Below are 72,089 nucleotides of genomic sequence, written 5' to 3' on the forward strand. Positions count from 1 at the left end.
GCTTCACTTACACTTTAAATCTGTGTTCTCTCAGCCCTGTTTCTTTCACAAGCCTAACACCATCACCTTATCTACTCTGTCCAAACTGCTCATGATCTGGCAAATCTCAATTAGATCTCTTCTTTTTTTCTCTCTCTCTTGCGCTCTCTCTCGCTCTCTCTCTCTCGCTCTCTCTCTCGCGCCACTTCTTTAATCTAGCTGTTGTGATTGTAACAAGGTCAGCCAGGTGGACGTCATAAATATGCTTGCGGCTGTTAATCTGGTCCAATCAGGAAGCCCTGATCTACAGATAAAAGCAGGAGTGTCGAGGAGCTGGATTAGTATCAAGGATTTTCCATGCATAAATAAAGAATGACTTGGTGACTAGATAACAGTATCAGAGGAGTTATTTGATTGATGACTAGAGAAAAGCACATTCCTGAAGAAATTTGCTCACAATAGTTGTCTTTGAGTTGGGGTAACCATCTGTGGCATCATGCTGTTATTTGAGAAGCTTACCTTGTTCGATGCTGCTGATGAAGGCTGAGTTCAGTATATGGAAAGAATGTGTAATTTTTTTCCAGGCAAATGACATTGGGCAGAAGAAGGCAATGATTTCTGAAGAAGGGTCCAGACCTGAATCGTAAGCTTTCCTGCTCCTCTGATGCTGCTTGGCCTAATGTGTTCATCCAGCTCTACACCTTGTTATCTCAGATTCTCCAGCATTGGCAGTCCCCACTATCTCTCAGTCAAAATAGATATCTGATTAAATTGCCACCCGGTTCTATTAGAGGTTGATACTGGTGCAGCCATTTCAGTGATCACAGAACCAAGCTTTAACAAAATTCACTCCAGACTCCAATCCTTAAGTTTCTGTAAGATTTCATCTAGACTGAGAATCTCTGCTGGGGAGCCTTACAGATTAACAGCAGGATTAGTGAATTATTGCAGGAAAATTCAGACATAATCTGGTCTCCATCCTGGCACCTTTGCATCTTAAAGTGTCAGCCTTAAAAATGGTCGTGTGGCCAAGCCATAGCTTTCAGGTAAGTGAAGAAACAGTTAGAACACTCTGATCCCAAGCAAGATCTGGTATTCACATATAACACCTCCCCAAATGGCATCGGGGTCGTATTGGCTCATAGTTGGCCTAATGGAGAGGAATGCTCCATAGCATACGCATCCAGGACTTTTGTCTAATGTACAGCTAAAAAATACCCAGATAGAGAAGGAAGCAGTCACATTTGGAGTCTGGAAGATCCACCAATAACTTTATGAACATAAATTTGTAATAATAATGGGCCACAAATCCTTGCTAGTTCTCCTTGAAGAGGACAGGAATTCTGCCCATAGCTTCAAGCCAAATTCAGCAGTGGGTTCTAATATTAAGTACATATAATTACAAGTTGGAACATTTGTCTGGGTTGGAGGGAGGTGGTGCAAGTAACAAATGCAGAGGCATTGAGCTGCCTCCAACTAGCAAATACACCACTGGTGGTACTGCCACTGGAAGAATCCATAATGATTTTAAATTTTCTGGATGCACATCCGGTCACAATTGACAATATCAAAGTGTGGATGCACAAAAATCTGGTCCTGGCAAAACTGAAACAGTTAATGGTGATGGGAGAAACTGGAGGATCATCACAAACAGCATTGAAACCTTTCTGGACCCAGAAAGACCAGATCACAGTGGAGGATGGCATATGATTATGACAAGCAAGAGTGATTGCCATGAGTAAAGTTCACTGCCAAATACTGGCTGAACTCCATGAAGATATTGGTGAGAAGGTATGTCTGGTGGCCAGGATTGGATGCAGACATAGCTGCATTGGTGGGCCAGTGTCCCGAGTGCCAGAAAGAACAAAAATTGCCACCAGGATCTCCCTCACATTCATGGGAATGGCTGGGTAAATGCTGGATCTGGTTACACTTCGACTATGCAGGTCTCCTCATAGGCTTAATGTTCTTAGCTATTGTGGATGCCCATGTAAAGCAGCTGGACATGCATACAGTTCACTCATCAAACGTGAGGACAATGACAGAAAAACTGCATGCATCCTTTTGCAATACACAGACTCCCAGAAGTGTTGGTCACAGATTTTGGGCCAGTATTTACCAGCAGGGAATTTGAGTAGTTCTTAACAGTTTCATACCATCCATCATCAATGTTGTAGCAGAAAAAGTAATCCAAATTTTGAATGCAGGCGTAAAGAAACAGCCACAGCTTCACCAGATACCAAACTGTCCCAGTTCCTATTTGATTAAATGACCACCCCTCTTGCAACTACAGGGATAACTCCAGCAGAGTTGCTAATGGGGAGAAGTCTCTGCACCAGGTTCAATTTTTCTTTACTCAGAGAGTGGGAAGGGCGTGGAATGCCCTGCCTGCCAATGTAATTAACTCAGCCACATTAGGGGCATTTAAACAGTCCTTGTATAAGCATACAGATAATGATGGGATAGTGTAGGGGAAGGGGCTTAGATTAGTTCACAGGTCAGCGCAACATCGAGGGCCAAAGGGCCTGTTCTGCGCTGTATTGTTCTATGTTCTATGATCTTCTTGGACCTTGAGGGAAGGGTGAAATGGCATCAGGAACGTCAATGCCATACACAAGACTCCACTAAGCAAGGGGAAGTTTACTTCAAGGGGCAAAGTTTTGTATAGAAACCTTGGGAATGTCCCTGCATTGGTAAGAGACATAGTTGATGTGAGGTCATCCCATGATGTCTAGAGTTTGGGAAAGCGCAGAAGTCCTGAGCAAGACCATGGACCATTTGAAAGCTGAAAACTTGCAAAGGATGTGGGAGAAAAATGTGCCTGGCTGCTCAATAGCCTTTCCAATTGTTTCAGAACCCTGGGCTCTCCCTCTCCATTAAGCTTTGAAGATACCTCGGAGTCCAAGATGGACGTAGCCTGAATGCCTTTGCTGCCTGAAGAAAAGAATGAATTTCTTCGAGATGCTCAAACGCAAGAGGTGAGCTACTGTGCATTACACACAATCCATATCAGAGGTCGAGTTGAAGGAACCTGACCCAGTGTTAAAACACCCCAAGAGGGACAAAAAAGACAGGTTTATGTCCTCGGAATCAGAGCAGAGAAGAATGAAGTGATTGTAACAAGGTCAGCCAGGTTGACATCAGAGAATATGATTTCCCTGATTATGGCTATTAATCTGGTCCAATCAGGGAGATCTGGCTGACATATATAACAGGAGTTCAGACATCCTGTTCAGTCTGAGAACCGGCTCTAAGGGAGCTGAATCAGTGTCAAGGACTCTGTATGCGTGAATAAAGATGATTTGTTGAAGCAATACTGCCCTCTGTGAAGTTCTTTGACAATCCACATAGTGAAAGGCTCTCACACATGGAATCATTCTAGTAAATTATATGTTTCCTACAATGTGGTAAACACACTGTACCTAATACTTTAGCTGATGTGTGATAAGCGTCTTGCACAATTTCAACATCACCTCCTTATATTTTATATTTTCTATCCCCATCAATAAAGCTGTACACTGTATGTCTCGTTACTGTACTTTTCATCTGTCCTGTCACCTGCAATGATCTTTGCACAAAAACATCCAAGTCCCTCTGCTCCAGTACTCCCTATTTTGTACTGTCTTTTAATGTTGTTCCAACCAAAGTGCATTACATCACCCTCCTCTGCAGTTTACCTCATCTGCCACCTATCAGCCCACTCCACCAACTTGTCAATGTCCTTTTGGAGTTCTACATGATCCTCCTCACAATTCCATTGGGCTGCAGGATTCCCAAGCGGAATATGAGTTGCTGTTCCTGCAACCTTCAGGTGGCATCATTGCGGCACTGCAGGAGGCCCATGATGGACATGTCATCTAAAGAATGGGAGGGGGAGTTGAAATGGTTTGCAACTGAGAGGTGCAGTTGTTTATTGCGACCCGAGCGGAGGTGTTCTGCAAAGCGGTCTCCAAGCCTCCGCTTGGTTTCCCCAATGTAGAGGAAGCCACAACAGGTACAATGGATACAGTATACCACATTGGCAGATGTGCAGGTGAACCTCTGCTTAATGTGGAAAGTCATCTTGGGGCCTGGGATAGGGGTGATGGAGGAGGTGTGGGGGCAAGTGTAGCACTTCCTGTGGTTGCAGGGGAAGGTGCCAGGTGTGGTTGGGGTTGGAGGGCAGTGTGAGTGGACAAGGGAGTCGCGGAGAGAGTGGTCTCTCCGGAAGGCAGACAAGGGTGGGGATGGAAAAATGGCTTGGGTGGTGGGGTCGGATTGTAGATGGCGGAAGTGACGGAGGATGATATGTTGTATCCGGAGGTTGGTGGGGTGGTATGTGAGAACGAGGGGTATCCTCTGGGAGCGATTATGGCGGGGGCGGGGTGTGAGGGATGTGTCGCGGGAAATGCGGGAGACGCGGTCAAGGGCATTCTCGACCACTGCGGGGGGAAAGTTGCAGTCCTGGAAGAACGTGGACATCTGGGATGTGCGGGAGTGGAATGCCTCATCGTGGGAGCAGATGTGGCGGAGGCGGAGGTATTAGGAATAGGGGATGGAATTTTTGCAGTAGGTTGGGTGGGAGGAGGTGTATTCTAGGTAGTTGTGGGAGTCAGTGGGCTTGAAATGGACATCAGTTTCTAGCTGGTTACCTGAGATGGAGACTGAGAGGTCCAGGAAGGTGTGGGATGTGTTGGAGATGGCCCAGGCGAACTTGAGGTTGGGGTGGAAAGTGTTGGTAAAGTGGATGGACTGTTCGAGCTTCTCTGGGGAGCAAGAGGCGGCGCCGATACAGTCATCAATGTAACGGAGGAAGAGATGGGGTTTGGGGCCTGTGTAGGTGTGGAAGAGGGACTGTTCCACGTAACCTACAAAGAGGCAGGCATAGCTTGGGCTCATGTGGGTACCCATAGCCACCCCCTTTGTCTGTAGGAAGTGGGAGGAATCGAAAGAGAAGTTGTTGAGGGTGAGGACGAATTCGGCAAGGTGGATGAGGGTGTCGGTGGAGGGGGATTGGTCGGGCCTGCTGGACAGGAAGAAGCGGAGGGCCTTGAGGCCATCTGCATGAGGAATACAGGTGCATAGGGACTGGATGTCCATGGTGAAAATGAGGGTTGGGGGCCGGGGAATTGGAAGTCCTGGAGGAGGTGGAGGGCGTGGGTGGTGTCATGGACATAGGTGGGGAGTTCCTGGACCAAACGGGAGAAAATGGAGTCCAGATAGGTGAAGATGAGTTCGGTGGGACAGGAACAGGCTGAGACAATGGGTCGACCAGGGAAGGCAGGTTTGTGGATTTTGGGAAGGAGATAGAAATGGGCCGTGCGGGGTTGGGGAACAATGAGGTTGGAGGCTGTGGGTGGGAGGTCCCCTGAGGTGATGAGGCCATGGGTGGTGTTGGAGATGATGATTTGGTGCTCAGGGGTGGGGTCATGATCAAGGGGACGGTTGGAGGAGGTGTTGGAGAGTTGGCGTTTGGTCTTGGCGATGTAGAGGTCAGTGCACCATACTACCACTGCGCCGCCCTTGTCTGCAGGTTTGCTGGTGAGGTTGGGGTTGGAGCGGAGGGCTGCCCGCGAGTTTTGAGAAGATTTGTCGCTCAGGTTGAGGTTCTGGATGTGAGTTTGCTCGCTGAGCTGGAAGGTTAGTTTTCAGACGTTTCGTCACCATTCTAGGTAACATCATCAGTGAGCCTCCGATGAAACGCTGGTGTTATGTCCCGATTTCTATTTATCTGTTTAGGTTTCCTTGGGTTGGTGATGTCGTTTCCTGCATTGGTGATGTCATTTCCTGTTCTTTTTCTCAGGGGGTGGTAGATTGGCTCCAAATCAATGTGTTTGTTGATGGAGTTCCGGTTGGAATGCCATGCTTCTAGGAATTCTCGTGCATGTCTCCGTTTGGCTTGTCCTAGGATGGATGTGTTGTCCCAATCAAAGTGATGTCCTTCCTCATCTGTGTGTAAGGATACAAGTGATAGTGGGTCATGTCTTTTTGTGGCTAGTTGATGTTCATGTATCCTGGTGGCTAGCTTTCTGCCACTTTATCCAATGTAGTGTTTGTCACAGTTCTTGCAAGGTATTTTGTAGATGACATTTGTTTTGTTTGTTGTCTGTATAGGGTCTTTTAAGTTCATTAGCTGCTGTTTTAGTGTGTTGGTGGGTTTGTGGGCTACCCTGATGCCAAGGGGTCCGAGTAGTCTGGCAGTCATTTTGGAAATGTCTTTGATGTAGGGGAGAGTGGTTATGGTTTCTGAGCCCGTTTTGTCTGTTTGTTTGGGTTTATTGCTGAGAAATCGGCAGACTCTGTTCATAGGGTACCCATTCTTTTTGAATACGCTGTATAGGTGATTTTCCTCTGCTCTGCGTAGTTCCTCTGTGCTGCAGTGTGTGGTGGCTCATTGGAATAATGTTCTAATGCAGCTTCGTTTGTGGGTGTTGGGATGGTTGCTCCTGTAGTTCAGTATTTGGTCCGTATGTGTTGTTTTCCTGTAGACGCTGGTTTGAAGTTCCCCATTGGCTGTTCGCTCTACTGTGACATCTAGGAATGGCAGCCTATTGTTTTCCTCCTCTTTTGTGAATGTTATGCCAGTAAAGGGTATTATTGATGGTCTTGAAGGTTTCCTCTAATTTGTTTTGTTTAGTGATGACAAAGGTGTCATCCACATAGCGGACCCAAAGTTTGGGCTGGATGGTTGGCAGAGCTGTATGTTCGAGTCTCTGCATTACTGCCTCTGCTAAGAACCCTGATATCGGGGATCCCATGGGCGTTCTGTTGGTTTGTCTGTGGGTTTTGTTATTGAAAGTGAAGTGCGTGGTGAGGCATAGGTCCACTAGCTTGATGATGTTGTCCTTGCTGATGAGGTTGGTGGTGTCTGGTGTATGAGTTTTTGGTTCTTCTAATAGTGTAGTCAGTGTTTCTTTGGCCAGGTTGGTGTTGATGGATGTTACGTCAAAGGAGACCATTATTTCATCCTCTTCTATCTTGGTGTCTTTGATGGTGTTCAGGAATTCTTGGGTGGAGCGAATAGAGTGGTGGGAGTCTTCTACTAGGTGTTTTAGTCTTTGGTGTAGTTCTTTGGAGGGCTGCCCATTCTGCAGGGGAGAGGTTGAGTGGGTGAGAGAGGTGGAGAGGTTGAGGTGGTTGATGTCTCAACGGCAGTTGGAGATGAAGAGGTCAAGGGAGGGTAGGAGGACTGGGGGTGGTGTCATGATGAGGTTACCCTCATTAACTCTTTCTGCCACTTCTTAAAAAAAATTCCAGAAAGTTAAGCTCAATTTTCCTCTTAGAAATCTATGCTGACTCTTCCCTGACTGTGTTGCCGAATTTCAAAATGAACACCATCTACAAGTTCACTGATGAAAACATCGTAGTGGAACGGATATTTAACAATGACCAGGCAAAATACAGAAGGGAGATAGAGGGCTTGGTGACATAGTGCAATGAAAACAATCTGTCTTTCAATGTTGGCAAAACTAAACAACTGATCATTGACAACAGAAAGGAGGAGAACACACCCCTTTCCACATCAATGGAACTGAGGTTGAGAGAGTGAAGAGCATCAAGTTCCTTGGAGTGATGATAACTGATGACCTGTCCTGAACTTCCCTCGGAAATGAGACAGTCAAGAAGGCACAACAACACCTGTTCTTCCTCAGGCAGCTCAGGAAATTTGGCATTCATAAGGTTTCATAAGCACGGATGAAACATGGGTAATTGGAATTGAGGTGGGGAGTGGTGGTGAAGGTGGGCACCTTAAACAGAACCTTGGCAGTAAGCAGCCTTCAAGTGCCTCCAATTTGTATCTGGTGGTGGTGTGTTCAACCTTATCATGCACCTGCCCTCCTGGAATGAAAGTATGCCACCAGGGCACTATCCCTCATGGGTGATGAAGTACAGAGCTGGGACATTTCCCACCATATCATTTGGGGCAGCACAGTGGCTCAGTGGTTAGCACTGCAGCGTCACGCACCAGGGACCCTGGTTCAATCCCAGCCTCGGGTAACTGTCTGTGCGGAGTTTGCACATTCTCCCCGTGTCTGCGTGGGTTTCCTCCAGGTGCTCCAGTTTCCTCCCACAGTCCAAAGATGAGCCGATTAGGTAGATTGGCCATGTTAAATTGTCCGTAGTGTTCAGGGGTCTGTGGATTGTAGGGGAATGGGTCTAAGTGGAATGCTTGAAGGGGCAGTGTGGACTTGTTGGGCTAAAGGGCCCGTTTCCACACTGTAAGGAATCTAATTTAATCTAATAAGCCACCCCCACAAAACAAAAATTCAACTCAGTATCTCTCTCCAAGATACTGCTTGACAGTTGAGAATTCCAAGTATATTCTGTGCTTTTGTTTTAGTAAACTACCAATGGTACTTCAATACATGTCTCGATTGGTGTTTATTTAAGGTGCTGAGAGAAAAAAAAGCTCTCCTATCCTCTGCTTTCGCCTTTACCAGGGCTTGTGCATCACAGTCATTAAAATCTTTCTTTCCTGTTCCAATTGGTTATATTTGATTATGACATCAGGACACATTGCTCCCCTGCCCACTGCACATATCTGGAATTGGCAGAATCTGTCGGTACTGGCTGGACGATCATAAAGCTGGTGATAGTAATGCATTAGAATGTGTTCTCAAGGGATTCATCAAGGATACCTCAAGAAATATGGTAAGGTTGCAAAACCTGTCTTGGTTATTTTGTTCATACCGAGGAGCCACAACAGAATACAATAGATTTGATAACCTAAGGAAATTGAGAAGCTTAAACAATGATGTACTGGGCAAGTCACGATTATCAAAATATTTTAAAAATGCCTTTTTAATTGTGGGAAATTAGTGAACAGAAGGAGTCTATGTGGCCCATCATGCATGTTCTAATTCGTCAACTGGAGATTTTCTCAAATCCATTTCCTAAATTATCTTCCCAATGTTCTTTTAAAATCTTCCCCTTCAAATGTCTCTTCAATTCCCTTTCAGATGATCTTACAATCTCTCCTTTAATAATCCTTTAATGGTAAATTATTTCAAGCTCTAAGCCCTCAATGTGAAAACCTCATCTTTTTCATTTATCCCTGTGGTCAAATTCCTCAGTCTTACATCGGTATTTTATCTTTTCATGGGTGAATATATTTATGTTCAGAATCATTGTACAAATGTCGCCTTTATTAGCCTTGGATGCACATTTGATAGATGTGTGAATGCATCAATCATAAAACTTTTCAAAATTAATGTTACAGTTGCTGTATGAATGTTTTCCTGATTGAAACGATTGACAGTGGCTAGAAAGGTGAACTCTGTCATAGGGAGTAAAATAGAAATCTCAAAAATGGAAGAAGAAACTACGTACATTAGAGGAAAATGCTAACATCAGAATTCGGTTAACAAAAGGATGAAAACGTATGCATCCAAAGTTATTAAAGCTTAAAATTATTCAAATCCTTTGAGCACCCTCAATAATAGAAATTTTATGACATTATATTACTGAAAAATATATACTTTATGACACCAATAAACATCATTAAGAGAAATCTGAAATGTTTCCTTGCCCTTTATCTCAACCAGTTTGATGCCTTCATATTTTATATCAATTTAGAAGCAGGGGGACAATGAAAATACAGCGATGGGCTGGTCAATTAACCCATGATTGCCAGCCCTAGATTAGAAATATAATTCAATAGGAAACAAACTGTAATCAGCTGTCCTTCATTGTGCAGACCTTTGAGCACAGGAGTTGGGATATTACGTTAAGTTTGTACAGGATGTTGGTGAGGTTGCTTCTGGAGTTTTGTGTCCTGTTCTGATCGACCTGTTAGTGGAAGGCTATTATTAAGCTGGGAGATGGTTCAGAAGAAATTTAGCAGGATATTGCTGGGAGTGGAGAGTTTGAGTTATGGGGAAAGTCTGGATAGGCTAGGACTTTTTCACTTAAGCATAAGAGGTTGAGGGGTGACTTTATAGAGATTGAAAAAATCATGAGGTGTATAAATAAAGTGAATATTTGGTGTCTTTTCCCTGTGATGGGGGATTTCAAGACTAGGGGACATAATTTCAAGGTGAGAACAGAAAGATTTTAAAAAGACATGAGATGCAATTTTTTTTTACACAGAGAGTGGTTCGTGTGTGGAAAGAACCTTCAGAGGAAGTGATGGATGCAGGTACAGTGACAACATTTAAAAGACACAAATAAATAAACAATTGAGAAATGATGAAGGGTCTTGGCCCGAAATGTCAGCTTTTGTGCTCCTGAGATGCTGCTTGGCCTGCTGTGTTCATCCAGCTCCACACTTTGTTATCTAACAATTGAGAAATGTTGGGAAGGATAAGGCCCAAGCACAGGCAGGTTGGATGAGTTTATTTTGAGATTATGGTCAACGTGGTATGGTTGGACTGAAGGCTCTGATTTTGTGCTATATAGCTATATGATTTCGGTCTGCACAGCTCTCCAATGAGCATTATGGCTTACTGTCAATAGTCTGCATTTCCCCATACTGTTTAGTTAATTTTTGAATGAAAGTTGTTATTGAAGCTGCTTTCAATTCCTTAGGCAGCATTCCAAATCAGAGCTTGCTGAAACACTAGCTTTTCTGCACATTGCCTCAGGTCCTTTCACAAATCATTTTAAATCACTTTCAATCCCATGAATTAGCAGCTGAAGAAGGCCATTCAGCCCTCAAACTGGCTCTTTTATTCAATAAATTAATGGCTGATCAGTTGGTGTTCTATTTGTTCCATATCCACTGATTTCCTTGCCTAACAAGAATCTATTTACCTCTGCCACAAAAAATATTCATTGAACCTGTCAGCATCATCTTCTGAGAGAGCTTGATAGCCACACAATCCTTTAAAAGAAAATATTTCCTTCTTCATTTACCCTGAAGAGGGTTAACTGGGCCTTTAGCCATTGGGAACAATTCTCTTTACTGTATCCTTTCCTCATCTGGTATTCCTTTATAAAGTCTTCTCCTCACCTTCTCATATTTAAGGAGGAAATCTCTAGTTTCGCTGACTTCTCCTGATTACAGAAGAGCCACATCCGTGCAACTTTCCAATTTATCTCTTCTGCACTCTCTTTTGAGCATTGCCAACACTTTTAACATGTGATTCCCAGAGTTATTTATTCCACCTTAGGCCTAAGCAGCATTTTAACAAAACTATTTTGCTTCTGCACTCTATGCATTTATTAATGAAACCCAGAAGGCCACATTTTTGGCACAGCTACCTCACAGCACCAGGGACCTTGATTCAATTCCAGCCTTAAGTGACCATTTGTGTGGAATCTGCATGTTCTTCATGTGTCTGTGTTGGTTTGCCCTTGGTGCTCCAGTTTCCTCCCACAGACCAAAGATTTGCAGCTTAGGTGATTTGACCATGCTAAATTACCCCGCAATGTTCAGAGATGTGCAAGATGGGTAGATTAACTGCGGTAAATGTTGTGGGGAGGAGGTGGGTCTGGTTGGGATGTTCTTTGGGAGATCAGTGCAGACTTGATGGGGCAAATAGCCTTTCTGCACTGTAGAGATTCTACAATTTTATGATTTTTAAAACAGCTTTATAAACCTGCCCAAAATCACCCAATAATCCCGGATCCTCAAACCACTCAATGTGACTTGGAGATGATTAATAAACAAATCCTTTCATCTAATAATTTCTGCGATACTTCAGTAGCAAATATCAGTAATAGTTCTTTATACCTCACTCCCTTCGAACCCCACTTTCAGCCTGAGTTCCAAAGTAGATACAAACCAGACTCTAAATGTTAAATCTGTTAATCTTTCTACAAATGGAGCTGGACCTGTTGAGTTTCTCCAGAGCTTTCTGTTTTTATTTGCTTTTCTGGTTTCATTGCAACCTGCTTGATTAGCACTGCACCCACAAACATCCGACCTCTTCGTCAAAACAATGATTTGTCATGCCATTGTTTGTGGCATCTTCCTGCCTACAAATTGACAGCTGAGTTTCTTATTTTATTGAGCATGATTACCTTTTTAAAGCACTTAATAGGCTGCAAAAGGCTTTTATTTAGAGGTTGTGAAAGAGGCTGTATAGATGCATGTGTTTCCATGATTGTTGATAATGTCAGCCTTAAATATCTGATTAATTTATGAATGAGATAAAGTAATTTGATGCATCTGAGAAAATGATCTTAACAGGTTTCCAGGGCATGTTATTCAGATGAAGTGAGGCAGAGCAAACTCATGGAGAGCAATCAGCTTGTGAATGAGGGAGAAAAGCCAGGCAGGAATTGAATTCTGTTCCAGATTAAACAGTTCCAATCAAACATTACAGCATCCTGCTCTCAGCCAGGCTTCAACCCACATGGAGCTCTGACTGCATTACAGATTAATGTCGCAAAAAGCTGATTGCTTCCTAATCCAAGCAAGTATTATAGCCCATAAAACATAATTTAATCATACTTTAATCTACCACTGCTTTTATTCTCTCCATGGCCTTGCAGTATTATTAATTCACATTGGATCACAATCTCATTAATGCTTTTAATATGAATATGAAAGATGGTTCAGAATGCGTTACTGGAATAGAATTGATGGGGTTTATATGAGATGGGAGGATTAAACAGCCATCAGAATGATGTTCAATCAGGACAGTGGAAAGATAATGGGTGTGTGATTCCACAGTTTCATTTCATTGAATAGAAATCATAGAATTCCTACAGTATGGAAACAGGCCTTTTGGCCCAACAAGTCCACATTGACCCTCAGAATATCCCACCCAGACCCATCCCCCTATAACCTACCCAATCTACACATCCCCAAACACTATGGCAGATTTAGCATGACCAATCCACCTAGCCTGCATTTCTTTGAACTGTGGGAGGAAACTGGAGCACCCAGAGGAAAACCACGCAGACATGGGGAGAATGTGCAAACTCCACACAGACAGTTGGAATTGAACCAGGGTCCCTGGTGATGTGAGGTGGCAGTGCTAACCACTGAGCCACCATGCCACCCCAATCATTTGGCATATCGTTATTTTAAAAACAAAGTTTATGTATAGTCCAACTAAACTGATAATCTAAAATTCAAATAGTAATATTTTAAAAGAAAAGGACTTTGTTTTTATTCTTTCACGGGATATGGGCATCATTGGCTGGGTCAAAATTTATAGCTCATTTCTCACTGCCCTGGATAAATTAGTCATGAATTGCCATTTGGAATTGCTGCAGTCTGTTTTGTGCAGGTGAACTGATAGAGCATTTAGACAGGGAGCTGCAGGATTTTGACTCGAAGAACAGCATCATAATTCCCAGTCAGGGTGGTAAGTAGCTTAGAGGGGAACTTGTAGTTAATGGTTCTTCCAGGTATCTGCTGCTCTTCTCCTTCTTAATGGAAGTAGTTGTGAGCTTGGAGGTGGTCTCTGAGGAGCCTTGGAGAATTTGTGTCGTGCAACCTGCCGGTGGTACGTGCTGCTGCTACTAAGCATTGGTGATGAAGAGGTCGGATGTTTGTGGGTGCAGTGCTATTCAAGCAGGTTGCTTTTTCTTGGATCGTGTCAATCTCTGTGAGTGTTGTTGAAATCGCATTCATTCGGGTAAGTCAGGAGTATTCCATCACACTCCTAACTTAAATAGTTATATGGCCTTTCACGACCATAGGATATCCCAAACATTTTGCAGACATTGAGATAATCTCAAGTATACTCATGTTTTAAAGTAGGAAACACAGCAGCTAAATGGGCACAGCAGGATTCCATAAACATTTATGTTGTAAGAACTAGATAATCTTTTTGACATTGGTCGAAGAATAAATATGTCTGCAACAGTAGAGTGAACACTCTTTGTCCACACAATTCTGGGATTAGGATTATAATAAAGCCCAATGATCTAATTGGAATTCATACTTCAAATTGAAACTGTTTTGGTGTGGGGCGCGGGCTAGCTCATTTGCTGACACTAACGGGATCATTTGGGAATCTGCTGAAAGACAGCACATTGGACAGATTCAATGGCATTAAATAGGTATTAAAACTTCCCACTGCAAATCACTGACCAACTAGAGGTAGGATGGGCTTTAGGTCAGGGTTGAGCTAAGTAACTGACAAACTAAGATTCTTAATTCCAGACTTTTATTTGGATTCAAATTTTACCATCTACCATGAGGCGATTTGAACCCAGGTCCCAAAAACATTATCTGGGATCTATGGATTAACAGTCAAGTGACAATATCAGTAGTCCATCACCTCCCCTATCTGAAAGAATAATTCACCAAGTGCCACTTTACTTTTCCCTATAACCTGTACATTATTCCTTGACAGATGATAATCCAATAACCTTTTGAAAGCCCCAATTAGCTGAATGGAATTGAAAAACATATCCACCGTGATCATATAGTTGACCAGACTCAATGGGCCGAATGATCTAGTTCTGCTCCAATGGTCGTAACCTTACTGGCATCACACTATCGTCTGATGCATTTTAAACTCTAACCAATTGCTGTATGCAAACATTTTTCCACCGTTGCCATTGCTTTTTGCCAATGACCTTAAGTCTGTGTTGTTGCAGCTATGATGAGCTGATTGGCTTTTATCTGTGCCATAGCTTTAGTATGGTTTTATGTGCCTTCTTGATGTCAAGTCTCCCACGAAGAGATGGTCTTTCCTTCTCCAGAGCTCTCAAGATTTTGAATATTGTCTTTAATTGGATGCAGGGAACGGGATTTTTAGGAAATGAAAATATTTTGGAAGTGTGACTCTGTGAATGATTAAAGTAAAATCTTGCACAGATTGATGGAAAGAGTAGAAGAAGTAATTGGTAACTTCTAACATGATGCCAGCAGGCCTCCTTTCTTATGCTGCTTATCTCTGATTTTGCAGCTGGCATCTAACTAAGATTACAGTAATGTCAACCCAACCCTCTCATAAATCATAAAAGAATCTCTTAAAATTAAGAGATAATGGGGACTGCAGATGCTGGAGATTCCAAGATAATAAAATGTGAGGCTGGATGAACACAGCAGGCCAAGCAGCATCTCAGGAGCACAAAAGCGGATGTTTCGGGCCTAGACCCTTCATCAGAGCCCAAGATTATAAAATGTGAGGCTGGATGAACACAGCAGGCCAAGCAGCATCTCAGGAGATAATAAAATGTGAGGCTGGATGAACACAGCAGGCCAAGCAGCATCTCAGGAGTAATAAAATGTGAGGCTGGATGAACACAGCAGGCCAAGCAGCATCTCAGGAGAATAAAATGTGAGGCTGGATGAAGGGTCTAGGCCCGAAACGTCAGCTTTTGTGCTCCTGAGATGCTGCTTGGCCTGCTGTGTTCATCCAGCCTCACATTTTATTATCTTAAAATTAAGAGATTTGGTTTAAAGTTGTGACTTCTTTTGAACATTCATTGGCAGCTGGCTTATAAGCTCATGAGTGATTATTTAATTTAATTGGTTTAATTCAGACTAAATGGTTTATTTAATTACCAACAACTCAGAGTTACAAACGTACATATGAATACATGATTTAGGAGCAGGAATCTGCTCTGCCAATTGATAAGACTGTGTACTTTCCTATCTGCACACCCCCTCCCCACCAATGCCGCCAACATCCTTCAACTCCCTTGTCAATCAAAAACCTATCCAATTCAGCCTTAAACTAACTAATGCAGTTTAAGATAATTTGCTCAAATATATGCTTAAAAAGGCCCTGTTTTTTTGGTATGGTCATGGTTCCACCTGCTACACAGAGATCCACTGCTGCATTTGCTTCTCAATGAACCTGCAGCAAAAAGCACCAAATGTAGAAGTCAGATCTCAAAGTTGTTACCTGCTAGGAAGGAAGACAAGAGGGGCAATCAGCATATTAGCCAATCAATCATAAATCAACCAATAACTGTACGAATGGTCAGTATATCTCTTATGTTTAAGAATTTGGCTAAAATAGTCATGTTAAATTTGTTTATGAACACTGTCATGGTTATCGATGTCCTAACATGTGTGCACATGTTCCTGGATGTCAGCAAGTTCATCCTTAGACATATATTTAATTTGACCTGAGTGTTTATTATAAATGAATTTCTCTGTCATATTGTCAGTTATAAATTTTGTGAAGCTTTGTTGGTTCTCAATATTTATGTACCTTTTAAGTTGGCGTTTGAACTGATGTGTGATTCTGTGCCTTATTTTTGAATGTATATGCATTTGTCTGTTTGTCAATTCCAATTGTTACCCTTCCCACAAGCTATGTGACAATAGCACTTTGAGCTTCCCATATCCAATGAGTTCTGGCAGCTGAGGAAGTATCTGTGACAGAATGCTGGTCCAGGTCCAAGTCCGATCAAGGAGTCCTAATGTTGACATAAGATTACTGAAGACTGATCCTGAGACATGGAAGTGTGCAAATGGGAGGCATTGGGGATCAGACCCAACTCATGCCTGGAACCAGGCAGCTTCAGGCTTAACAACGCAAGATGCTTTGCAAATGCCACTTCCCTAGTCAATTCCCAGCAGCTAGATATATGCACAGAAGGTCAGATACAATCTGTAAATAATTGCTCTCAAGAATCCTAAAATTACAGAGCCCGAGTGTGAGTGATGCTCAGTTTTGGTTTGAAATTGCATCTCTTGTCGTTAAAATGGTCAGAGGTAGCATAATAAGATAGAGTTAGCACTGAAGCCATGACCTTCTTAGCATTACAAAGTTGTGTCAAGTACTCATCAACTGGAAAGCAGGAAGCTAGAATTTGTTTGTAAAAGTAGTGGCAAAAAGAGTACATAATCCCTTTACGAGGTGAGCTTTTTTTGTGCTTAGAGATTTTTAACATGTATGTCTGTGAGTAGCAGCCACAGGTTGCCAGTACAGTACCTGAAAGTGAAGCATTAATATTGAAAGGCCAAACAACATTGTTTTTACCAAGACAACAAGTCTTTTCAAATTTAGCCAATTTAAACCAAGCCCTTAGATACTAAAATCATATCGATTTTAGATATGATGGTGTTGACAATATCGAACTAACATTATGTAAGAAATATTGTTATGCCATCATGCGTATAAAAAAGGAAGCAGTTTAACAGAGACCCCAGAGCTAACCGCCATCTGCCCAGGTTAAGAACCCACAGCACTCGAGAGAGAGAGAGAAATTGGCTCTCACAGTCATCTATGTATTAGAAAAAGCGCGATTTATTCCTATAAAAGTAGCACAACACTTCTATCTAAAAGTTGTCACAGAAGCAATTACAGAGAAACACATCCCTAACAGCAGAATCAGCAGAAGAAAGGCATTTATGGAGTAACAGAGAAGGCAGAGCATTCCAGAAGACAGTCTATGTGAACTTGGAGAGATTAAAATTTAATTTATTATTGTCTTATTAATTGAGTTTATGTAAGTGGGACTTGTGTTTATTTGAATAGCATTCCAGTAGAGTTTAGGCCAGTTAGGGAATAATTAGTAGTCTAGGGGGGTATTGTTTGACTTCTTCGTAATTCTGTTAATTTGTTCATTGTTATGGTTAAATAGGAAACTGTTCTTTCTTGTTCTTTATAAAGTGGATCAGGGATTTTCTTTCTTTTAACTACTCTTTTAGCAGATTATGATGGGAAAGGCCTGCTTCTCTGGGTATTTTGAGGGTAATTATTAGAAGGGAAACTCCACTCCTTCATAACAGATTGGAGCTTGAGTTTTAGTTTAATTATCACAGCAGTTTGACATATGTCCCCTCCATAATGTTATTCTAGATGTTATTCTGTCCCAACTCATCAAGACATCAGAGAATCTTGATGCTTGGCTCACTATGCCTGAGCTGTGGCAGTGGGTTTCAAAAAGCCAGACATGAGCATTGCTTACTTGCAATTGTGTTCAGACCAGGTTTCCCAGAAGTATGCTACAATTAATATTCATAAGGGTTTGTGCCAATATACAAGACAGCTATTTGAGGTATCATCAGCCTGTTCAGTTTTCAGTAAATGATAGAGAACATTTGCAAGGTATTCCTCGGGTTGCCATTTACCTAGATGATGACCAAGTAACAGGGGAAACTAATAAGGAGCATATAGAGAACTTGATTATCATCCTAAGATGTTTTCTCAAGGCGTGCGTACACCTAAGAAGGGAAAGATGTGTTTTAAGCCCCCTAAGTGACCTATTAGGGTTGCAGAGTTGACAAGACCAGATTATACCATTTAAAAGATAAAACGAGAGTGTCAAAGGTGTCCAGGCTCCCACATCTAACAAGGAGCTTACATCATTTCATGGTCTGGTAATTCATTGCCGAAAGTTCATATATAGTGTGGCATCCAACCTGGCAACTTTGCACCAACCGCTTAAAAATGGTCAGCGTTGAAAATAATCTCATAGACATGCTTTAGCTTTCAAAGAAGGAAAGACACAGCTATCAACTCTGAGATGTTGGCACACTATGATCCCAAGAAAGATCTGATATTGACATGAGATCCTCTCTGGATGGCACTGGGACGGTACTAGCTCATAAGTGGGCCAATGGAAAGGAACCGCTATTAGCTTATGCATTCTAGGGCTTGGACAAATGCAGAGCGTCAATAAGACGAGAAAGAAAAAGAACGATTTGCTGTCATATTTGGAGTCAGGAAGTTCCTCCAATAACTTAGTGAATGAAAATTTATGATAATGATGGACTACAAACCCCAACTTGGTCTGATTAAAAAGGACAAGGCAGCGCTGCCCATTGCTTCGAGCCATATTTGGCAGTGGGCTCTAATATTAAGTGTTTGTAATCGTAAGTAAGAACACCATCTGGGAAGTCAACTAGTGAATGTAGATGCATTAAGACACCTCCTATTAGCATATACACTATCGGTGGTACCCCCAATGGAACAGTCTGTAACAATATTAAATTTTCTGAACAATCTCCCAGTAATAGTTAACAATATCAGACTTTGGATAGAGAAAGATCCATCCTTTCCAAACTGTACTTGCTGCTATTAATGGGGGAAACCAAAGGACCATCACTACTCAAATTAAAACCCTTTGGACCTGGAGACACCAGCTCATGGTAGAGAATGACATACTGTAAAGGGAAGTGAGAGTGACTGCCCTGAGCAAAAGTCATCTTCAGATGGTCACTGAACTTCACCAGGGCCATCCAAAATGAAGATGGCCAGAAGTTATGTCAGGTGGCCAAGCTTGCATGTAGACTTAGCCATATGTGCCAACAAAGACAAAAATTACTGTCAGTAACTCCCACATCGATGGAAAAGGCCAGGTAAATGTAAGATTCAGTTGCAAGTCAACTATACAGGCTCTTTCATGGGTTCAATGTCCTTAGTCTTTGTAGATGCCCACTCAATGTGGATGGACATGCATACAGTCTATTCGTGAAACCTTGGGACAATAGAAAAACTGTGCACAGAATTCTGGAATTGTTGGTCACAGGTAACAGTCATCATTTATCATCAGGGTAGTTGGTTATTTCTTAAAGTTCAAAGGGATCTGACATATAAGGACACCCCCATACTATCCATCATCCAATGACCTGGTAGAAAAAGTGGTCCAGGGTCTAGGCCCAAAACCTCAGCTTTCCTGCTCCTCTGGTACTGCTTGGCTTGCTGTGTTCATCCAGCTCTTGTTATTCCAAACTTTGAAGGTTGTATTGAAAAATCAGCCTACAACCTTTGTGAGGGGTAGGTCATGCCTTTCAAACCTTATCGAGTTTTTTGAGGATGTGACTAGAAAGGTTGATGAGGGTCGAGCTGTGGATGTGGTGTATATGGACTTCAGTAAGGCATTTGATAAGGTTCCTCATGGAAGGCTCATTCAGAAGGTCAGGAGGAATGGGATACAGGGGAACTTAGCTGCTTGGATACAGAATTGGCTGGCCAACAGAAGACAGCGAGTGGTAGTCGAAGGAAAATATTCTGCCTGGAAGTCAGTGGTGAGTGGGGTTCCACAGGGCTCTGTCCTTGGGCCTCTACTGTTTGTAATTTTTATTAATGACTTGGACGAGGGGATTGAAGGATGGGTCAGCAAGTTTGCAGACGACACAAAGGTCGGAGGTGTCGTTGACAGTGTAGAGGGCTGTTGTAGGCTGCAGCGGGACATTGACAGGATGCAGAGATGGGCTGAGAGGTGGCAGATGGAGTTCAACCTGGATAAATGCGAGATGATGCATTTTGGAAGGTCGAATTTGAAAGCTGAGTACAGGATTAAGGATAGGATTCTTGGCAGCGTGGAGGAACAGAGGGATCTTGGTGTGCAGATACATAGATCCCTTAAAATGGCCACCCAAGTGGACAGGGTTGTTAAGAAAGCATATGGTGTTTTGGCTTTCATTAACAGGGGGATTGAGTTTAAGAGTCGTGAGATCTTGTTGCAGCTCTATAAAACTTTGGTTAGACCGCACTTGGAATACTGCGTCCAGTTCTGGGCGCCCTATTATAGGAAAGATGTGGATGCTTTGGAGAGGGTTCAGAGGAGGTTTACCAGGATGCTGCCTGGACTGGAGGGCTTATCTTATGAAGAGAGGTTGACTGAGCTCGGTCTCTTTTCATTGGAGAAAAGGAGGAGGAGACGGGACCTAATTGAGGTATACAAGATAATGAGAGGCATAGATAGAGTCGATAGCCAGAGACTATTTCCCAGGGCAGAAATGGCTAGCACGAGGGGTCATAGTTTTAAGCTGGTTGGTGGAAAGTATAGAGGGGATGTCAGAGGCAGGTTCTTTACGCAGAGAGTTGTGAGAGCATGGAATGCGTTGCCAGCAGCAGTTGTGGAAGCAAGGTCATTGGGGTCATTTAAGAGACTGCTGGGCATGCATATGGTCACAGAAATTTGAGGGTGCATACATGAGGATCAATGGTCGGCACAACATTGTGGGCTGAAGGGCCTGTTCTGTGCTGTACTGTTCTATGTTCTATGTTCTATGTTCTAACCTCACAAGCTGTCATGGTCCTTGTTTGATTATAGGACCACACACATGCAAATACAGAGTTGCTAATGGGTCGAAGACACTGTACCCAGTTAAGTCTGATCCTCTGGGACCCGTTCAGGAGAGTGGAACTGAGGAACTTCAATGCTGATCCCAAGGCTCAGCCAAGCAAGAGAGACCAGTTTGATACAGGGGTTGGTTTTTGCCATAAGAATCACAGAAATGAACTAACATGGGACAGAGACATGGCTAACGTGAGATCAGGACCAGAGATGTGTAAATTTTCAGTAGGTACGAAAGTCCTGGCCAAGAACGTGGACTGTATGAAAGGTGCAAATTTGCCAGAATGCGGGAGCAAATTCTGCCCCTTGGGACCTTCAGAAATGCTGCCGGAACCCAAGGATTTACCCTCTGTGTCAAACATTGTCAAGATTTGAATCAGAGATGGGCATGACAGAATTAGCTGCCTTAATACCTTTACCTCCAGAAGAAGAGAGTGAAAGTCTATTCCTGGTATGAGGCGACCTCCCATACGTTACCTGCAGCCACATCAGACACTGAGTCAGAGGAACCTGACATGGTGTTAAAATACCCCGGGATGCTCTCAAAGAGAAGGATTGGCCTATGTTTGCCAACTCAGAGTGGGAGTGATATCGTAATTGTAATGAGGTCAGCCAGTTAGACATTATGGTATATGAGTGCCCCAATTGGGACTTTTAATCTGGTCCAATCAGGAAGCCCTGGCTGATGTGAAAAGGTTGAATGTCAAGGACACTGACCCTCTGGTGCCCAACTCTTTATGAGACGGTACTATAGTCAAGGATAGTCATGTGCAAATAAAGGGTGATGATGACAGAGTACAGGCCTCTGTAGAGCTATTTCACATAAGATATCGGAGTAGGCCATTCAGCCCATTAAGTCTGCTCTACTATTCAGCGAGTTCATTGTTGACCTGATAATTATCAACTCTGTTTGCCTGTTTTTTTCCCATGACTCTTGATTCCCTTATTGATGAAAAATCTATTTTATTCTTGAATATACTATAGAATACTATATTCTTTGTTTCACCCTGCAGGTGGGTTTGTCTTCAAGCAATGGAAGGAGAAATTTTTCTTTTTATCGATGAAGGGATCATTGGCCATCTGTCGTGACCCAGATGCACTGCCTGAGGCTGAAATCTCACTCCACAGTAGTTGTAAAGCCATTGTGAAGGGCAGCCAGATCAGTGACCTTCCTCGGCTTCCTCTAGGAGCACAGACAGACTGCTGCTTGGCTCTGATACTTACGGAAGGCAAGCTTCTTCTGTTACTGGCAGCCAACACTGAGGATTGCAGGTAGCCACTTTAAGATCCGTTCAATCAAATTAATTCAAATCAAATTATTTTAAACCAGGTTAAAGGGGGGTCAGCCCCTTAAAGGAGCACAGTCACAGAAATTAAACTTACAAACTTAAAATAATAAAATTATATTGAAAGGCTAGTTTTGGAAATTAATAACACATTGCAGCCACGGTGGTGCCCAACTGCTGGAAAAAGCTTCAAGCTTGACAATGGATACTGCATGCTCCCTATCTAAGGGCACCCAGGCATTTACGTAAGCACAAAGGAGAGGCAGGCAGTTGGACCTAATGGCCACTTCAGACCACTTGTTGTGGTGGATGGGATTATGGCCACTTTGGCTAAAAGCAGGAGCAGACTTGTGAGGAGCTCCTCTGATCTGCCCCACCCTACCCACCATCCCACACCCTGTACTGGATGACCAATCCTGGGGCCAAAGTGGAGAAAAATTTGAAGAGTAGCCCCTTCAAAGAGTGAAAGAGGGTTTGAAAATGACCGTAATCAATGTACATGTGGAACACGGACTCCTGAAAATACTAGCTCAGAGTATCTCAGGCTGTGGGTGTCTGTACTTACATTGCCTCTGAGGTTGCTTGTTCCTTATCTCTATGCAAGCATCTTCAACACTTGATATACTCTTCTTTATGCCTGTACATAATAGGTTATTCAATACAGTGTGGTACTTAAAAGGTCTCTCTTTAGATGTTTACTCTAGACTTGTGACATCACTCTTTTTGATGTCCGTGTTCTTGTGATCAGTTACGTCATCATAATTTACATGAATCTCCTTAAATCACAACGTTGCTTTCCCAACCAACACCTTCAAAAATGATCACAGGACTGGAACTTCTCGTCATGGCCTTCCGGCTCAGAGAAGAGAGAACTATCCAGTGAAATAAGCGTGATACAAATTTGATCTATTTACATCAGTTTAATCAGGAGATTATTACCTTGAATTTTGCAAGGTCTTGCCGTGGGAATATTAGCTGCAGTGTTTGCAACTCTACAACAGTCGCTCTCGTTCTAAAGTGTGGAGGTGCTGGTATTGGGCAGGGGTGGACAAGGTCAGAAGTCACATGACACCAAGTTATAATTCAACACGTTTATCTGAAATCATGAGCTTTCGGAGCGCTGCTCCTTTATCAGATGAGGTGACTTCACCTGGTGAAGAAGAAGCGCTCTGAAAGCTTGTGATTTCAAATAATCCTGTTGGACTATAATATGGTGTCATGTGACTTCTGACCTTATAATTCTAAAGTAATTCTTTGCTTGTAAAGGTCTCTGATGTTACAGAAGGATGTATCTGATTAGAAGTTCTATCTATCTTCATGAAGCTCATCAGAAGCTAGACTAGGCTAGATAGCAACATAAATTGAATCAGTTGCAGCAAATTGTCAGATTCAATCATGTTCTAATCAATACACTGTGCCAAGGACCTAGGTCCCATATGTCCCAATAATTACCCCCCTGCAGGAATCCAGTGGGTCCAGTGAAATTTGGGTATCAGTTGTACCACAGTTAATGGACAATTAACAAAAAGAAACTTTCAGCCTATTGAATAAAGCATTAGTCACCAGGTTGGTGCGGCAACAAATAACAAATTACCTGACTGCTGAGTTCCCCAGTCTGGAAGAACGTTGAAGAATTCTGATATCCAAAAGCGTGGCTGGCTGTGAGGTTGCTATGTTCAAGATCATCATTTTAGTGATTAATTCTATTGGATGTCAGTCTCTTTTCAAATCCCCACCACACCTTCTTTGCTCATCTTCCCAGGAAATCAAAGAACTGGGAGAATCTGCTTGGCAGTGATTTCTGCTGATTAATATTTGATCCTCAACATGACAGGCATTGGCTGACCTCAGACAGGCATTTCACAAAGGTGAGGTTGCGGAAATTATCAAAATGTGCAAATAGACCATAAAACAAAGTTGGTGGAAAAATCCAGCAGGTCGGGCAGCCTGTGGGGCTTTTCCAGCAACTTTGTTTTTGTTCCTGATTTACAGCATCCACAGTTCTTTTGATTTTTAACCACTTAATAAATATCAATCCCGACTTGGAAATAAGGGGAAGTGGCTGAGCATTACAGTTTGCCAACTGATCTTAACTCTTGTAGCAACTGGATGGCACATTGTATGCCCCGATATTTCAGGACTGATGTGTGAAGACAGATTGCTTTGGCTTGGATTATATTATGTCCTTCAATTTCTCTTCAGTGTAGATGGTCTTCATCACGTCATTTATCTCTTCCAAGCATTTCCGCAATGTCTCATCTTCAATCTCCTGTTACCAATAAATGGTATGTGCAATTTTCTGCAGATACGGTCGTCATTTATTTCTCCAAGAGTCATCCTGGATGGTCCTTTCTGAACTCCTTCTCATGTATCAATACACACTCCAGAACTGGTTTTACCAGTAACTTGCCCTTTCCCACCCAACACACTGTCTAACTTTCCTCATAAATAAGCTGCCATGACCTTTCCTGAGCTTGTACTGGAGCACCTCTGTAAATTAGAGTGCCCAATGCATTTTCACAAAAAATTTAATCTTCACGTAATCTTCAAATTCACAAGTCCAATACACACTAGGATTCTGTTGTGCTTAAGCATTAAATAATAACATTTCCATATGTTCTCTTGATGCAGCCACTGGTTGAAGGTGCTAAGGAAGATGAAAGAGGTAAGACTTGTCATTCATCTATTGAATGTTCTCACATCCATAATTCAAGGTAGAAATTAATTTACATTTGTAGGAGGTTGCCTCTCTAAGGTAATTGGGATTTTGTACAGGACATATATTCGTTGAGTACTTTTAAATTAGAGTTAACATTTCAGGTCCAGTGACCCTTCCTCAGAACCCAGTCACCATACCCAAAACATTAACTCTTTTATCCTTCACAGATGCTGTCAGACCTGCTGAGCTTTTCCAACAGCTTTATTTTTGTTCCTGATTTACAGCATCCGCAGTTCTTTCATTTTTTAAAGTCAGAGTTAGACAAAGGTTTACCAGGATGCTGCCTGGATTAGTGGGCATGAGTTATAAGGAAAGGCTAGAAAAACTCACGTTGTTTTCTCTTAAGCAGCAGAGGCTTAATGGTAGTCTGCAAAATTATGAGAATTTTTTCGAGAGTTGAAATGCCCAATATTTGGGAGAATGCATTTAATGGGCCGGGTTCAAAGGAGATGTGAGGGACAAGGTTTTTTTACACAGAGAGTGGTTGGCATCTGGAATGCAATGCCAGTGATAGTGGTGGAGGCGGATACGATGAGGCATTTAAGAGACTTTTAGACATGTACATGAATATGCAAGGAATGGAGGGGTATAGACCAAGGGCAGACAGAAGGGATTAGTTTCATTTGGTGTTGTCTTTGGCACAACATCGTGGTCCGAAGGGCCCACTCCTGTGCTGTACAGTTCCATGTGCTATGAATGGATAAACTGCACAATGACAGGAAGAAACAGAGACTGCAGATCGAAGAGCAAATCAGCAGATAAGACGAGAGGTTACAAAAATAATAAAGGGACAGAACCTAAGGCACAGATGAACTGTTAGCACAAATTGAGTTAAGTAAGTATGAGCTTGTGGCCATAAATGGGACATGGCTGCAGGATGCCCTAGATTGAGACTTAAATATTGAAGGCTGTGATAAAGTCAGACAGGAAGCTAGGAAAAATGCAGGAAGGTCTCGTCAATTATAGATTATATGAGCACAAGAGAGAAGGTAATCTAAATTCAGGGAAGCAGAAGGTAGGCAAGCCAGGGTGCAGCCGGTAAGTGAATACATTGGGGCATTGCCTAAACCCGAAACACTATGTGTAGTGTCTTCCATCCGTCTTTCTCCTCTAACCAAAAAATAAATAGTGTGGAGGGTCAGTAAGGTAAGCTTTCTTTTTCCTTATACTTTTGGCAATCTAGAGTTGAGGGGATGGAAGCTAGGGCAGTTGCTTGCTCCTCTTGTAGGGTGTGGGAGGTAAGGGTTACGACTAGTGTCCCTTCTGACTTCACCTGCGATAAGTGCACCCAACTCCAGCTCCTCACAGACCGCGTTAGGGAACAGGAGCTGGAGCTGGATGAACTCCGGATCGTTCAAGACGCTGAGGGAGTGAGAGATAGGAATTATTGGGAGGTTGTCACACCCAAGTTACAGGATAAAGGTAGCTGGGTGACCGTCAGGAGAGGGAAAGGGAATAAACAGGCAGTGCAGGGATCCCCTGTGGCCGTTCTCCTCATTAATAAGTATACCGCTTTTGATACTGTGGGAGGGACAACCTACCAGGGGAAAGCCATAGTGGCCAGGTCTCTAGCACTGAGCCTGGCTCTGTGGCTGAGAAGGGAAGGCTGGAAAATAGGAAGCAATAGTGATAGGCGATTCAATGGTTACGGGAACAGGCAGGAGATTCTATGGTACTAAGCAAGACTCCTGGATGGTACTTTGCTTCCTAAGTGTCAGGTCAGGGATGTCCCAGATCAAGTCTACAGGTTTCTTAAGCGGGAGGGTGAGCAGCCAGAAATCGTGGTAAACATCGGTACCAATGACATAGCTAGGAAATGGGAGGAGGACCTGAAAAGTGAATACAGGCAGTTAGGTTGAAAGCTAAAAGCCAGGGCAAGCAGAATTTTAATTTCAGGATTAGTTTGGGATAGCTGTTGTATAGTACCCAAGAATGTTTAGGTTAGCTGGGTTAGACATGGGAAATGCAAGGGTAGGGAATGGGTCTGGGTGGGCTGCTCTTCGGAGGGGTGGTGTGGACTTGATGGGCTGAATGGCCTGTTTCCACACTGTAGGGGTTCTATGATTTAATGATACAGGTGCCACGGGCTAGTGAGGCCAGGAATAGAGACCAAGAGAGGCTGAACATGTGGCCACAGAGTTGGTGTAGGAGGGAGGGCTTCAGATATGTGGATCATTGGGACACCTTCTGGGGATGGTGGGACAAGCACAAGAAGGATGGGTTGCACCTGAACTAGAGGGGCACCAATATCCTGGGCGGGAGGTTTGCCAGAGCTCTTTGGGACGGTTTAAACTAGTTTGACAGAGGAATGGGAACCAAAGAGGATGGGGTAGCTGGTGTATAGGCATGCAGCATGCAGAGTCTGTGAGAAAGGATAGCCAGTTGATTGGGAAAAGTTGCAGTCAGTATGACAGGCTGAAGTGTATCTATTTTAACACAAGGAGTGTCAAGAATAAGGGTGATGAACTTAGAGCATACTTGGAGCTACGATGTTGTGGCCATTATGGAGACTTGGATATCACAATGGCAGGAATGGATGTTCCAGGGTTTAGATATTTGAAAAAAAAAATAGAGATGGTGATAAATGAGGTGGGGAAGTCGCATTGCGAGTCAGGGATGGTATCACAGCTGCAGAAAGGGAGGTCATTGAGGAGGGTTTGTCTAGTGAGTCAGTACGGGTGGAAATCAGAAACAGAAATGGAGCAATCACTTTATTGGGAGTTTTCTATAGATCCCCCCCCAATAGCAACAGAGACATGAGGAACAGATTGGGAGGTAAATTTTGGAAAGGTGCAGAAATAATAGGGTTGTTGTCATGGGTGACTTCAACTTCCCTAATATAGGCTGGAACCTCCTAAGTGCAAATAGTTTGGATGGATCAGATTTTGAATGTGTATCCAGAAAGGATTTCTGACTCAATATGTAGATAGGCCAACCAGAGGGCAGGACATATTTCATGCTTAGCAATGAACCAGGCCAGGTGTCAGATATCTTGGTGGGTGAGCATTTTGGTGATAGTGATCACAACTCCCTGACCTTGATTCTCGTCATGGAGAGGGTTGGGAACAGATGGTATGTGAAAGTATTTAATTGGGAGGAGGGGAAATTACAATGCTATTAAGCGTGGAGTCTGAGCAGATGTGCATGGAGTCTGAGCAGATAGGGGAAGCCCTAAATGAGTTTTTTGCTTCGGTTTTCACTAAGGAAAGGGACCTTGTTGTGAATGAGAACTTTGAGGAGCAGGAAAACAGGTTTGAACAGATCGAGATTGAGGAAGTTGATGTGCTGGAAATTTTGGCAAAGGTTAAGATTGATAAGTCTACAGGGCCAGACCAGTTTTATCCTAGGTTGCTCCAGGAAGCGAGGAAGGAGGTTGCTAAGCCACTGGCGAAGATCTTTGCTTCCTCACTCTCCACGGGAGTCGTACCGGAAGATTGGAGGGAGGCAAATGTTGTTCCTCTTTTCAAGAAAGGGAATAGGGAAATCTACAGACCAGTCAGTCTTACGTCTGTGGTCGGCAAGGTTTTGGAAAGAATTCTGAAGGATAGGATTTATGACTATTTGTAAAAACATAGCGTGATAAAAGGGAGTCAGCATGGCTTTGTGAGGAGCAAGTCATGCCTTACAAATCTTACTGAGTTCTTTGAGGAAGTCACGAGACAGGTTGACGAGGGTCAAGTAGTGGATGTGGTGTACACGGACTTCAGCAAGGCATTTGGTAAGGCTCCCCATGGCAGGCTCGTTCATAAAGTCAGGAGGTATGGGATACAGGGTGATTTGGCTGTCTGGATTCAGAATTGGTTGGCTGACAGGAGGCAGAGAGTTGTTGTAGATGGTAAGTATTCTGCCTGGAGGTCGGTGCTGAGTGGTGTCCCAAAGGGCTCTGTTCTTGGGCCTCTGCTCTTTGTAATTTTTATAAATGACTTAGATGAGGAGGTTGACGGGTGAGTTAGTATGTTTGCTGATGATACAAAGGTTGGAGGTGCCGTTGATAGTATCGAGGGCTGTTGCAGGCTTCAGTGAGACATTGACACAATGCAGAGCTGGGCTGAGAAATGGCAGATGGAGTTCAACCTGGATAAATGCGAAGTGATGCATTTTTGAAGGTCGAACTTAAATGCTGAATATAGGATTAAAGGCAGGATTCTCGGTAGTGTGGAGGAACAGCGGGATCTTGGTGTTCAAGTGCATAGCTCCCTCAAAGTTGCCACCCAAGTGGATAAGGTTGTTAAGAAGGCATATAGTGTTTTGGCTTTCATTAACAGCGGGATCGAGTTTAAGAGCTGCAAGGTTATGCTGCAGCTCTACAAAGCCCTGGTGAGACCACACTTGGAATATTGTGTCCAGTTCTGGTCGTCCTGTTATAGGGAAGATGTGGAGGCTTTGGAGAAGGTGCAAAGGAGGTTTACCAGGATGCTGCCTGGACTGGAGGGCTTGTCTTACGAGGAGAGGTTGACTGAGCTTGGACTTTTCTCTCTGGAGAGAAGGAGGAAGAGAGGTGACCTGATCGAGGTGTATAAGGTAATGAGAGGCATGGATAGAGTCAATAGCCAGAGTCTTTTCCCCAGGGCAGGATTGACTGCCAAGAGGAGTCATAGTTTTAAGGTGTTAGGAGGAAGGTATAGAGGAGACTTCAGAGGGAGGTTCTTCACCCATAGAGTTGTGAGCGCATGGAATACTTTTCCAGTGGAATTCGTGGAAGCAGAGTCATTCGTGACATGTTAGCGACTGCTGGACATGCACATGGACAGCAGTGAATTGAGGGGAATGTAGGTTAGGTTATTTTATTTTGGATTAGGATTATTCCACGGCACAACATCATGGGCCGAAGGGCCTGTACTGTGCTGTACTTTTCTATGTTCTATGTTCTAAGCAAGAACTGTGGAGTAGAAATTGGGATCAGATGTTCTCAGGAAAATGCGCAACAGAAATGTGGAGCGTTCCCCTCCCTCTACCGTATCCCAAAACCAGCTAGCTTGTCCCCGCCTCCCTAACCTGTCCTTCCTCCCACCTCAAGCCCCACCCCCATCTCCTACCTGCTAGCCTCATCCTGCCCTCTTGACCTGTCCATTCTCCCTGGACTGATCTAGCCCCTCCCTAATTCCCCACCTACACCCACCTTTACTGGCTCCAACCCCACCTCTTTGACCTGTCTGTCTCCTCTCCACCTATCTTCTCATTAATCCATCTTCTATCTGCCTGCCCCCCTCTCTCTCTCTTTATTTCAGAACTCCCTTCCCCTCCCTCATTTCTGAAGAAGGGTCTAGGCCTGAAACGTCAGCCTCTGATGCTGCTTGTCCTGCTGTGTTCGTGCAGCTCTACACCCTGTTATCTCAGATTCTCCAGCATCTGCAGTTTCTAGTATTACAGAAATGTGGAGGTTGCTTCGGGAGCACTTGTTACGAGTACTAGATAGAATTGTTCCGTGAGGTAAGGAAAGGATGGTAAGGTGAAAGAACCTTGGATGATAAGACATATGGAATATCTAGTCAAGAAGAAGAAGGAAGCTTACTTAAGGGTGAGGAAGCAAAGATCGGACTAGACTCTAGGGGGCTACAAGACAGGCAGGAACAAACTGAAGAATGGACTTAGGAGAGCTAGAAGGGGGCATAAAAAAGCCTTGGCAAGTAGGACTAAGGAAAACTCCAAGGCATTCTATACTGACATGAAGAACAAGAGGATGGCCAGAGTGAGGGCGGAGCCAATCGGGGCGAGTGGAGGAAACTCTTGCATGGAGTTGGAGGAGGTAGGGACAGTCCTTATTGAATACTTTGCTTCAGTATTCACCAGTGAGAAGCACCTTGTACTTTATGAGGACAGCGTGAAACAGGCAGATATGCTCAAACAGGATGATGTTAGGATGGAGAATGTGCTAGAAATTTTGAAAAACATGAGCATATTAAGTCCCCTGAGCCGTACAGGATATACCCAAGGTTACAACAGGAAGCGAGGGAAGAGATTGCTGCCCCTTTGGTGATAATCTTTGCATCCTCACTGTCCACTGTAGTAGTACCAGACGGTGGCAAATGTCATTGTTCAAAATTGGCAAAAGGGAATAGGGATAATCCTGGGAATTACAAACCAATCAGTATTACTTCTGTGGTGGGCAAATTATTGGAGAGGATTCTGAGAGATAGTATTTATGATTATTTGGAAAAGCACAGTCTGATCAGAAATAGTCAGCACGGCTTTGTCAGGGGCAGTTCATGCCTCACAAACCCTACTGAATTCTTTGAGAATGTGACAAAGCACATCGATTAAGGCAGAGCTGCGGATGTGGTGTATCTACATTTTAACAAGGCATTTGATAAGGTTCCCCATGGTAGGCTCATTCAGAAAGTAAGGAGACATGGGATTCAGGGAAATCTGGCTGTCTGGATACAGAATTGGCTGTCCAATAGAAGACAGAGGGTGGTAGTAGATGGAAAGTATTTAGCCTTGACCTCAGTGACCAGGGTGTTCTGCGGGATCTGTTCTGGGACCTCTGCTCTTTGTGATCTTTATAAGTGACTTGGATGAGGAAATGGAAGGGTGGGTTAGTAAGTTTGTCGATATCACAAAGGTGAGTGGAGTTGTGGATTGTGTGGAGGGCTGTTGTAGGCTGCAATGGGACATTGAGAGGATATGGAACTGGGCAAAGAAGTGGCAGATGGAACTCAACCCAGAAAAGTATGAAGTGATTCATTTTGGAAGGTCAAATTTGAATGCAGAATACAGGGTTAATGGCAGGATTCTGGGTGTTGTGGAGGGAACAGAGGAATCTTGGGATCCACATCCATAGATCCCTCAAAGTTGCTACCTAAGTTGATAGGGTTGGAAAGAAAGCATATGTTGTGTTGGCTTTCATTGGCAGGGGAATTGCGTTTAAGAGCCACGAGGTTAAGCTGCAACTCTATAAAGCTCTGGTAAGACCACACTTGGAATATTGTGTTCAGTTCTGGTTGCCTCATTATAGGAAGGATGTGGAAACTTTAGAGAGGGTGCAGAGGGGATTACCAGGATGCTGCCTAGACTAGAGGGCAGGTCTAATGAGGAAAGGCTGAAGGAACTAGGGCTTTTTTCATTGGAGTGAACAAGGATGAAATGTGACTTGATAGAGGTGTACAAGATGATGACAGGCATAGATAGATACCCAGATACTTTTTCCCTGGGGGAAATGACTATTATGAAGGGACATAATTTTTAGGTGATTGAAGGAAGGTTTGGGGAGATGTCAGATGTAGGTTCTTTACACAGAGAGTGGTGGGTGTTTGGAATGCGCTGCTGGCAGTGGTAGTGTAATCAGGTACATCAGGGACACTTAAGCAACTCATGGATGGGCACATGGATGATAGTAAAATGTAGGGTATGCAAGGTAAATTTGATCTTAGGGTAGGATAATAGATTGGCACAACATTGTGTGTGCTGTATTGTTCTATGTTCTAGAAGCAGTTCATGTCGAGATGAGAACGATAAAGCCAAGAGATCACTTGTAGGAGTTGTGTACTGGTCCTCTAAATGAAACTGTGTGGTAGGACAGGGTATCAAGGAAATAATAATGGAGCTTTTCAAAAGTGTGCAACATTTATCATGGGGTGATAAAATGTGAGGCTGGATGAACACAGCAGGCCAAGCAGCATCTCAGGAGCACAAAAGCTGACGTTTCGGGCCGAGACCCTTCATCAGAGAGGGGGATGGGGTGAGGGTTCTGGAATAAATAGGGAGAGAGGGGGAGGCGGACCGAAGATGGGGAGAAAAGAAGATAGGTAGAGAGGAGAGTATAGGTGGGGAGGTAGGGAGGGGATAGGTCAGTCCAGGAAAGACGGACAGGTCAAGGAGGTGGATAGGGTTAGTAGGTAGATGGGGGTGCGGCTTGGGGTGGGAGGAAGGGATGGGTGAGAGGAAGAACAGGTTAGGGAGGCAGAGACAGGTTGGGCTGGTTCTGGGATGCAGTGGGTGGAGCGGAAGAGCTGGGCTGGTTGTGTGATTCAGTGGGGGGAGGGGACGAACTGGGCTGGTTTCGGGATGCGGTGGGGGAAGGGGAGATTTTGAAACTGGTGAAGTCCACATTGATACCATTAGGCTGCAGGGTTCCCAGGCGGAATATGAGTTGCTGTTCCTGCAACCTTCGGGTGGCATCATTGTGGCACTGCAGGAGGCCCATGATGGACATGTCATCTAAAGAATGGGAGGGGGAGTGGAAATGGTTTGCGACTGGGAGGTGCAGTTGTTTGTTGCGAACTGAGCGGAGGTGTTCTGCAAAGCGGTCCCCAAGCCTCCGCTTGGTTTCCCCAATGTAGAGGAAGCCGCACCGGGTACAGTGGATGCAGTATACCACATTGGCAGATGTGCAGGTGAACCTCTGCTTAATGTGGAATGTTATCTTGGGGCCTGGGATAGGGGTGAGGGAGGAGGTGTGGGGGCAAGTGTAGCATTTTCTGCGGTTGCAGGGGAAGGTGCCGGGTGTGGTGGGGTTGGAGGGCAGTGTGGAGCGAACAAGGGAGTCACTGAGAGTGTGGTCTCTCCGGAAAGCAGACAGGGGTGGGTATGGAAAAATGTCTTGGGTGGTGGGGTCGGATTGTAGATTGTAGATTCTCCCGCATTTCCCGCAACACATCCCTCACACCCCGCCCCCGCCACAACCGCCCCAAGAGGATCCCCCTCGTTCTCACACACCACCCCACCAACCTCTGGATACAATGCATCATCCTCCGACACTTCCGCCATCTACAGTCCGACCCCACCACCCAAGACATTTTTCCATCCCCACCCCTGTCTGCTTTCCGGAGAGACCACTCTCTCCATGACTCCCTTGTTCGCTCCACACTGCCCTCCAACCCCACCACACCCGGCACCTTCCCCTGCAACCGCAGGAAATGCTACACTTACCCACACACCTCCTCCCTCACCCCTATCCCAGGCCCCAAGATGACATTCCACATTAAGCAGAGGTTCACCTGCACATCTGCCAATGTGGTATACTGCATCCACTGTACCCGGTGCGGCTTCCTCTACATTGGGGAAACCAAACGGAGGCTTGGGGACCGCTTTGCAGAACACCTCCGCTCAGTTCGCAACAAACAACTGCACCTCCCAGTTGCAAACCATTTCCACTCCCCCTCCCATTCTTTAGATGACATGTCCATCATGGGCCTCCTGCAGTGCCACAATGATGCCACCCGAAGGTTGCAGGAACAGCAACTCATATTCCGCCTGGGAACCCTGCAGCCTAATGGTATCAATGTGGACTTCACCAGTTTCAAAATCTCCCCTTCCCCCACTGCATCCCTAAACCAGCCCAGTTCATCCCCTCCCCCCACTGCACCACACAACCAGCCCAGCTCTTCCCCTCCACCCACTGCATCCCAGAACCAGTCCAACCTGTCTCTGCCTCCCTAACCTGTTCTTCCTCTCACCCACCCCTTCCTCCCACCCCAAGCCGCACCCCCATCTACCTACTAACCTCATCCCACCTCCTTGACCTGTCCGTCTTCCCTGGACTGACCTATCCCCTCCCTACCTCCCCACCTATACTCTCCTCTCCACCTATCTTCTTTTCTCCCCATCTTCGGTCCGCCTCCCCCTCTCTCTCTATTTATTCCAGAACCCTCACCCCATCCCCCTCTCTGATGAAGGGTCTCGGCCCAAAACGTCAGCTTTTGTGCTCCTGAGATGCTGCTTGGCCTGCTGTGTTCATCCAGTCTCACGTTTTATTGTCTTGGATTCTCCAGCATCTGCAGTTCCCATTATCTCTGATACTATTTATCATGGGATGTTTTATCTACATATAGACTGGAAAATCAGATAGAGAAAAAGTAATCTAGATGAAAAATTCACTGAATGTTTTGGAACAATGTCTTAGACCGAGATGTTATGGCACCAACCAAACAGCAGGCTACACAAGACCTGGTTTTGGCCAAAAAGAAATTATCCCTGGATAGCAGCAACCATATTATATTTTAATTTACATACAGTTTCAGGGAGACAACCATGGGTCCAAGACAGCTATTACAAATTTAGACAAGAGCAACTATGAGGCGATGAAAGTAAAACTCGTGAAAGTGAACTGGCAATTTAGTTTTAGAGATAGGTCAACAGAAACGCAATGGCAAACGTTTAAGGGGATATTCCAGAAAGTGCGGAATAGAAAACATTCAAACAAATAAGGAAAATTCTAAAAGACTGACTGCCAGCCATGGTTAACTAAAAGAGGCAAAGATAATATTAAACTCAAAGAAGACATTTAAATATACAGAGATAGGTTGCAGCTAAGAAGATGCGGACAGAATATTAAAACAATGCAAAGTATTACTCAAAGATTAGTAAGGTGGGAAAAATTAGAATATGAGAGAGTGTTAGCCAAAAATATCAAAACAAATAGGAAAGGTTTCTTCAGATGTTTAAAAAAAAGTTAACAAAGTAAGATTTGGTGCTTTCTAAAATTAGTAATGGAGAATAAAGAGATGTCAAACAAATTGAACAGTTTGCACAATCTTCTCTGGGGAGGATACAAGTAGCATTCCAAAGATATCAATGCATCAGGAACGAAAGGGAAAAAGGAGTTCAAGGAAGTCAAATATCTCAACTCATCCTGTCTTTTTCAAATATCAAAGCAAGCCGCATACATTATACAATGCAGTTCAAATTATCACTCCTCATTCTTTTGTAAAAATGATTTAATACCGCCATCCTTGTTAATTTTCATATGCCTCGTGTTTTCCTTTAAGCTGCCTGCTCATGACCTCCTGTAAACTGTTACTTTTCTCCACATTGTACGCTGCACTTTAAAATTTTATATCATCCACAAACTTTGAAATGATGTTTGGTGGATTACCAAGTCTGGGACATTATGATATATCTAAAAGAGAAATATCTCTCTCCAATCTGAGAAACAACTGTTCACCATTCTTTCACTGTTTTCAATTGCTTGGGCAATTTTGTATTCATATTGTTGTTGCTGCTGTTAGTAATTTTAATTCAATGGACTTTAATTTTATTCATGCATTATGATATGGTACTTTAACAAATTTTGGTCCATTTACCGAACTTCAGAAATGTCACCCTCATCAAATCTCTCCTTCACTTCAACAAAGACCTCCTTCAAATTGCTCATTTATTTATTCGCCCATACTTTTTCATGCATCAATCAATTTTGTGCTGGATTTTTGTTTTCAAAAGTTTCCTATCTTTGACTTAAGCTGACTCACCTGTAGGTATAGGCCTACTCCTCTTCCCATTTTTAATACTATTTATAATCCTTTAGTCAATTAACGCCACCCTATACCCAAGGAGGACTGGAAGACTGGTCCGAGCCTCTACAATTCCCACTCTATTTCCTTCAGTAACCTTACTAACCATCTCAAACAAGTTACTATTCTAGATTGTCAACCTCTCCAGCACATCCTCTTCATCTATTTTGATCTCTTCACTATGCCTTTCCTTGCTTTATTTACCAGTGTTATTTCTCTGACATATTTAAACTGAACATTGATTTATTTTGCCTCTCTTTTCATTCAAAGTCCTTTTCCCCCAACTTGTCCTTGTGCAGGATCCACATTGGTAAAGAGCACAGCACATCTGACCGAGAAAAACAGCATGTTGCAGTGGAGATGGCATGTCATTGCCGTGAAGGTAGAAACTTTGCTGCTTCTTCCTTTTGCTCCTGACCGTGAAAGTTCTTTCAATAGAATGCCCTCTCCTTTGCTGTCTTGACCTAGATGATTATTCTTATGTGTAAGTTCAAACAAAAGGATAGCACCAAAGCATTTGACCATCAGCCAAGATTCAACTGAATCATAGAAACAGACAACACAGGAAAAAGGCCCCTCCATGTATCAAACATGTGTCTGTCATAAACAGCCAGCTAATTATTCTAATCCTATTTCCCAACACTTGGCCCATTGCCATGTATGTCTTAGAATTGCAAGTGTTATGGACCAAGCCAAATCCCTCCAAAATATTTTAAGAAGGTAGCCTAGACCCTAACTCTTTCTCATTTTAAAGGCAGATGTGAAGTGGGTCTTCCAGGTGTGATGCAACTCATCAAACCACTCAGCTTTAAGCAAAACAAAATTTGTTTAATCACTACAGTTGAAATATGAACAAAAGAGATCAGAATTTAGAGTAACTTGAATAGTGGAAAACCTAACCGACCCAATACAGCAACTTAACTTTAACTGTTTCAACACAGTACCATCCCATGAGCACACCCCTTGGCAAAAAGGTAAATTCAAACACAGATTCTTATAGGTAGTAGGGAACAATATCCAGAGAAATTTCAGATAATGTCACAGGAATCCTTTACTGAAGCTTGCAACCCCCCTCCCGGGTATTCAAAACATCTTGTGACTGCTACAGCTGAAAAAAAAAGTATAAACCTGAACTAGGAAAACTGGCCACTCCCCTTTCACTGTTAAACTGTTACTCCCTAGACTCTGTGGCACCGTTACAACCTCTCTTCAAAAAAAACCAAGGACAAAATAACCTTTCTAAAGTGACAGCATTGTCACACACACATACATTTAATTACAAGTTAAACCAATTATGAGCGTTTCAACTTCCACGATACTTAGATCTAGTGAGGTCCACACTCCCATCTCTTTCTAATTTTGTTTTCCTGATTCCCTCTAACTTCCTCTCCTTACTTGAATTTCTGTGCCACCCACACATTCATCCCTTCAACAAAAGAAGTTCCTTCCTCGTTTGTGCTCCTCAGAATTTTATTCATCTCAATCATGACCTCCCTCAGTTTCCTCTGCTCCAAGGAAAACAACCCCAATCTATCCAATCTCTCTTCTTAACTGAAACTCTCCAGTCTAGGAAACATCCTACTAAATCTCCTCTGCTCTTTCTTCGGTGCCGTGACATCTCTCCCATAAAGTGAATTCCAGAACTGCACACAGTACTCAAGCTGTGGCCTAAACAATACTTATACAGTTCTAGCATAACTTCCCTGCTATTAAATGCTATTCCTCAGATAATAGCAGTAAGTATACTACATGCCTTCTTAACCACCTTATCCACCTGTCCTGATACTTTGAGGGACTGCAGTACACACACCAATGTCCCTGTGATCTTTGGAGCTTCCTGGGGTCCTACTGCTCATCATGTATTCCCTTGTTTTGTTTGACCTACCCAAGTGCATCACCTCATATTTATCCTGATTAAATTCTATAATTCCAAAATAGTTAGCCTGGTTACTTCTGAGTTGTGGGGTCAGTCACATTAATTAAAGTATCCCAATGATCAATTACTCCCTAATGAGTAATTAACTCCATAGGTTACTTTGTTTAAAAGAATAAAATTCATTGCAAGTTTTTTTGCCGAAAGAATTCCTTACAGCAAACCTAGCTGATTGCTGTGTGTACAGTTCACATAACTGCAGCAGACTGACAGACAGAATTGTATGATTACATTGACAGAGCACATGGAGTCCTTAAAAGTGAGCTCTCATAAAGGCAAGGTGCACACACAACAGGTTCAAGTCCTTTTCTAGCATATAGCCATTGCAGTGCAGAACTGAGGGAATGCCACCAAATCAGGACTACATCCTTCAGCTTTGACATTAACCAATGTTGTACAAAAACTTTCATGGTTTACTTTAGTGAAGAACAGGGAGTTGTCCCTCATGTCCTGAACAATATTTCTACTTAGACAAGATCAATAAACAGATAATTCAGTTTCTATCAGCCTTCTCTATGTGGGATTTTGTTGTGCATAAATTGGCTGCCAGGTTTCCTTACGTTTAATTTATCTATTAACTGATATTGTTTTCTTGGTTTTCCCATGGTGAAAAATGCAATATTTCTGGGTGGAGATTTGAAGTTTTGACACCCAAGTATCTCAGTGTTTCCTCCAACTCTGTCTGGTTTCCAACAGGCCCCTGGGTAGAACCCTTGTTTCTGAATTGGAAAATTGGCTTATCAAATCAAAGCAAAGATTTAACAGTAAAGTCTCGCTGAAACCTCATGTTGTAGCGAGGGCGCATGATGAAGCTAAAGGCCATGTTTGCCTTAATATAAAAACAGAAAGTGCTTTAAAATGTCAGTAAAACTTTTCAGCATCTGCAGAAAGGCAAAACAAAAGACGAAGTCTGATATGGCTGTCCTTTATATCTTCTTAGGTAGATGTAAAAGATCCCACTGTGCTATTCAGGAAGATATGGACAGTTGGGGTCCTAACAAATTTTCACGTCCTAATCAACATGAAATTAATTTGTTATTTGTGGAATCTTGTTGTGTGCAAATTGGTTTCCATTTTCCCACCACAACAATTACTGTAAAGTGATCTACCTACACAATCCAAATGCAAGTCTTTCTTTCCTGAGGCACAAAGGCTTTTATATTGTCCTGAACATGCCACCTGTTGTCAAATCAATTTACCTTGATATTCAGGACAACCTGCTAAAGAGTCTGATATCTTTTTGTGAGATTGTTGCATTTTACTCCACAGCTAAACTAAACAGAAGTAAAGGAAGGCAACCAAGAGGGTGCCTGCGACATGGTTCCCAGTCCAGCAAGGTTGTCCGAGCTGCCTGCTTGTTAGTGGGTGGAGCAGCCACAGGCCCCAACCTTGGTTACATGATGACCTCTTCCTCTGCGCCAGCCTCTGAAAGTGTTCCCTTGGATTTCAAAGAACTTGGTATTCATTCATCTGACTGCTGCCAGGATACTGACTGTTCGGCCTATAGCTCTTTTGAATGCGAAACTATGGATCAGGACTTTGACACCTTTGATTTTGGTGGGTTTGCTTTCTAGATGGTTAAGACCTATTTCAACCCTATTCAATGCTGTGTTCTCTTCCCTGAGTTCCATCCAGGAAAGGTATTAGATATCTAGGACTGCAGCAGGCTAATTTTGGCAACCCTTGAAGATTGCCCAAAACCTCCAGGCATTAATATAAATCTGCAGCAACCCTGGGAGGTAGTCAAAGGAGTAAATATCAACAAAATAGTTTTCATTTTTTTCCCTTCAATGTTTTTGTTAATTGGTTTAGGAATACTGGAGATTGGGAGAATAAGGATTGTTTGACTGGGTCATGTGGCCAAGGCTACAGAAATACACTCCAATGAAGTTGGCAACCCTCTTGTGATATTATCTGTTATTCCATTCTGTTAGTCATTATACCCACACAGCTTTTGGACAAAATCATACAAATGAAGCGAGCAATGGACTGTAGCATAAGACAGAGAAGCGAATTGAAAGTTTCCTCAGCAACACCCCAAACATAATATGGAAAGCCAACACAGAAGCCATTGCTGTTTCTCACTTCATCATGTGCACGAAATAATTGATGCACTAACCTACAGAACAACAGTTGCTGTATTTCACACTAACCCTTCTATAACCACATTTAGGGAATTCTGAGGGATGATAGCTGCCAAACTGCTATGTAAATGCAAGTATGTATTTTGGAACTGCAAAATTAGGGATAGCATTTTGAAATTGAATAAAATGTTGTTCCCCTTATATACCAACAAGAATACATATGTGACACTTCTTTAATTTGGCGAACTTTCCCAAGCTGCTTTGCATGAGTGTAATCAGACCATTTGAACAGCAGACCAAAGAAGATTATAGAGTAGACGAAGAAACATTTGATTTAGGTGTTAAGTGAAATAGCTCCACAGGTATCCTGTCACCCATTCACCCTTTATTTATGCATGCAAAGTATGGCCAGCACCATGGTTCAGTGGTTCGCACTGCTAACTCACAATGCCAGGGATCAAGGTTTGATTCCAGCCTCCTTTGATGGGCCAAATGGCTTGTCCCCCACACTGTAGGGATTCAATGATTCTACTTGATACTGGTCTGGCTTCATCAGAGCCAGATTTCACTGAGCAGAACATCTGACACTCCTGTTTATATCTGTCAGCCAGAGCTCCCTGACTGGACTAGGTTAATAGCCCCAGTCAAGGAACTCATTTTCAATGAAGTCCCCCTGGCTGACCTCATTGTAATCACTACAGTAGCTTTTAAGCATCATCTTAAAGGAAAAGAGAGGTAGAGAGGCAAAGAGATTTGGTACAGGAAACTCAGTGCTTAAGACGTAGCCATGGAAAAGGCCTAGCCTTCAATACTGATCTTAAGGAATTGGGAAATGATGGACAATGCTGTGGGCCAGCATGCACAAACCTGTTGATGTAAATTCATTTATGTTAGTGGCACTCAGATTTAGACCTCATTACGACTTTAGTCTACGCATGTATTGACAGGATGCAGAGATGGGCCGAGAGGTGGCAGATGGAGTTCAACCTGGATAAATGCGAGGTGATGCATTTTGGAAGGTCAAATTTGAAAGCTGAGTACAGGATTAAGGATAGGATTCTTGGCAGTGTGGAGGAACAGAGGGATCTTGGTGTGCAGATACATAGATCCCTTAAAATGGCCACCCAAGTGGACAGGGTTGTTAAGAAAGCATATGGTGTTTTGGCTTTCATTAACAGGGGGATTGAGTTTAAGAGTCGTGAGATCTTGTTGCAGCTCTATAAAACTTTGGTTAGACCGCACTTGGAATACTGCGTCCAGTTCTGGGCGCCCTATTATAGGAAAGATGTGGATGCTTTGGAGAGGGTTCAGAGGAGGTTGACCAGGATGCTGCCTGGACTGGAGGGCTTATCTTATGAAGAGAGGTTGACTGAGCTCGGTCTCTTTTCATTGGAGAAAAGGAGGAGGAGACGGGACCTAATTGAGGTATACAAGATAATGAGAGGCATAGATAGAGTTGATAGCCAGAGACTATTTCCCAGGGCAGAAATGGCTAGCACGAGGGGTCATAGTTTTAAACTGGTTGGTGGAAAGTATCGAGGGGATGTCAGAGGCAGGTTCTTTACGCAGAGAGTTGTGAGAGCATGGAATGCGTTGCCAGCAGCAGTTGTGGAAGCAATGTCATTGGGGTCATTTAAGAGACTGCTGGACATGTATATGGTCACAGAAATTTGAGGGTGCATACATGAGGATCAATGGTCAGCACAACATTGTGGGCTGAAGGGCCTGTTCTGTGCTGTACTGTTCTATGTTCTATGTTCTATGTACTGAATCCTAGATGTGTGGAGAAAGAGCAGGCCAAGCAGCGTCTCAGGAGTACAAAAGCTGACGTTTCAGGCCTCGACACTTCATCAGAGAGGGGGATGGGGTGAGGGTTCTGGAATAGAGAGAGATGGGGAGGCAGACCGAAGATGGAGAGAAAAGAAGATAGGTGGAGAGGAGAGTATAGGTGGGGAGGTAGGGAGGGGATAGGTCAGTCCAGGGAAGACTGACAGGTCAAGGAGGTGGGATGAGGTTAGTAGGTAGGAGATGGAGGTGCGGCTTGGGGTGGGAGGAAGGGATGGGTGAGAACAGGTTAGGGAGGCAGAGACAGGCTGGGCTCGTTTTGGGATGCAATGGGGGGAGGGGAAGAGCTGGGCTGGTTGTGTGGTGCAGTGAAGGGAGGGGATGAACTGGGCTGGTTTTGGGATGCGGTGGGGGCAGGGGAGATTTTGAAGCTGGTGAAGTCCACATTGATGCCATTGGGCTGCAGGGTTCCCAAGCGGAATATGAGTTGCTGTTCCTGCAACCTTCGGGTGGCATCATTGTGGCACTGCAGGAGGCCCATGATGGACATGTCATCTAAAGAATGGGAGGGGGAGTTGAAATGGTTCACGACTGGGAGGCGCAGTTGTTTACTGCGAACCGAGCGGAGGTGTTCTGCAAAGCGGTCCCCAAGTCTCCGCTTGGTTTCCCCAATATAGAGGAAGCCACACCGGGTACAATGGATACAGTATACCACATTGGCAGATGTGCAGGTGAACCTCTGCTTGATATGGAAAGTCATCTTGGGGCCTGGGATAGGGGTGAGGGAGGAGGTGTGGGGGCAAGTGTAGCACTTCCTGCGGTTGCAGGGGAAGGTGCCAGGTGTGGTGGGGTTGGAGGGCAGTATGGAGTGAACATGGGAGTCATGGAGAGAGTGGTCTCTCTGGAAAGCAGACAAGGGTGGGGATGGAAAAATGCCTTGGGTGGTGGGGTCGGATTGTAGATGGCGGAAGTGTCGGAGGATGATACGTTGTAGGATAGGATGAAGGATAGGATTCTTGGCAGCGTGGAGGAACAGAGGGATCTTGGTGTGCAGATACATAGATCCCTTAAAATGGCCACCCAAGTGGACAGGGTTGTTAAGAAAGCATATGGTGTTTTGGCTTTCATTAACAGGGGGATTGAGTTTAAGAGTCGTGAGATCTTGTTGCAGCTCTATAAAACTTTGGTTAGACCGCACTTGGAATACTGCGTCCAGTTCTGGGCGCCCTATTATAGGAAAGATGTGGATGCTTTGGAGAGGGTTCAGAGGAGGTTTACCAGGATGCTGCCTGGACTGGAGGGCTTATCTTATGAAGAGAGGTTGACTGAGCTCGGTCTCTTTTCATTGGAGAAAAGGAGGAGGAGACGGGACCTAATTGAGGTATACAAGATAATGAGAGGCATAGATAGAGTTGATAGCCAGAGACTATTTCCCAGGGCAGAAATGGCTAGCACGAGGGGTCATAGTTTTAAGCTGGTTGGTGGAAAGTATAGAGGGGATGTCAGAGGCAGGTTCTTTACGCAGAGAGTTGTGAGAGCATGGAATGCGTTGCCAGCAGCAGTTGTGGAAGCAAGGTCATTGGGGTCATTTAAGAGACTGCTGGACATGTATATGGTCACAGAAATTTGAGGGTGCATACATGAGGATCAATGGTCGGCACAACATTGTGGGCTGAAGGGCCTGTTCTGTGCTGTACTGTTCTATGTTCTATGTATCCGGAGGTTGGTGGGGTGGTATGTGAGAACGAGAGGGATCCTCTGGGGCAGTTGTGGCGGGGGCAGGGTGTGAGGGATGTGTTGCGGGAAATGCGGGAGACGCGGTCAAGGGCGTTCTCGACCACTGCGGAGGGAAAGGTGCGGTCCGGGAAGAACGTGGACATCTGGGATGTGCGGGAGTGGAATGCCTCATTGTGGGAGCAGATGCGGCGGAGGCGGAGGAATTGGGAATAGGGGATGGAATTTTTGCAGTAGGGTGGATGGGAGGAGGTGTATTCTAGGTAGTTGTGGGAGTCAGTGGCTTGAAATGGACATCAGTTTCTAGCTGGTTACCTGAGATGGAGACTGAGAGGTCCTGGAAGGTGTGGGATGTGTTGGAGATGGCCCAGGTGAACTTGAGGTTGGGGTGGAAAGTGTTGGTAAAGTGGATGAACTGTTCGAGCTCCTCTGGGGAGCAAGAGGCGGCACCGATACAGTCAATGTAACAGAGGAAGAGGTGGGGTTTGGGGCCTGTGTAGTTGCGGAAGAGGGACTGTTCCACGTAACCTACAAAGAGGCAGGCATCGCTTTGGCCCATGCGGGGCACCCATGGCCACCCCCTTAGTCTGTAGGAAGTGGGAGGAATCGAAAGAGAAGTTGTTGAGGGTGAGGACGAATTCGACTAGGTGAATGAGGGTGTCGGTGGAGGGGGATTGGTTGGGCCTTCGGGACAGGAAGAAGCAGAGGGCCTTGAGGCCATCTGCATGACGAATACAGGTGTATAGGGACTGGATGTCCATGGTGAAAATGAGGTGTTGGAGCCGGGGAATAGGAAGTCCTGGAGGAGGTGGAGGGCGTGGGTGGTGTCATGGATGTAGGTGGGGAGTTGCTGGACCAAAGAGGAGAAAATGGAGTCCAGGTAGGTGAAGATGAGTTCGGTGGGACAGGAACAGGCTGAGACAATGGGTCGACCAGGGGAGGCAGGTTTGTGGATTTTGGGAAGGAGATAGAAATGGACCATGCGGGGTTGGGGAACAATGAGGTTGGAGGCTGTGGGTGGGAGGTCCCTTAAGGTGATGAGGCCATGGGTGGTGTTGGAGATGATGGTTTGGTGCTAAGGGTGGTGGTGGGGTGGTGTGTGAGAACGAGGGGGATCCTCTTTGGGCGGTAACTGCCCTTGAAAGTAACTGCTCTTGAAACTATGTTAGCTTTTGACCAAGTGAGCAAGCATCAAGGAGCCTAAACTGTTGAGAATCATAAAGTGAAAGGGTATGGTTGTTGGAGTTCAATCATTTGAGTATTAGGATATCACTGCAAGAGTTCATTAGGACATGTTCTGATCTATAATGTTTAGCTGCTTCCTCAATAAAACTTCCCTCCATTAAAAGTGGGGACATTAACATGGTTGCACAATGTTTAATATCACTCACAGCTCCTTGATAGTGTAGGGATTTATGTTTACATACAGTAGGACAATTCTCCAGCTTGATTTAATAAATCTTGATTAACATTTGTGCTACACATGACACCTTGAACAAGTATGAATCTAGAAATTTCCCTTTGACCATCAATAGCATTATCTTCATTGAATTCCTCTACTATCAACATCCCCTAGTTACCATTAACCAGTAACTGAACTAGACTTATAAATAACGTGGCTACAATTGCAGGTCAGAGGATGGGAATGCTACAGTGCGTAACTTTTAAAAAGTTGATTCATGAGATGTGGGCATCATTGGCTGGGCCGTAATTTATTGCCCATCTGAGTTGTCCTTAACAAGCAGCATTCTTGAGCTGCCCTATTCTATTTGGTGTAGGTAGATTCAATATGCTGTTCGGGATGGAGTTCCAGGATATTAACTCAGCAATACTGAAGAAACGTTGATGTATATCCAAGTCAGGATGGTGAATAGCTTGTAGGCTTGCAGGTGGTCATTCACGTATATCTGTCGACCTTAACAACTACGTGGAAGTGGTCATGAAATTTAGAATGTGCTGACTAAGAAGCCTTGATGAATTTCTGCAACGTATCTTGTAGATGTTACAGAGTGATGCCACTAAGTACTGGTGGTGAAGGGAGTGTATATTTGTGGAGCTGATACCAATCAAATGAGCTGCCTTGTCCCAGCTGGTGACAAGCTTCTTTGTATTATTGGAACTACACTCTTCCAGCCACATGGGTGTAGTCACTCACTCTCCAGACTTGTAACTTGAAAGTGTAGACAGGCTTTGCTGAGTCAGGAGGTAGGTTGTTTGCTGCAGGATTCTTAGCTGCTGACATGCTCTTCCACCATATTATTTCTGCGGCTAATTCAGTTCAGTTTCTAGTCAATGATAGCTCCCAAGATCTTTGGTAGTGGGGAATTCAGTAAATGATAATTCCATTGAATGTCAAGGGTGATGATTAGATTGTCATTGTTTGGCACTTTCCTGGTGCAATTGCCACTTGCCACTTGTAGCCCCAGCTAGAAGCTGTACAGGTTCTACTGTATATGGATGCAGACTGCTTTGGTATCTGAGGAGTCAGTAATGTGTTGAACATTGCAAAATCATCAATGAACATCTCCACTTCTGATTTTCTAAGAAACAAAAATCTATCAACCTGACACAAACCAGTTTTGTGATATCCTGCCTGGATGAGTGCAATTCCAGCAAACTCAAGGAACTCGACACCATGCATAACAAAGCAGCCTTCTTGAAGGGCATCTTCTCCACCAATTTAAACATTCACTCTCTCCACCACTGTTGGAGAATGGCAGAAATGTGTATTGTCTCTAAGCTTCATTGTGGCAATTCACTAAGGCTTCTTCAACAGCACCATTCATACCTTCAAACTCCACCATCTAGAATGCCAACAGCAACACATACATGGCACATCGTTAGCTGCAAGTTCCCTTCCAAGCCACACAATCATGATTAGGAGCTAAAAAGACTGAAAATTCTTCCCATTAACATTATGAGGAACTCACCAGATGGAGTGGTGTGACTCAAGTGGTTCATCAGCATCTCCTCAAGGGCAATTAAGGATGGGTAATCCATTTGCAAGTTCCCTTCCAAACCACTTATGATCCTGACCCGGAAATATACTGCCAATCCGTCAATGTTGTTGAGTCAAAATCCTGGAACTCCCCTCCTTAACAGCCTTGTAGGTCCATTGAAAGTGCATGGACTGAAGTGGTTCAAGAAAGCAGATCACTACCATCTTCTCAAGAGCAACTAAGGATGTGTAATAAATGCTAACCCAGCCAGCAAAGCCCACATCACATGAGTGAATCAAGCATAAAGTAAATAAGCAAACGAATACTGGACTTGTCAGTAATACATCACAAGTTTGAATTTTTTGGAAAAAGAGTTGTTAATTGGCTATTTATATAATTCTGACCTACATTGCTTGGTTATATTTTTCATGTGAAAATAGCAACATTGAATGAGTCAAATGTGCCACTAAAGTTACCCAGCTGGGTCAGCCAACGTTCAAAAGAATGTATCCTTGTTTGTATATAAATCATGAACATTTTCGTTGTTTCTAAAATTCTCTTTCTGTGTCTATTAAAATTGCTCCTTGCAAATTGTGGTGAATAGATTACACTGTTGTGTTAGTTTTTGTTTCCTTTGTGGGAATAGCTTAAGTTCAGATATGTTCTTTATGAGAGTGAACAGTGAACTCAGAATTAACTCAGACCTACCTGTACAATGCTTATATCACCCAGATAGAGCCACTGAGTCTTGACAGAGGCATCCAGGAAATACTTAAATAGATTCACTCACTCATCAATCACCAAAACCGCCACACCGCACCCCCACCCCCGCAACTCCCAGTACCCCATTCATAACCCCATCTCCAACGCAAACCTCACAATTCAATGTCTTTCTAATTCAGCTGTAGCTGAGGATATTATATGGTTCCACTCAAGCATTGGATCAGACACCAAGGCACAGATACTCATTCCTTGAGTAGGTGGCAGGAGTTGCCAAATCCTCCTTAGGAGAAACCTATGCCGAAGATGGGAGCTTAGTTTGGTTGAGGGGCGACTGGGTGGTGTCTGATAGTGGGAGGAGGTCAAGGGATGTCTGTGAATGAAAATTGATGGTGGCCTCAGAGACTGTCAAGTGTTGAGGTGAGACATTTAAACACCTACCACGGTCCCTTACCCCCTTTAACCTCCCACACATTCTCTAAGCTCTATTCAAGTCAATTCTTGACAACACATGCCTTTATCCAAGCCCAATGATCCCACACTCCCATTGACTACTAATGAGTCTCTTACAGCACGAGTGATAATTCAATGCCAACTTGTGATAAATCCTGCTGATCCATCTATCAAACGTTTCCCTTACATCCTCTCTGCCAACTCACCCAGCATGCTCGAAAGGTACATGTCAGGATTTATTATGCTATAAAAGTACTCCTCTTCATGAAAGCCCATTTGAAAATTTTTATTCTCATTTTGGACTGAACTATTTATTGAAAAAAAAGACTTGCACTCATAACCCCACGACTAAGACAATTAATCTTCAATAAACTCTTTGCACTGTCAATCAAACTGAGAGCTTGGATCCTATTTCTGAAATAATTATTGGCTGTGGATGGCAGCTCAGTATTAGTAATGACATAATGGTAGCCTTTAGGATAATGCCAACATACAACTACTATAATTGGACAACCATTTATTTTTTCCCTATCACTAATGCACAGCAGCAAACATCAGCCTGAAACTCTACGGAACTGGAGCATTAGTCACTCCAAGATTAAAGGCAGAAGACTCTGGATGGCGGAAATCTGAAACAAGCACAGAGAATGCTTGAGAAACTCAGCAGGTCTGGCAACATCTGTGGGGAGAGAAACAGAATTAACATTTTGAGTCTGGTGTGACTCATTTGCAGAACTTTATTCCATTGGCTAAAAAACTATTCAGGCACCATTGCAAGCATGTAATTTAGAGGAATGAACACTGGATATTTACCTAATGTTCCAGATCTGTAGGAAAATTATTGTAGAGCTTCAAACCTGATCTTTAATCAGACAGGCAGCAGAGCTTAATTCGTGGAATTCCAACTGTAGACTTTCTCTGACCATGTGACAATGATTACTTGTCTTCCAGACACAATCCATAGAATCCCTACAGTGTGGAAATAAGCCATTCAGCCCAACAATCCCACACCAACCCTGCAAAGAACATCCCACACAGAGCCATTCCCCTACCCTTTCCCTGTAACCCTGAATTTCCCATGGCTAACGCACCCAAACTACACATCCCTGACCGCTACGGCCAATTTAAAATGGCAAATCCACCTAGCCTGCACATCTTTGGACAGTGGGAGGAAACTGGAGCACCCAATGGAAACACACAAAGACGTGGGGACAACGTGCACACTCCACACGGACAGTCGCCCAAGGCTGGAATCAAACCGAGATCCCCGGCCCTGTGATGCAGCTGTGTTAACCACCGTGCCACTAACTACTGAGCCACTCTCCGCATCATCCTTCCTAGTCAGGAGTTTCGCACATGTGGTCCACCTAGGTTTCCTGCAGCTGTTCACTCATTCCACAACCACTTTCTAACCAAAGCCAGTCGCAGTTGCAGCAAAAACAGAAGTTGCTAGAAAAGCACAAGCACGTCTGGTAGCATCTATGAAGAAAAAAAATCAGAGTTAACGTTTCGGGTCTGGTGACCCTTCTCAGAACTCTCAGTAGCTTTGACCTGCTCTACTCGTGCATTTTGAGTGCGAGCAGCAGCGGAGGCAAGACGGACCCGGAAGACTGCAGCTAAGGTAAAGCAGTTTATTTTTAAAATTACTTACCGGTAGCGGGCAGCGGTGTTTTTTTTCCTCTTTCAGAGAAGGAGCGGGAGCACCAGAGGAAGTGACGAGGACCAGAGGGGCAGCCGGGAAGGAAAGCAGTGAGTATAAATACTCACCCTTCGACGCCAACGGCCATTTTGAGTGCGAGCAGCAGCGGAGGTAAGACAGACTCGGAAGACTGCAGCTAAGGTAAAGCAGTTTATTTTTAAAATTACTTACCGATAGCGGGCAGCGGTGTTTTTTTTCCTCTTTCAGAGAAGGAGCGGGAGCACCAGAGGAAGTGACGAGGACCAGAGGGGCAGCCGGGAAGGAAAGCAGTGACCATATATATCAGCAAGGAGCTGGAGCTGGATGAACTACGGATCATTCGGGAGGCAGAGGTGGTAATTGAGAGGAGTTATCGGGAGTTGGTCACTCCTAAGGCTCAGGACGAGGATAGATTGGTTACAGTTAGGGGGAGGAAAGGGAACAGACAGACAGTGCAGAGATCCCCTGTGGGCATTCCCCTCAGCAATAAGTATACCGTTTTGGATACTGCTGGGGGGGGGGGTGTGACCTACCAGAGGAAAGCCATAGTAGTCAGTTCTCTGGCACTGAGCCTGACACTGTGGCAAAGAAGGGAAGGGGGCAGAATAGAAAAGTTCTCGTGATAGGGGACTCGATAGTTAGGGGAATCGACAGGAGATTTTGTGGTCAGGATCGGGATTCCCGGAAGGTATGTTGCCTCCCTGGTGCCAGGGTCTGGGACGTCTCCGATCGGGTGTATAAAGTTCTAAAAGGGGAGGGCGAACAGCCAGAAATCGTGTTACATATTGGCACAAATGATATAGCCAGAAATAGGTTTGAGGATATAAAAAGTGATTTCAGGGAGTTAGGATGGAAGCTGCAGAGCAGGACGAACAGAGTAGCGTTCTCTGGTTTACTACCGGTGCCACGAGATAGCGAGGTGAGGAACAGGGAGCGGGCGCAGCTGAACACGTGGCTACGCAGCTGATGTAGGAGGGAGGGCTTCAGATATGTTGATAATTGGGATGCCTTCTGGGGAAGGTGGGACCTGTACAAGAAGGACGGGTTGCATCTGAACTGGAAGGGGACCAATGTCCTGGGTGGAAGGTTTGCTCGAGTAGTTCGAGAGGGTTTAAACTAGTATGGCAGGGGGGTGGGAACCTGAGCTGTATACCAGAGGTGAGCGTTGATGCAGGTGAGGCAGTAGCAAGAGGTAGACCAGCTAGTGGGAAGGATTTTCCTGGGAAGGAACCAAGGGATCGGTTAAAGTGTGTTTGCTTTAATGCAAGGAGTATCAGGAATAAAAGTGATGAACTTAGAGCATGGATCAGTACCTGGTGCTATGATGTTGTGGCCATAACAGAGACATGGGTTTCTCATGGGCAGGAATGGTTGCTGGATGTTCCAGGGTTTAGAACATTTAAAAAGAATAGGGAGGGGGGAAAAAGAGGAGGGGGTGTAGCACTACTAATCAGAGAGGGTATCACAGCTACAGAAGCTTCCTTTGTCGAGGAAGATCTGCCTACTGAGTCAGTATGGGTGGAAATTAGGAACAGCAAGGGAGTAGTCACCTCGTTAGGGGTTTACTACAGGCCCCCCAATAGCAGCAGTGAGATTGAAGAAAGCAGAGGTCGACAGATTTTGGAAAAGTGTGCACGCAGGAGGGTTGTTGTAATGGGTGACTTTAACTTTCCTAATATTGATTGGAACCTCCTTCGAGCAGAAGATTTGAATGGAGCTGTTTTTGTAAGGTGTGTTCAGGAGGGTTTCCTAACGCAGTACGTTGACAGGCCGACGAGGGGAGAGGCCATTCTAGACTTGGTGCTCGGAAACGAGCCAGGGCAGGTATCAGATCTTGTGGTGGGAGAGCATTTTGGTGATAGTGACCATAACTGCCTCACATTCTACATAGCTATGGAGAAGGAGAGGATTAGGCAGAATGGGAGGATATTTAATTGGGGAAGAGGAAACTATGATGCAATTAGACATGAGTTAGGAAGCATGGACTGGGAGCAGTTGTTCCATGGTAAGGGAACTATCGACATGTGGAGACGGTTTAAGGAACAGTTGTTGGGAGTGATGAGTAAATATGTCCCTCTGAGACAGGCAAGAAGGGGTAAGATTAGGGAACCTGGGATGATGAGAGCGGTGGAGCTTCTAGTGAAAAGGAAGAAGGTAGCTTACATAAGGTGGAGGAAGCTAGGGTCAAGTTCAGCTAGAGAGGATTACATGCAGGCAAGGAAGGAGCTCAAAAATGGTCTGAGGAGAGCCAGGAGGGGGCACGAGAAAGGCTTGGCAGAAGGAATCCGGGAAAACACAAAGGCATTTTACACTTGCGTGAGGAATAAGAGAACGGTCAAAGAAAGAGTAGGGCCGATCAGGGATAGCATAGGGAACTTGTGTGTGGAGCCTGAGGAGGTAGGGGAAGCCCTAAATGAGTTTTTTGCTTCTGTCTTTACGAAAGAAACGAACTTTGTAGTGAATGAAACCTTTGAAGAGCAGGTGTGCATGCTGGAATGGATAGAGATAGAGGAAGCTGATGTGCTGAAAATTTTGTCAAACATGAAGATTGACAAGTCGCCAGGCCCGGATCAGATTTGTCCTCGGCTGCTTTGGGAAGCGAGAAATGCAATTGCTTCGCCACTTGCGAAGATCTTTGCATCCTCGCTCTCCACTGGAGTCGTACCTGAGGACTGGAGAGAGGCAAATGTAATTCCTCTCTTCAAGAAAGGAAATAGGGAAATCCCCGGCAATTATAGACCGGTAAGTCTCACGTCTGTCGTCTGCAAGGTGTTAGAAAGGATTCTGAGGGATAAGATTTATGACCATCTGGAAGAGCATGGCTTGATCAAATACAGTCAACACGGCTTTGTGAGGGGTAGGTCATGCCTTACAAACCTTATCGTGTTTTTTGAGGATGTGACTAGAAAGGTTGATGAGGGTCGAGCTGTGGATGTGGTGTATATGGACTTCAGTAAGGCATTTGATAAGGTTCCCCATGGTGGGCTCATTCAGAAGGTCAGGAGGAATGGGATACAGGGGAACTTAGCTGCTTGGATACAGAATTGGCTGGCCAACAGAAGACAGCGAGTGGTTGTAGAAGGAAAATATTCTGCCTGGAAGTCAGTGGTGAGTGGAGTTCCACAGGGCTCTGTCCTTGGGCCTCTACTGTTTGTAATTTTTATTAATGACTTGGACGAGGGGATTGAAGGATGGGTCAGCAAGTTTGCAGACGACACAAAGGTCGGAGGTGTCGTTGACAGTGTAGAGGGCTGTTGTAGGCTGCAGCGGGACATTGACAGGATGCAGAGATGGGCTGAGAGGTGGCAGATGGAGTTCAACCTGGATAAATGCGAGGTGATGCATTTTGGAAGGTCGAATTTGAAAGCTGAGTACAGGATTAAGGATAGGATTCTTGGCAGCGTGGAGGAACAGAGGGATCTTGGTGTGCAGATACATAGATCCCTTAAAATGGCCACCCAAGTGGACAGGGTTGTTAAGAAAGCATATGGTGTTTTGGCTTTCATTAACAGGGGGATTGAGTTTAAGAGTCGTGAGATCTTGTTGCAGCTCTATAAAACTTTGGTTAGACCGCACTTGGAATACTGCGTCCAGTTCTGGGCGCCCTATTATAGGAAAGATGTGGATGCTTTGGAGAGGGTTCAGAGGAGGTTTACCAGGATGCTGCCTGGACTGGAGGGCTTATCTTATGAAGAGAGGTTGACTGAGCTCGGTCTCTTTTCATTGGAGAAAAGGAGGAGGAGAGGGGACCTAATTGAGGTATACAAGATAATGAGAGGCATAGATAGAGTTGATAGCCAGAGACTATTTCCCAGGGCAGAAATGGCTAGCACGAGGGGTCTTAGTTTTAAGCTGGTTGGTGGAAAGTATAGAGGGGATGTCAGAGGCAGGTTCTTTACGCAGAGAGTTGTGAGAGCATGGAATGCGTTGCCAGCAGCAGTTGTGGAAGCAAGGTCATTGGTGTCATTTAAGAGACTGCTAGACATGTATATCGTCACAGAAATTTGAGGGTGCATACATGAGGATCAATGGTCGGCACAACATTGTGGGCTGAAGGGCCTGTTCTGTGCTGTACTGTTCTATGTTCTATGTTCTATTCAGCCTTGTCTGCTCTGGATTCCTACTCCAGCTCCTGGCTATTGCTCTTTTCTCCTTTTCTCTCCATGAGTTTCCCTGGGTCAAAGCTGCTGATAGTTAATCTCTCCACATATTCAGCAGTTGCATGCCTACTCCATTGATTCATAGAATCCCTACAGTGCGGAAGCAGCCTCTGTGGCCCGTCAAGTCCACACCAATCCACCCAGACCACATCCCTACCCTACCCCTGTAACCCTGCATTTCCTATGGCCAGTCTACCTAGACTGCGCACCGTTGGACTGTGGGAGGAAACCAGAGCACCAACAGGAAATCCATGCAGACACGGGGAGAACATGCATACTCCACACAGACAATCACCTGAGGTTGGAATCAAAGCCAGTTCCTTGAGGCAGCAGTGCTAATCACTGAGCCACCATGCCACGCAGTGCTGAGATCATATTTCAATGCCCCTTCCTGGATCTCCAGTCACTATTAGAGGCTTGGTATTCACAAGCCCAGGGCTTCAGTTCCTTGTTTCTGTTCCCATGTCACATAGCACTTGACTCTGACTCTCCGTTTCCCAAAGACTACACATAACTGGAAAGGTCTCAGAAGGATAGATTGATTCCCCTGTCTTATGGTCTCTGCAAATGTGTCCACCTGCTATTAGAGACCCTGCTTCACTAGATGCTTCAGGTTTGGTCTATAGTCATAAACAGGAGCTGTGACTGTGAATGACAATGCTATGGGTACTTAGAAGGTAGCGCTGGAGGACTCTCAGCCTTGTAATTGTCCAAGAGAAATCCAGACAACTGAGGAATGTTTTTCTTGGAGGACATTATAGAGTTTGGAAAGGTTGTAAGGGCTGGTGGAGGTTATGGAGACAGGGAGGGGTGTTGGACTAAAGGTGGTTACAGAGACATGGAGTTTTGTAGAGGCTGGAAGAGGTTACAAAGAGGGTCATAGAGTTGTACAGCATGGAAACAGACCCTTCAGTCCAACTCATCAAGCCAACCAGATATCCTAAATTTATCTGACTCATATGCGTCTAAACCCTTCTGAATCGTGTACCCATCCAGATGCCTTTTAAATGTTGTAATTGTACCAGCCTCCACCACTTCCTCTGGCAGCACATTCCATGAAGGATTGTTGGGCAAGGTAAGATTACAAAGATGGGAGGGATTGTGGAGCTCGAGGACATTACAAACATAGTATTGTGGGACTGGGGGAGGTTAGCGATAGTGAACCACAAAGCCTTGGAGAAATTTGAACTGTACAATAATTTTAATACTAATTTTAAATTTTAGGCATAAATGACCACAAAGGAAGCTCGGGGATTTATCAAGTTTGGCATCAGTCTGAGATGTTTGAGCAGATAATGACCATAATTTAATGTCTTCCTCATGGGAGGTTTGGTGGTGGTGGTGTGAGGGGGCACTGGAAGGAGAAGCAAAGAGGAAACCCTGTCAACTCTGTCAGGAATTCTTGCACTTAATTCATTATCTTGGCACCCAGACCAGTTTGAACTGGTCATGGATGCTTGCGAGTCTATGACAGCAGATCTGAGCAGAAAACAGCGATGTCGCTCATGTGCAGGGAAGCTTTGACCTGCAGGCCTTTACTGTTTGGAATAGTCATGCCTCTCAGGCTCACATTCTTCTTGATGGATTCGGCAAAATGCTCTTTACAACATGCAAACAAGACAGGAGAGAGTGGGCAGCCCTGCCTAACTCCAGATCTGATTGAGGAACTTTGAATGAGACTGCACTACTGACATTGGTGTTGACCAACCAGATCCAATCGCAGGTCCCCTACCCAAAGCCCATTTTGGATAGTACATCCCTCATGTAGGTGTGCAATATCTTGTTAAAGTTAGACTTCCAGTCCAGGCAAATGAGACAGGTGACCGTCCCACTGTATTGCATGAAAGTCTTCATATTCCTAAGGAGCACAAGGCTCTCAGAAATCTTCCTGACCAGTACAGCACATGTTTGGTCGGGTTGAATTTCTGACTCTAGAGCAGACCTTACCCAGTTGGTGATGACTTTGGGGACGATATTGAAGTGTGCATTCATGACTGAGACTAGTTGACAAATACTGTCCAACTTTTTTTTGGAAAAATATACTTTATTCATAAAAAAGAGCACCTTATGTAAATGCACAAGGTATTAAAACAGTTCTGTAAAGTTGTTGTAGAGGAATAAAAAACACATTTAAATTTGGCATTTCTCAGAGCTTTCTGGCTGTTGCAGGCAAATATTTTGATACATTTTAAGGCAATAAGAGGGTCTGACAGCTTAACAGATCCTTGTTGTACTTTGGCAGAATGGTAGGTGATGACCTGGTGGCACTATTTCTAGACTAATAATCCAGAAACCGAGGTAAAGTTCAAATCCTGCCATGGTACATGGTACAATTTGAATTCAATTTTAAAAATCTGGAATTAAAAGTCTCATGATGACGATGAAACCATTGTCAATTGTCAGGTATCCTTTGAAAGTTGTCGTTCTTCCAGCGCCAGAGTCCTCACTAATGTTTAGGGAAGAGAACTGCCATGTTGGTGATACACCCCCCCCCCCCCCCGCAAGTTTTGGCACAAGCCCTGGCCCCTCTGAACCATATACCTAACACGTTCAGGTAATCTGACCTGATGGTAAGGGGATAAAGGATCAGTTGGCCCAGTTCTCAAACATGACCTCACTCTTGCTTCAATTTACCTTGGCTTGAGGCCCGTTTGAGCTGGTCATAGATTCCCGTGAGTCTGTGCACAGACAGTGCATCTGAGCAGAAAGCAGTGTCATCATCCGTGTACAGGGACGTTTTGATTTTTAGGCCTCTGTTGCCTGGAGTAGGTAGCCCTCTCAGCCTTACATCCTTCCTGATGGACTTGTCAAAAAGCTCTGTAAAATACACAAACACCGTCCAGTATATCTGAGCTGAATTCAGTGGGAAACTGGAAAGTTGTTTAAGGTCCTTTGCTTTTCATTCAGATATTTGGGTGTGCCTAGAACTGTGGAGTTGTGCTTGCTTCACTACAGCCTATATAATAGTGTCCTTTCATTTAAACACTACACTTCTGTGAGTCGGTTTGGATCTGGCACATAAGCAGCTTTAAATGGATGGTTCTTATGTCAACAAGAGTCAGTTCCTGTGAAAGGGTGGGGGTCATGGTGATATTGGTGCAGAGATGTTATTTGATTCTCCCGTTCTCTGTGAATGCTGAGGTTTCCACATTCTTCATTCACCTACTCTGTAATAGTGAGCCTCAATAGTGAGTCTTCATGGATTACTCAACTATGGAAAATTAAAGTCAATAAACACTACACAAAGCCAGACGTACAGATATATGCGCATGCACCTACACACAGACAGACACATACACAAATGGACACAAAACAAACACACAATCTCAGAGAAAGGATGGCCAAAGGTAGTAATCTTTGAGGCAGGAAACTGAGGCTAACCTCCACCCCTCCACCCGAGTGACATCACCACAGGCTTGGTGGGAAAGTTGAACATTAGTGGTTTATATGGGTCTGAGAAGTGCATTCCCTCTCTCAAAAGACAGTAAGTGCAGAATCTTTAAATATTTTTGGGAAGTAGATAGATTCTTTATTACCAAGGGAATGAAAGATTACCAGAACATGATGGAAAGTAGAGTTTTGTTTAAGATCATATCAGCCACAACGTTATTTAATGGCAGACTAGGTTCAAAGGGCCAAGTGGCCTAGTCTTGTTCCTTGTTTATATTCATCCACTTGGCCATCAGAGAAACTTCTATAATGATCCAGAGGAGATTTCTCTCTTTCGCATTTGGACATTTTACTCTCATGTGTCACCACGATGGGGTGCTGTTGGAAACCCCTTGTTCGGCAATTCCTGAGGGTTTCCCAAATGTAGGCCCCTGGATGTGAACTTAATGTGAACTCAAACCTAATTATTGTAAACAGCTGAGTAGTAGAGGGAAGGGTGATATTCTCAACTTACAGCCTCTCTCATTTGCCTGATTCAGCTGGTACTATACTTAGTTCCAAGTCAGTAGTTTGTTAATTCAAGTCCCCCAGTAGGAGTTGAGAACTATCTCAGCTGCTTCTCCATAGCACAGCACAATTGGAGGTACTTTCTTTTGGATCAGATGTTAAATCAAGGTTCCACCCCTACCTGAATGAAAACTGTAAGTATTGTAGAAATTCAGCCATTCTGGCAGCTTTAGTGGAGAGGGGAACAAGATTAACATTTCGAGTCGAATGATTCCTTGCAACTGAAGAGACATGGAAAAGTCATGGGTTTTATATTGCTAAAATAGAATGAGCATGTCAAAGAAATTAAAGATCAAAAGTATCACAGAACAAGACGTAAAGGTGATGGTAGAGGAGACAAGGCAGAGAATCAGAGTAGGAACTGATGACAGAACAAAAATGACCCCTGACTGAAAGCAAAATCATAGACTTTAAGAGTGTGGGGTCAGGAGATGGAATATCAAACTGTGTTTATCATCTCAAGTAATTGAATATTGAAGGCTGTAAAGTGCCTAATTAGAACACTCAGCTTTCGTGCAGCTTCACCGGAACACTGCAGCAAACCCAGGACAGAATGTTAAACAAGAATGGGATATTGAAATAGCAAGCAACTAGAATATTGGGGTCATGCCTCAGGAATGAGTGGAGGTGGCTCCACAAAGTGGTCACCCAGTCTGAGCATGGTCTCACCAATATAGGGGTAAGCAGCAAATGTTGTGCACTAGATTGAAAGAAGTACAAATAACGTGTTGCTTTACCTGGAAGGAGTGTTTGAGACTTTGGATAGTGAGGAGGGAGGAGGTAAAGAGTCAAATGTTATCACCCAGCAAATGCATGGAAAGATGCCACCTGGGTCAGGGAGATGGTGTGTTGGCAATGGAGAGAGAGGGAAGATATGTTTGGTTGTGGTATCATCCTGGAAATGGTGGAGGATGAGCCCTGAATGCAGAAGCTAGAGTGCAAAGCATGGATGGGAAACCGTATCAAAGTTCAGGGAGGGGTTGGAAGGGGTGAGCGTAGAAGAGTAGGAAATGGATCAGAGATGTTGATGATCCTGTTAACCACAATTGGGGAAATCTTTGAATGTGGAGAAAAGAAAGCATGTGAGAAGTGTCATTGTGGAAAGTGACATCATCAGAACATGCACAATAGAAATGAAGAAACTGCGAGATTGTAATGGAGTTCTTCCAGAAAAATTAGACAAGGTAGCTGTGCAAGTCAATGGTTTATAATGAATATTAGTCGTCAGATTATTCATGGAAATGCAGTCAAAGAACTTAAGAATACAAGAAATAGGACCGTGGGTAAAAGGTTAGATGGGCTTCAGATTGGTTTCACAGGTTGGCGCAACATTGAGAGCCAAAGGGCCCGTACCGCGGTGTAATGTTCTATGTTCTACGCCCCTCCAAACTATATGATCATGGCTGGTCTGCCCCAGGCCTCAACTACATTTTCATGCCAGATTCTCATAGTTTTCAACTCCCTGATATTTCAAAACCCCATCTAGTTCCTCTTTAAAATCTGCACCATACAATAGGTGCGACATCACCAACACTCTGTCCATTTGTTGCAAAACTTCACTAATTTTAAACTCCAACCCACGAAGAATGAAGGTCAAAATTCCATTGCCTTCTTAAATACTGGCTGTACAGAGGGGAAGGAATGTGCCAGAGATAGTGAAGGTGAGAAGAGCATGGAAATTGGAAGCAAGATTTCAGAACTTTTATGGTTCTGGTGTGGAATAAATATTCACTCATCTTCAGAAATAGAAACAAGTGGGTGCAATGACCCGAACGTCTTGTCTGTAAAAGAACTGTGCAGATCTCTCTGGTGTCCTGAATGAACATTTATCTTTCAATTAAGATCACAAAACTAGATTATCTGATCATTGTATTTAGGCACAGCAAGCAATTCAGGAGGAAATTGCATGCTGGTCTTCACTCCAAGGAGACTGAATACGTGGAAGTAATAGATATTGTAATTCCAGAGGCTCTTGGTTAAATCATACCTGGAATACTTGATCATCATCACTTTGTACTTTTTTGTAGAAACTTGCTGTACCTTACTACAAAAGCACTTCAAAAATATTTACTGGCATAGAGCATGTTTGTGATATCTGGTGGACTTGAAAATGCAAGAATTTCTTCCTTTTACTGCATTTAGTATCGGTGTCTCTCCCTATGGAAGGGCATTAGAGGAAATGTAACAACAACTCAGTAAACTGCTTCCTGAGTTGAAAGAGCTGTCTAATGTGGCAAGATTGAATAAAATAGCCAATAAATTTAGAAGTATTATTGAGTTAATTTCAATAAACATTTAAGATTCTTAAGAAACAAAGAAAATTCTGACCACCTGTCTTTCAAGGGTGGATAGCCTAAAGTTAGCGGTCGGGATTTCAAAATAAGAGGGTTGCCCAGTTTGGGGTGAGAATTTCTTCACTTAGAGTGTTGTGAATCTTTGGAACTTTTACTGCAGAGAGCTGTGATCAAAAGATTTTTCAATTCTAACAAAGTCAAGTGATGTGAAAATTGAGCAAGAGTTGATGGGATCAGCCATAATCGAATTAAAGTGAGTAGAATAGGCGATGAGCGGCTCAATGAACTATTTGACTTCCTGTGATCATATTGCTCATTTCATACAGTCGTATAGTCATACAGCATGGAAACAGGCCCTTCGGCCCACCATGTCTATGTCAACCGACAAACACCAAACAATACTAATCTCATTTGCCTGGTATTGGTCTGTAGCCTACTATGTTTCGGCATTGTAAGTGCTCATCCAGATTTTTCCTAAATATTCTGAGAGTACTCACCTCCACCACCCTCTCAAACAGCATGTTCCATATTACTACCACCATCTGAGTGAAAAGAGTCTTTTCCCAGATTCCCTCTAAACTCTTTATTCCTAACCTCAACCATATGCCCTCAACTTTTAGATACATTTCCCATGGGGAAAAGATTCTCACAATCTACCATCTTGTAATTTTGTACATATCTCCCCACCATCCACCCCCACCTCCAGCCTCTTTTGATCCTTGGAAAACAAACACGGCCCTTCTAATCGCTTCTCATAACATAGAAACACAGAAACATAGAAGAAATGAGAAGGAGGAGGCCATTTGGCCCTTCGAACCTGCTCCGCCATTCTTCACAATCATGGATTATCGTCCAACTCAATAGCCTTATCCAGCTTCCTCCCCATAACCTTTTGATTCCATTCACCCAAAGTGCTATATCTAGTTACCTCTCGAATACTTTCAATGTTTTGGCATCAACTACTTCCTGTGGTAATGAATTTCACAGGCTCACCACTCTTTGGGTGAAGAAATGACTCTTCGCCTCTATCCTAAATTGTCTACCCCAATTTCTTATATTGTGATCTCTGGTTTTGAACACACTTACCATTGGGAACATCGTCCATGCATCTACCCTGTCCAGACCTGTTAGAATTTTATGTCTCTATGAGATCTCCCTGCATTCCTCTGAACTCTAGAGAACACAATCCCAACCTAGTCAATATCTCCTCATACGTCAGACTACTATCCCTGGAATTAGCCTGGTAACCCTTCACTGCACCCCCTTGAGAGCAAGAGCATCCTTCCACAGAAAAGGAGACCAAAATTGCGCACAATATTCTAGGTGTGGCCTCACCAAGGCCCTGTACCACTGCAACAATGCATCCCTGCTCCTGTACTCAAAACTTTTCACAATGAAGGCCAACATACTATTTGCCTTCTTTACCACCTGCTGCACCTGCAGGCTGACCTTCAGAGACTGGTGCACAAGGATGGCCAGGTCCTGCTGCACATTCCCTTCTCCAAATTTATGGCCATTCAGGTAGTAATCTGCCTTCTTGTTTTGCTTCTAAAGTAAATAATTTCACATTTATCCAAATCATACTGCATCTGTCATTGATTTGCCCACTCCATCTCCATCCCAAGCAACATCCTAATGAATCTCCTCTGCAGTCTCTCTAGTACAAAGATGCTTTTCCGATAGTGTGGTGGCCAGAACTGCTCACAGTATTCAATTGGTGGCCTTACCAATGCTCTATAAAATTGTATCCTGTTCCTATATTCCACACTTTTTTATATTCATTCATGGGATGAGGGCATCACTGGCCAGTATTTATTACCCATCCTAATTGCCCTGAGGGCAGTTAAGTGTCACCCGCATTGCTGTGGATATGGAGTCATATTCTAGGCCAGACCGCGTGACGATGTTGATATAGTATGGAGCTGGAGGAAGACAGCAGGTCAAGCAGCATCAGTGAGCAGGAAAGTCAATGTTTCGGGTTGGCATGGTAGCTCAGTGGTTAGTACTACTGCCTCACAGCACCAGGGACCTGGGTTCAATTCCACACTTATTTCCACATTCTCCCAGTGTCTGTGTGGGTTTTCTCCCACAGTTCAATTTTGCGTAATTTAGGTGGATTGGCCATACTAAATTGCCCATAGTGTCCAGGGATATGTGGGTCAGGTGGATTAGCCATGGGAAATGCAGGGTTTTGGAGATTATATGGGATGCGCTTTGGAGGGTCAGTGTGGACCGAATGGCCTGTTTCCACACTATAGAGATTCTATTTTATAGGATTTAGTTTGGAAAAGTCGGTTCTGGAGATTTTGACCATAGCTCAATCAATCGAAGCCCAAGTACAGGCTATTCACTAATTTCACTGGATAATCTCATCAGATAAAATTGCTTCAATCTATGAAACAGAATACTATAAATTTCTGTTTCAAAAACCTTAAGAAGTACTCAAATTTGTTCTGGCTCAGTCCAAAACAGATTCCAGAAACAAAAATAACTTTATTATACAGTGCATTTTGGCCAGAAGGTTTTAAAAATATTCCCATCTGGAACTGGGAATCTTCATGAACATATCAATGCATTTCATTGGCTCAATTCAGTTCCTTTGGTTAAGATCAATGGCTGCAGTCTGTAACGGATGTTCGCAGGCAAAAATAGTTCATGCCTCCATTGGACAAAGTTCAACATTTCTGTTTTTGACAGTAGAAATCCTTGTCAGAAAAACAGTTTATAACTTGAACAGACTGAGTATAAACAGGAGAGAGAGATAATGGAATCCTGGGATGCTGCTTGGCCTGCTGTGTTCATCCAGCCTCACATTTTATTATCTGAGTATAAACAGGAGTTTGTCATGTTTATGTATTGAAAAGAGTTAATGGAAAACAATTCCACTTTTTAGGTGGGTGGCAGAATATTCCTATTCCACATCGGACGGTGTGGTCATGGTTCCCCAGAATACCATTACACATTTGATTTGGAGAAGCTGCAGCACATGAGTCAGATTATTTTGTTCTTGAAAATGACACACCTTTTTGTTTTCAGAGGAAGTAGAGTTGTTCAAACACTAGTCTTTTTGGCTGTTGTACAAAAACGATGGCATGCAAACAGGCACCTGCAGCCATTTTACCCATGCAATGAGATGTGGGGTCAGTGAGGAGGGCACTAGTGGAGGAAACCATTGTAACCATAGAGGCTATGCACTATACATGTTCCTCTCCACTATCTAGGTTCACAGATGAAGAATAGTAAACTGCAATATGTAATAAATTGGTACCACTTATACCAGTGGGATATTCAGAACTCGGCACAATATCTGTAAGAGAGATGGAGAAACACTTAGAGGGGCAAAAAAGAAGAGATTTAATGTAACCTGCCTAGTTGAAACTGAGAAAAAAGGTACAGCCAGAGGTAGACAGGGGTTGGGCAAGGCCAGAGGATTTCAAAGTAAGCCATTATTGGGCATTTTGATGAAATAGAAACATTGTTAATGCAATGGAAATCATTATGATAATCATCTGAATAAGCAGTCAAGGAAGGCCCTTGGACTAACTCAAAGGCCTTCTTCAATTTTGTTTCCTTGTTTATCAATGTCAAATGCTGCAGTGTAACTCAGGGCTAGGTTGATCTCTTTTTTTTCATTCACAGCATGATTAGGGATGAGCATCACTGGCCAGACCAGTATTTATTGCTGATCCCTAGTTGGTACAGTTAAGAGTCAACCACATTCCTGTGAATCTGGTGTCATATGTAGACCAGATCAGGTAAGGATGGCAGTTTCCGTCCCTAAACAATATTGGTGAACCAGAAAGGTTTTTTCTGAAATGATTTCAATGATCATCCTAATTCCAGATTTTTATTGAATTCAAATTCTACTGTCTGCCATGACAGCATTCAAACCTTAGTCAAGGCAACAACACCTCCCCTGCAATAATCCTCAACATCAGTGTCTCGCAAGGCGGCATACTAAGCCTTTTACTGTACTCCTTGTACAACCATGGCCAAGTGGCCAAATTGTGCTCTAATTCCAAGTACAGGTTTGCTGATGACATCACTGTAGTGGGTCAGATCTTAAACAGCAACAAGACAGAGTACAGAAAAGAGATAGAGAGCTTAGTGGCATGGCATAAAGGCAACAATCTCTCCCTCAATGTCTGTTAAATGGAGGAGCTGGTCATCAATTTCAGGAAGTGGAGTGGAGGACATGCCTTTGTCTGTATCAGTGGTGTTGAGGTGGAGATGGTCTAGATCTTCAAGTTCCTAGGAAAAAATACCACCAACAATCTGTCCTGGTCCATCCACATCAATGCTATGGTCAAGAAAGTACACCAATGCCTCTACTTCCTCAGAAGGCTAAGGAAATTCAGCATATCCACAATGACTCTTACCGATTTTTATAGATGCACTACAGAAAGCATCCTATCTGGATTCATCTCATTCAACTTGGTTTGGCAATTGCTCTGCCTAAGACCACAAGAAATTACAGAATTGTCAACACAGTCTAGTCCATCACACAAACCAGCCTTCCATCCATTGATTCTGTAAATACTCCCCACTGCCTCGGGAAAGCACCCAACATAATCAGATTCCCCTCCCGAGGAGGTTCACCAGGATGTTACCTGGGATGGAAAAATTGAGCTATAAGGTGAGACTAAATAGGCTTGGATTGTTTTCTTTAGAGCTGAGAAGACTGAGCCAGGACACGGTTGAGGTGTATAGGATTATAAGGGGAATGTGTAGGGCGACTAGAGAGCAGCTGTTCCTCTTGTTTGTGAGAAAAATCACGAGTGGGCATCATTTTAGCCTAAGGGGCAGGATTGGGAGGTGGGAATCTGGAATACACTGCTTGGGAAGGTATTGGGACTGAAAATCTTACAACATTTAAAAAATATTTGGATGGGCACTTTCAATGTCATAACTTCCAAGGATGTAGGAAAAGTGCAGGAAATAAGGATTAATGCGCTTTTAGTGGTAGTTAGGTTGATGCAGGCTTGATGGTCAGAAAGGCCTTTTCTGTGCTGTAGAATCTATTAATCTAAAACAGATTCAAGAACAGCTTCAGAGATAATAGGAACTGCAGATACTGGAGAATCTGAGATAACACAGTGTGGAGCTGGATGAACACAGCAGGCCAAGCAGGATCAGAGGAACAGGAAAGCTGACGTTTCGGGCCTAGACCCTTTCTTCAGAAATGGGGGAGGGGAGCGGATTCTGAAATATATGGGGATGGGGGGGGCGCGGTGGATAGAAAATGGATAAAGGAGTAGGGCCCAGTTTGTCTCCACCTCTCTAACCTATCCTTCTTCCCATATATCCCCTCCTCCCACCTCAAGCCCCACCCCCATTTCCTACCTATTAGCCTCATCCTGTCCCCTTGACCTGCCCATCCTCCCATTCACCTTTACTGGCTTCACCCCCACCTGTTTGACCTGTATGTCTCCTCTCCACCTATCTTCTCCTTTATCGATCTTCTATCCGCCTCCCCCTCGCTTCCTATTTATTTCAGATACCTCTTCCCCTTACCCATTTCCAAAGAAGGGCCTAAGCCTGAAACATCAGCTTTCTTGCTCCTCTGATGCTGATTGGCCTGCTGTGTTCATCCAGCTCTACACTTTGTTATCGCAGTTTATTCTGCATTCTGTCCTATTACCCTGATGTAATTATGTCATGTATGGTTTGCCTGGATAGCGCATAAAACATTGCTTTTCACTGTATCTTGGTATATGTGGCAATAATAAATCAAATCAAATCTGTCAAAACATTATCTGGGTCTCTGGATTAATAGTCTAGCAATAATAACATTAGGCAATCATTTCCCCTACAACACCTCCTCTTCAAGTGGTATTAGCAGCAGATTGGCCTATCCTACCTGCTGCTTTTTAAATGTCTCCTTCCCTGCCATTTTCCTGTATTGTTTTCTGCTTTTCTGATCTAGTTCCCCTTAAATGGTGTTGCAGGTTCTGCCACAATAGTTAATTCTAGTAAAAAAATTATGTAAGCAAATAGTTCATTCTTATCATTAAACTTTGCCAGTTAAGAACATCTCTGTTAGAAGGACAATTTGAATCAAAAAGAATTCATGTGAGAAAGCTCTAGCTGATAACATCTCTATAAAGAAACAGAGCAAGAAATGTCTGTCCTTGTTGACAAGAAATTCAGCTAGTGTTCGCCTTGAAAACACATCTGCAAACTGGAAAATTAGCAAGTCAAGTTAAGCAAAATGATTGTTTTCCAAACTGAAGTCCTTTAATTGATTATCATAGAGCACATGAACTCTTGTATAACTAGAGTGAGAAGAAGATGAGCAAAGTAGCTGAACCACAGTTCTGAAAAGAGGCCACTGGGCTCAAGATGCTAATTCTGCTTTTTCCCTACAGATGTTGCCAGACCTACTGATTTTAACCAGCAATTGCTGTTTTCATTTCAGGTCTTCAGCATCCACAGTTCTTTGTTTTACATTAGAGTTAAAATACATTCTGACTCAGCTGGCACCTTTTTCTGCTCAAAACGTATGGCATGTGCCCAGCACTTCCAGTCTCCGGATCATTAGACTGGGGTAGGAACTGGGATATCAGTAAGTCCCAACGCAAGCAAGTTTAAATTTCAAATGGCCAATTTCCTGTAGCCAGTATCCACTAAAAAGGTTTCCAAGTCTGAGTTAGAGTGGGAGCCTTCGAAATATTCCAACTTGCCTGGATAATTACCAGGAAATATTACATGGATAAAGCTCTTGAGTTATATACAACTAACCTTACCAACACCCCACTGGTGGCTCTTCCCTGACTGCCCAACCCTGACTACCATGCTCCCAACTATTTCTGAAATGGATAATAAAATGTGAGGCTGGATGAACACAGCAGGCCAAGCAGCATCTCAGGAGCACAAAAGCTGACGTTTCGGGCCTAGACCCTTCATCAGAAGGGTCTAGGCCCGAAACGTCAGCTTTTGTGCTCCTGAGATGCTGCTTGGCCTGCTGTGTTCATCCAGCCTCACATTTTATTATCTTGGAATCTCCAGCATCTGCAGTCCCCATTATCTCTGATACTATTTCTGAAATGGAGTCAACTGACACCTCCTCTGTTAAAATTCCCTCCCTACTAGACTACCTTTGAAATCCTCCCAAACCAAGCAACTACCCACCCACGAACAGACTGTCACATTGAACATTTGGCTAGCACCTACTGACTAGCTCTCTGCTACCCCACAAAACTCCAACCCTTGAGTATCCTCTTTTGCACAACACCCATCCACCCCAAAAACCCTCCCCACCACCCAATTACACTTTTGACTATCTGACTAGTGCACACTATCCAACAACCACAGACTAATCCCAGATTCACCAAACTGATCTTAACCAGCTGCACTCAACTCATCCAATTTCCTGCCACACTATTCCCTCAGATAACAAGGTGTAGAGCTGGATGAACACAGCAGGCCAAACAGCATGAGAGGAGCAGGAAGGCTGACGTTCTTGTTAGCCTTGTTATCTCAGATTCTCTAGCATCTGCAGTTCCCACTATCTTTGACACTATTCCCTCACAGACTTCACATACATACTACCTTCATTCCATAGCTTCTCAAAAAGACTTTGGGCATATGGATCATGTTTACTTACTGGAATGCTAAAGCAGCAAAAAAGAGGATACAGCTTTTACAATTATTCCCTATACTACGCTCTGTGACCATTCCCGGAAATTAAAGAACCATATACATTTCTGCCTTGAATTAGGGTGAAGTTTGCCAGAAGTTCATTACGTGTCAATTTTGGTGAATGTCCTGAAATGTTTCTCTCCACGAGAAACATCTTTTTCCAAAATGTGACTCTTACCTATGCGTCATGACCTGATGGTGCTCCACACATCAAATCTTCTCTCTCACCACTTGCCAGTTCTGAAAATTTCCAAACTTCCCAGCACGGGCATCATATTTTTTGGTTTTTTAGGCTCCCTGCACATTTCACATGAGAGGAAGTGAGAGGGATTGCTCTTGACGAAGGCAAGGTTTATCACTGGCCATGATAAGGAGCACTAGAAAACATAGAATTGATGGGAATTCTGAGGATAATTCTCCACTGGTTGGAGTCATAGCCAGCACAAAGGAATTGTTTGTGGCTCTTGAATGTCAGTTATCTCAGTTCCACGACATCATTGTGGCTACCAGACCAGAAGAGGCTAGGAATCCTGTAGCAAATAACTCACCTCCTGACACCCCAAAGCATATGGACTATCTACAAGGCACAAGTCAGGAGAGTGATGGAATCTTCTCCACTTGCCCGGATGAATGCAGTTTCAAGGACACTGAAGAAGACTTACATGATCCAAGACAAAACAGTCCACTAGTTTGATACCACATTCAAAAACATCCACTTACTCCGCACCAGTGCACTGTAGCAGCAATGTATACAATCTACACAATGCACCGCAGAAATTCACCAAGGATCCTAAATCCAGGACCACTAGATGGACAAGGCAGTAGACACATGGGAATATCTCCAAGTGACCCACCATCCAGAATTGGAAACATATCACCACTTCTTCACTGTTATTATGTCAAAATCCTGGAACTCTTTCCCACACAATGTTGTGCATATATCTATACCAAATCAGCTGCAGCATGACAGGCAGCTTTAGAGATGGACAGTAAATGCACACATTGCCAGTGACGTGAATGAAAAATAAGAATTAGGAGGTATACAAGTTTTTGAGAAGGTTTGTAGCTCAGGTTGTGGATGACATTGTAGACTTGCTCACTGAGCTGGTGTGTTTGATTGCAGACGTCTCGTCACTCTGCTAGATAACATCATCAATACACCCCCAGTGAAGCATTGGTGTTCTGTTCCACTTGTTAATGCTATGCCTTGGTATGTTGGGGTGGCTGGCATCACTTCCGGCTCTGTTTTTCATTGGTTTGTATATCAGGTCCTGTTCAATGAGTTCGTTGATGGAGTTCTGGTTGGAATGCCAGGCCTCCAGGAATTCCCTGGCATATCTCTGTTTGGCTTGTGCTATTATGGATGTGTTGTCCCAGTTGAATATGTACCCTTCTTTGTCTGTGTTTATTGAGAGCACTGAGAATTGGTTGTGTATCTTGGTGGCTAGTTGGCGTTTGTGTATCCTTATTGTCAGCTTTCTTCAAGTTGGGCCTATGTAATGTTTTCCACAGTCCTTGCATGGTACATTATATTTATTGGTTGTGGATATGGGATCCTATACATTCATCAGTAGCTATCGCAGGAAGGTTGTTGGTTTTTTAGATCAGATTAGATTCCCTACAGTGTGGAAACAGGCCCTTCAGCTCAACAAGTCCACACTGCCCCTTGAAGCACCCCACCCAGACCCATCCCCCTATAACGCACACACCCCTGAAAACTACGGGCAATTTAGCATGGCCTATCCACCTAGCCTGCACATCTTTGGGCTGTGGGATGAATTTTGTGGTCTACCCTGATACCAAGAGTTCTGAGTAGTCTTGTGGTCATCTCTGATATGTCTCTGATGTATGGTAGGGTGACTAGTGTGCCTGGCTGTGTTGTGAATTCTTCTGGTGGCCTGTTGAGGTAACGGTGAATTGACCAGCAAACTGAGGCATATAAATAGCATATGGGACAGAACACTGACACTTCACTGGAAGCACACTGACAATATTACTTCGCACTGTGATGAAATATCTGCAATCAAACCCTCCAGCTCGATGAGCAAGTTTATAACCTAATGAGAAGGTAGTTGCTATACTGGAATCAATAAAAAATTATAAAAGTTTAGTTATTAAATAGACTGGCTATACTAAAAGTTGCTAAGTCACCAGAACCAGCAAAAAGATCCATTTAAAGACCCTTCTGAGGAAGGATCACTCAATCAGAAACATTAATTCTGATTTCTCTCCACAGATGCAGTCTAACCAGAGCCTTAGACAGCCTCAGCAGTATATCCCTTCTCTTGTATTCTAGTCTTCTTGAAATGAATGTTAACAGTGCATTGCCTTCATAAATGCCAAATGAACTGTCATGTTAACCTTAAAAAAGAGGATAAGGCTCATAAATTCTCTCGTGCTTCAGATTTCTGAAGATTTTTCCATTTAGAAAATAGTTTATGCCTTTATTCTTCCCACCAAAGTGCATAACCTCACACTTCCCCATTGTATTTCATCTGCCCTTTCTTTTCCCACTCTCCGAGCCTGTCCAAATCCTTCTGCGATACATTGCATCGACATTACCTTTCTCTCCACCCTATTTTAGTAATATCTGCAAACTTAGCAACAATGAACTCAGTATCTTCATGAAGGCCATTAATGTACAATGTAATAGTTATGGTCCCAATATTGATCCCTGTGGAACTTCACTGGCTACTGGCTGCCATGCTGAAAAAGTCCCTTTATCCACATTATGTGTCTTCTGTCAGCCAGCCAACCCTCTTTCCATGCCAGTACCATGACCCAAAACCTTGTTTGCGCAAAAACTGTGCAAAATGCCATTAAACCACTGCACCCTGGCCTCTGTTTTCTCATTGAACATTTTCGCCTTCTGTTCTGAAAAGAAAACATGAAAATGGATTCAAGAACCTTACTCAAAGTATCACAAGCAGGAGAACATAATACAAATTCAAGTATAAAAATGGCAAGTATTGTGCTTCTAACAAGGTCAGCCATCTAAACCTCATTGAATATGAGTTAGCTGATTGGGAGTATTAATCTGGCCCAATCAGGCAGCCCTGTCTCTAAAACAGGTGAGTATCAGAGATAATAGGAACTGCAGATGCTGGAGAATCTGAGCTATCAAGGTGTAGAACTGGATAAACACAGCAGGCCAAGCAGCATCTTAAGAGCAGGAAAGCTGACCTTTCGGCCGAGACCCTTCATCAGAAATGGGGGAGGGGAAGGGGGTTCTGAAATAAATAGGGAGAGAGGGGGAGGTGGATCGAAGATAGATAGATGAGAAGAGAGGTGGAAAGGAGACAGACCGGTCAAAGAGATGGGGATGGAGCCAGTAAAGTTGAGTGTAGGTAGGAAAGTAGGGAGGAGATAGGTCAATCCAGGGAGGATAGACATGTCAAGGGAGCGGGATAAGGTTAGTAGGTAGGAAATGGGGGTGCGGCTTGAGGTGGGAGGTGGGGATAAGTGAGAGGAAGAACCTTCCAGGTTAGGGAGGCGGGGATGAGCTAGGCTGGTTTTGAGATGCAGTAAGGGGAGGGGAGATTTTGAAGCTTGTGAAATCCACATTGATACTATTGGGCTGCAGGGTTTCCAAGTGGAATATGAGTTGCTGTTCACGCAACCTTTGGGTGGCATCTTTGTGGCACTGCAGGAGGCCCAGGATGGACATGTCGTCTGAGGAATGGGAGGGGCAGTTGAAATGGTTGTGACTGGGAGGTGTAGTTGTTTAGTGCGAACTCAGTGTAGGTGTTCTGCAAAGCGTTCCTCAAGCCTCCACTTGGTTGCCCAAATGTAGAGGAGGCCATGACAGATACAACGGATGCAGTATACCACATTAGCAGATGTGCAGGTAAACATCTGCTTGATGTGGAAAGTCTTCTTGGGGCCTGGGATGGGGGTGAAGGAGGAAGTGTAGGGGCAGGTGTAGCACTTCCAGGGTTGCAGGAATAAGTGTGGCGTGTGGTGGGACTGGAGGGGGAGTGTGGAGCGGACAAGGGAGTCACGGAGAGAGTGGTCCCTCCTGAAATCAGACAAGGGTGGGGAGGGAAAAATGTTTTTGGTATATGGGGTCGGATTGCAGATGGTGGAAGTGTCGGAGGATGATACATTGGACCCAGAGGTTGGTGGGATGGTATGTAAGGATGAGGGGGATAATTTTTGGTTGTTATTGTGGGGATGGGGTGTGAGGGATGATTCACGGGAAATACGGGAGACATGGTCGAGGGTGTTCTCAACCACTGTGGGGGTGGGGGGATGGAATTGCAGTCCTTGAAAAATGAGGACATCTGAGATGTGCGGGAGTGGAATGCCTCATCCTGGGACCAGATGCAGTGGACGTGAAGGAATTGGGAATAGGGGATGACTTTTTTTTGCAGGAAGATGGGTGGAAGGAGGTGTATTCCAGGTAGCTGTGGGAGACGGTGGGCTTGAAATGGATATCGGTTTCTTGGTGGCTGCCCGAGATGGAGACAGAGGTCCAGGAAGGTGAGGGAGGTAATAGAGATAGTCCAGGTGAACTGAAGGTTTGGGTGGAAGGTGTTGGTGAAGTGGATAAATTGTTCAAGCTCATCGTGGAAGCATGAGGCGGTGCCAATGCAGTCATCAATGTAACGGAGGAAGAGGTGGAGTTT

The 72,089-nt window shown here is 43.9% G+C and overlaps 1 protein-coding gene across 1 annotated transcript; it reads left to right on the forward strand.

The window, feature by feature from the left end:
* Positions 1–2,940: 2,940 nt before the first annotated feature.
* si:ch1073-83n3.2 (uncharacterized) lies at positions 2,941–41,231 on the forward strand. The gene is made up of 8 exons (XM_059640891.1): positions 2,941–2,957; positions 7,216–7,351; positions 8,470–8,610; positions 10,048–10,096; positions 21,864–22,122; positions 24,768–24,801; positions 36,354–36,465; positions 39,286–41,231. The coding sequence occupies exons 1-8, from the start codon at positions 2,941–2,943 to the stop codon at positions 39,588–39,590; spliced, it is 1,053 nt and encodes a 350-aa protein (XP_059496874.1). The 3' UTR covers positions 39,591–41,231.
* Positions 41,232–72,089: the final 30,858 nt, after the last annotated feature.

Source organism: Stegostoma tigrinum, chromosome 39 (assembly GCF_030684315.1).
Source record: "Stegostoma tigrinum isolate sSteTig4 chromosome 39, sSteTig4.hap1, whole genome shotgun sequence".
In the NCBI taxonomy this organism is placed as follows: Eukaryota; Metazoa; Chordata; class Chondrichthyes; order Orectolobiformes; family Stegostomatidae; genus Stegostoma; species Stegostoma tigrinum.

Coding starts and splice junctions, on each gene's coding strand:
- si:ch1073-83n3.2 (XM_059640891.1), top strand. Junction 8,611..10,047: donor AGGATACCTCAAGAAATATG/GTAAGGTTGCAA, acceptor TTTTTTACACAG/AGAGTGGTTCGTGTGTGGAA. Junction 10,097..21,863: donor AGAGGAAGTGATGGATGCAG/GTACAGTGACAA, acceptor TTCACCCTGCAG/GTGGGTTTGTCTTCAAGCAA.